Raw genomic sequence first — 72,089 nt, forward strand, 5'->3', positions numbered from 1 at the left:
GAAAACACATTTAAGTAAAGTACGATGCCTAAATGGGGAAGTAGTCAAAAGTCTTAAAACAAAAGTTGTTTGAAGATCCGATGAAGCTTTTACACATAATATGAACTTTAACGTCATATGTTTAAGTTTTATAGTAAAGAGTTTAAACACGATTATAAAAGAAAATGTTTCTAGTTTTTCGAAGACGTGTCAAAATGGTAAGCAATGTTTAAAATGGTTTATATGCCCTTAAAAACACATCAATCCATTGAAATGAATTTGAAATGAAATTTAATAGCAAGGTTAAAACCAATATTGGTTAAATTGAGTTTTGAAGAAAAGTGTTAAGTTAAAGCAAGTTGTCAAAAGATTTTTAGCGAGAATATGGCTTACATTGTTAGGAAATGTCTAGTAAGTTGTATGAAGTGGTTATAAAGTATTTTATCGATGATAAATAAAACCGATGAAACGAAATAATTTTTCGATGGAAGATTAAGAAGTAAGGAATAAGTATATTAGTGTAGCTGATCGTACCTAAATACTAAGGCGAGTACAAGGCGAGTATAAGACGAGTACCGATGTCTTTTTCCCTAAGATAAAGGGCAAGAAAAATTGTTTGAAAAACGTTTTATGGTGTCAATGCAGTTTCGTGGCCTTTTATAGAGGTCAAAGGGATATCCTATGTTAAGTTTTAACCTGAAGGTGGAAACAACCTAAAGCTAAATCGTAGCGTTGTAATAAGGTCTCACGTATTAGTAGCAATAGGTTAAACCTTTGTGTCTCCTTGTGAGTCGAATCCGGAATGCCCGCCAATGGTATCCAAGTGGCTACTTAGAAACGACTCATCTACCTCCTTACGCGATGCTCCAATTTTCATCTGTGTCGGTATCGGAACGCTTTCCTAGTTGTAACTACAGTACGAAGACGATGAAGAGGTATTGAGGAATAATTGGTATAGGTTTCGACTTAAGATTATTACTTGTGTATATCTAGCTACTAATCTTACATGTAAAGTCAATAGCTACCGAGGAATACCCGTTCTTAGTACTATGTGCATTGCTCCTAGAGTGGCTAGTGATATAACCTAAGTGGTTAACCTAGCACTTGATAAGGGATAAGAATATTTCTAAATAAGGGCATTGATATAACAGTGAACTTAGTTTCTAAGTGTATCTAGATGAATGCCTATAATATGCAATGCCCGTACGCACACCAAAAATTTTGTTTTTCAAAAGTTTAAGTTGAAAATTGTTTTGAACATAATTCTACTATAACCGTTTCAAGCCTCGCATTAAGTTTCCTTAATTAAACATAGTTGGCCAGGCTATACTTAATTAAAGTCCAATAATGTGTACTCGAATTAGTTATACCAGTAGTATGTTCAGTATTTTAAAAACGTTTAGAAAATTTTTGGCTATAGTTGTGGTTTTCCAAAGGAAAACCGGTATTCTCTATAACCTTCGGCTCTGATACCATTTTCTGTCACACCCCGCTAAAGCGGAAACACAGGGCGTGGCAGTACAAAGGGTTTCATCGCAAAAGTTAAAAGACAACACCAACCATAGTATTAAAAATCATTACAAATTCACAATGGGTTTGAACAACTTTTAAAAAAAATTACAATGTAAATTGAAATACAACACATGCAAATGCTCCTAAAAGTGAAGTGTCCCTAGGTGCCACTTACTCGATGATTCCTGAAAAAGCATGTAAAACGAGCGTCAACTATAAAAATAGTTGGTGAGTACTCACAGATAAACAAATAATACTGGTTCCATGAATTGAAATCAAAGTTTTGATAAAAGTTTCCAATAATAAAAATATATTGTTAGGATGAGTAAATAAGTTTGTAAAAACAAAGTTCTTTGTCATCACGAGAGATAAGGTATGTTGCCCAAATAAGATGCAACATTCATATTCTCATGGAAGATAAAGTTCGTTACTCAAATGAGTAAACAAGTTTCATTGCTAAAATGAGCAATCAATTTCGTTGCTACAAGGAGCAAACAATTTCATTGCTAAAACATGTATATAAGTTTTCAGTAATAACAGTTCGTTGTTGTAATGAGAAACAAAGTTCATTGCTATAATTATTAAACAAGTTTATTGCTATAACAAGTAACGAGTTTGTATGTGTATGAGCAAACAATGAGTCTCAACCAAACCTATGACTGAAGCCCTATCAAGATCTATGCTTATCGTTCCATAGATGAATATGGTATCATGCACTCCAGCAATAGGGCGAGTGAGGAGTTGTCAATTCCTAATAGCGCTATCCATAATGACCATTGGCTCAAAGAGTTAATGGTTAGAGATAAGGGAAGGGCCTTAGTACGATAAGTTCTCATGTTCCGTGTTGCATAGACATACATAGAGAGACATAGCAATAAAATAGCAATCATGTTTGATACAAATCAATTTAAATACAACATTCAAATAATAGTTTTTCGGGACATGCTTTTCCACCCCAAAACATAAAAACTGAAAATAGGGGAGTGCGTGAATACTCACAATACATTTAGATGATGCAAATGGTGCCTTGAACTACGTTCCACGTGTACCACTACCGATTCCTACAATAATGGTATTCGCTAGTGAGTCTCTAATCGAAATCTAACACTAGTATACTTACTACTACAATAGAATTATGCCAATAATGTGTCAAAATTTAATATTGATAAGTTACAAACATTTTTCTGTGGAAATTAAGTTTCAAAGAATCAATTGTTATATAACAATTTAAGTGGAAATTTTCCATTATTGAAATGTTAATATTTAACATTTTAGAGGTGTTCCAATGATTAAATATTCAAAACTAAATCAATTTAGTTCTAAACTTTCCCAAACTTTGCATTTAAGTTTTAATTGAAGTCAAAGACCTTAAGATAAATTCGGGTAAAGAAATGAGTGAGATATGACAGTTTAAAGTCGGGTAAAGAAATCTGGCAGATTGCATGCATGATGATTGGTTAGAAAAGTGGGTTTTCATCATTTCCTTGAGTAAATCTTTTCAAGTATTTTAAATATATCATGATAAACTCATATTTTAGTCATGTCTCCAGAGATCAAAAGATTAAAACTTATCAAAATGTATACATGCATTTATGAACAAAATTTTGTTTCTCAAAAACTCTTAACTTGAGTTTGATGTTTTAATCCTTAAAATCGATTTTTGCACTAAGATCATGAACATGCAACCTTGTTTATCATACATGCATGGTGTTAAAACACATCCATCATGTTGTAAAAACCATTTTAACAAAAAGAAAACAAGTTTTAAGAAGACGAAGAAGGAGAAAGTGTAAGAAAAAGAGCAAAACTTGAAGGAAAAGTGAAGTAGAAATCGATTTTACCTTCAAGAATACCACAAGATGATGAAGATTTCGAGTTTGAGGAGTGTTCTTGGGTTTGTTTTCTGGAAAATTTCTTGGTTCTTAGAGGGAGTAAGAGAGAATGGAGTGGTGTTTGGAGAGAAAAAGTAGAGAGAAGGTAGAGAGAGTTTTCTAGAGAGAGAAAGAAGAGAGATGTGTGTGTGTTGGAGAATGAGAGTGTGAGAGAGATATGGGGAGAGAGGGATCCGATTTTAGGGGAGGAGAGGCTCTCTCTCTCTTGTTTCTTTTATAAAAATTCAAATCTTTTATAAAAATATCCAACTTTTTATAAAATGTGCACCTTAACCTAGTTTTTATGCATAAAACTCTTGATTTTTGACTTATAAATCAAGGGTAAATGTTAATAACTAAATCTTTATTTTTCATTGAATTGTATTTCATAATATTTATTATGATAAGATAATATTATAAGGTTCATAATTGTTTTTATAGGATTTTTAAGGTTAAAGTTTATAAATATGAGTTTTTAGGGCTTTTAGGGCTTTGGAGTTTAATAAACTTTGAATATCAAAATAAATAGAATATTTGAGACTTTAAATTATCTTATGGTATTATAACTCTTTTATAGTTATAAATAATGTTTGTAATTTATTTTTATCGGTTTATTGGCATTCTATGTAGTGATTCCGAGATTCAAGCAAAATTGAGGAATCGAGTATACTAGTCCTAGTCTTCAACTTTGACTTAAGTTCCTACGAGACTCGGACCTAATTTATACCACTAGGTCAAGTGCATGATGTGTGTATATGATTCATAAAAAGGTGTTCGATTCAAAGAGCGACCCGAATATGGATAGTCACTACAGTTAAGTAGTTGTAGAATTCACATATCAATGTGAAATCTAAGTACACCATCCATTGTTTCTATCTGTTTCCAAGTTTCTACTAGGTTATAACTTAGCTTCTAATTACTAAGTCTAATATGTGTTGTGCCTATATGTGCAACTAATTCTAGTCAAATCTAGAACCGACTCGAATTTTGACGGTTGTCACAGTCTCCCCCGGTTGAAAGAATTTCGTCCCGAAATTCAATTTGTGACACATTCTATTAGAACTCGGCCGAATACAATTGTATAATTGGAGAGATGATGACTTGAAGAGCTCTTTGATTATTTTGGGTTAATTCTTCAAGGGAACAGCCCAACTCTTTAGTTATAATCAAATTAATGTTTCCCTAATTCGAGTTCTATAGTCTAGATTGCGAGAAATTAGGATCATGGAAATCATGACCAACCATGGCGACCTAGTTGAAAAAGATTATATAGTTAGATATTATCTAACTTAAAAGAAAGTTATAAGTTTTGCTGAAGCACCAACTGCACTGAGCGTTAAATCCGCATTGATGCTTAAGTCGCATTCTAAATTAACACTAAGTGTAACTTCGCCGCTTAAAAAAAAAGAAGAGATTAGGAACAATTTGTTCACTTTCGGGTTGGCTACTAAATCTGGAAAAGATATATTCCAAAATAAGAAGGGGTACCACGAATGAAAGAGAAGCGGTCGAGGGTATGTTTCTAAAAATAGTAAGGTAGGAAACGAAGTTTTGGTACATCTCAAATGTAAAGGCTAATTAAGTGTCGTCGACAAAATAAATTACGAAATGATTGAGCATCTCCGAGGCTATAATTACTACTACGGTTACTCTTACAATAATAAAACCTTATTCGAAGAATAAATATATTTAGAGAGTCATTGTTGCAAATGGAAGCGATGAAAGTTTATGATAAGTTAAATCACATTGTGTAGATAGCATTTTAAGTGTTTAGAAGTGATAAAAATCTCACTGTTATCGAAATGTGTGTTTAAAAATGATAATTAATCTCGCTATTATCAAAATGTGTAATAATTCCAAGATAATGAAGATACATGTGTGGCGATCCAACAAAGTAGTAAAATAATATAAAGATTAATTAAGGTTAAAGGTTTAAGTCGTCATTAAGGGAATTTTTTTTTTATTGAAATTATTGATATTACGCTATTTGAAAAATTGACTAATTGTCTAAGTCAGGACAAATCTATGTTTACGAGGAGTCAAAATACTTATGAAAACAAGCTTGAGAGTTTAGGAACTCACTGAAAATTGCAAAGTAAATTACTATTTTAAGAAAGGTGTAAAAATGTCAATCTTCAAAATAGGGCATTCATAGTTTAGTGTATCTACAAAAACAATCATTTAGAGAATAGATAATCGTAAAATTCAAAATTCTTGATGTATTTAAAGAAAAGAAGAAACATAAGGATACATATCCTTCACATATATTTTCCGGATATAGAAAAATTATAAGCATAAGAGTATTCATCTTGTGTATTAATTATAAGGAAAAATACAATGAAAATTGCATTTTATATCAAGTTTCTGAATTTAGAACGAAAGAGCAAATGTAAATAAGGATCACTTGTTTATAGAGATTTCAAAATAAAAACAAGATGTATATGATAAAAAGGCGTAATTGAATATATCAAAGTTGACTAAATAAAAATTATTCCTCACGGCTATACATGTATTAATCGCTCAAAACGAAAGGATAGACTTCTAGTATGTATGTGTACAAACATGATACCAGGAGAAGCAAAATAGACAGAAACAAAGTTAGACAATGTATTATGTTACTATTATGGGTGTGCGAGATCTAAAGTCATAAGGAGAGCAAGAAATCAAGTGCGGGGGAAAGAAAAAGGAAGGTAGCGGCGGCAATGATTGTTATTGTTAAAATTATAAGAACAATACCTATAGGTAGATTAAAAACCAGGTTGAGATATATGTCAAACTTCAATATGTGATGTATATTGATGATTAAATAGAAATGAAGAAGTTTTAAAGTGTTTTCTAAGGTTTGCTAAAAATTCACGAGTTATCTATTAAGTTAAACTCCATTTGTGAAAAAGAAGAAACACTAAAACTTGTAATTGAAAATCTAACAATTTGACTTTTTAGAATGGAGTTCAATAATAGTTAAAACATATAAGGTAAAGACTCAATAGATTTAGAAGAGTAATTATACATTGTTGAAGGTGTCACTGGAAATTTAAAAGTGAACACTAAGTTTTGCAATGTTGTAAGTTTTATAAACACAGATTATAAAACTAATTTGAAATAAAATAAACAAATAAGGTGTGCTTTGAAATGTAGGCATCAGTGATGTCTTGTAAACACATTTGGATTAGAAAGTTGTAAAAATACCATGTTGGGTTTCAAGAAAACACATTTAAGTAAAGTACGATGCCTAAATGGGGAAGTAGTCAAAAGTCTTAAAACAAAAGTTGTTTGAAGATCCGATGAAGCTTTTACACATAATATGAACTTTAACGTCATATGTTTAAGTTTTATAGTAAAGAGTTTAAACACGATTATAAAAGAAAATGTTTCTAGTTTTTCGAAGACGTGTCAAAATGGTAAGCAATGTTTAAAATGGTTTATATGCCCTTAAAAACACATCAATCCATTGAAATGAATTTGAAATGAAATTTAATAGCAAGGTTAAAACCAATATTGGTTAAATTGAGTTTTGAAGAAAAGTGTTAAGTTAAAGCAAGTTGTCAAAAGATTTTTAGCGAGAATATGGCTTACATTGTTAGGAAATGTCTAGTAAGTTGTATGAAGTGGTTATAAAGTATTTTATCGATGATAAATAAAACCGATGAAACGAAATAATTTTTCGATGGAAGATTAAGAAGTAAGGAATAAGTATATTAGTGTAGCTGATCGTACCTAAATACTAAGGCGAGTACAAGGCGAGTATAAGACGAGTACCGATGTCTTTTTCCCTAAGATAAAGGGCAAGAAAAATTGTTTGAAAAACGTTTTATGGTGTCAATGCAGTTTCGTGGCCTTTTATAGAGGTCAAAGGGATATCCTATGTTAAGTTTTAACCTGAAGGTGGAAACAACCTAAAGCTAAATCGTAGCGTTGTAATAAGGTCTCACGTATTAGTAGCAATAGGTTAAACCTTTGTGTCTCCTTGTGAGTCGAATCCGGAATGCCCGCCAATGGTATCCAAGTGGCTACTTAGAAACGACTCATCTACCTCCTTACGCGATGCTCCAATTTTCATCTGTGTCGGTATCGGAACGCTTTCCTAGTTGTAACTACAGTACGAAGACGATGAAGAGGTATTGAGGAATAATTGGTATAGGTTTCGACTTAAGATTATTACTTGTGTATATCTAGCTACTAATCTTACATGTAAAGTCAATAGCTACCGAGGAATACCCGTTCTTAGTACTATGTGCATTGCTCCTAGAGTGGCTAGTGATATAACCTAAGTGGTTAACCTAGCACTTGATAAGGGATAAGAATATTTCTAAATAAGGGCATTGATATAACAGTGAACTTAGTTTCTAAGTGTATCTAGATGAATGCCTATAATATGCAATGCCCGTACGCACACCAAAAATTTTGTTTTTCAAAAGTTTAAGTTGAAAATTGTTTTGAACATAATTCTACTATAACCGTTTCAAGCCTCGCATTAAGTTTCCTTAATTAAACATAGTTGGCCAGGCTATACTTAATTAAAGTCCAATAATGTGTACTCGAATTAGTTATACCAGTAGTATGTTCAGTATTTTAAAAACGTTTAGAAAATTTTTGGCTATAGTTGTGGTTTTCCAAAGGAAAACCGGTATTCTCTATAACCTTCGGCTCTGATACCATTTTCTGTCACACCCCGCTAAAGCGGAAACACAGGGCGTGGCAGTACAAAGGGTTTCATCGCAAAAGTTAAAAGACAACACCAACCATAGTATTAAAAATCATTACAAATTCACAATGGGTTTGAACAACTTTTAAAAAAAATTACAATGTAAATTGAAATACAACACATGCAAATGCTCCTAAAAGTGAAGTGTCCCTAGGTGCCACTTACTCGATGATTCCTGAAAAAGCATGTAAAACGAGCGTCAACTATAAAAATAGTTGGTGAGTACTCACAGATAAACAAATAATACTGGTTCCATGAATTGAAATCAAAGTTTTGATAAAAGTTTCCAATAATAAAAATATATTGTTAGGATGAGTAAATAAGTTTGTAAAAACAAAGTTCTTTGTCATCACGAGAGATAAGGTATGTTGCCCAAATAAGATGCAACATTCATATTCTCATGGAAGATAAAGTTCGTTACTCAAATGAGTAAACAAGTTTCATTGCTAAAATGAGCAATCAATTTCGTTGCTACAAGGAGCAAACAATTTCATTGCTAAAACATGTATATAAGTTTTCAGTAATAACAGTTCGTTGTTGTAATGAGAAACAAAGTTCATTGCTATAATTATTAAACAAGTTTATTGCTATAACAAGTAACGAGTTTGTATGTGTATGAGCAAACAATGAGTCTCAACCAAACCTATGACTAAAGCCCTATCAAGATCTATGCTTATCGTTCCATAGATGAATATGGTATCATGCACTCCAGCAATAGGGCGAGTGAGGAGTTGACAATTCCTAATAGCGCTATCCATAATGACCATTGGCTCAAAGAGTTAATGGTTAGAGATAAGGGAAGGGCCTTAGTACGATAAGTTCTCATGTTCCGTGTTGCATAGACATACATAGAGAGACATAGCAATAAAATAGCAATCATGTTTGATACAAATCAATTTAAATACAACATTCAAATAATAGTTTTTCGGGACATGCTTTTCCACCCCAAAACATAAAAACTGAAAATAGGGGAGTGCGTGAATACTCACAATACATTTAGATGATGCAAATGGTGCCTTGAACTACGTTCCACGTGTACCACTACCGATTCCTACAATAATGGTATTCGCTAGTGAGTCTCTAATCGAAATCTAACACTAGTATACTTACTACTACAATAGAATTATGCCAATAATGTGTCAAAATTTAATATTGATAAGTTACAAACATTTTTCTGTGGAAATTAAGTTTCAAAGAATCAATTGTTATATAACAATTTAAGTGGAAATTTTCCATTATTGAAATGTTAATATTTAACATTTTAGAGGTGTTCCAATGATTAAATATTCAAAACTAAATCAATTTAGTTCTAAACTTTCCCAAACTTTGCATTTAAGTTTTAATTGAAGTCAAAGACCTTAAGATAAATTCGGGTAAAGAAATGAGTGAGATATGACAGTTTAAAGTCGGGTAAAGAAATCTGGCAGATTGCATGCATGATGATTGGTTAGAAAAGTGGGTTTTCATCATTTCCTTGAGTAAATCTTTTCAAGTATTTTAAATATATCATGATAAACTCATATTTTAGTCATGTCTCCAGAGATCAAAAGATTAAAACTTATCAAAATGTATACATGCATTTATGAACAAAATTTTGTTTCTCAAAAACTCTTAACTTGAGTTTGATGTTTTAATCCTTAAAATCGATTTTTGCACTAAGATCATGAACATGCAACCTTGTTTATCATACATGCATGGTGTTAAAACACATCCATCATGTTGTAAAAACCATTTTAACAAAAAGAAAACAAGTTTTAAGAAGACGAAGAAGGAGAAAGTGTAAGAAAAAGAGCAAAACTTGAAGGAAAAGTGAAGTAGAAATCGATTTTACCTTCAAGAATACCACAAGATGATGAAGATTTCGAGTTTGAGGAGTGTTCTTGGGTTTGTTTTCTGGAAAATTTCTTGGTTCTTAGAGGGAGTAAGAGAGAATGGAGTGGTGTTTGGAGAGAAAAAGTAGAGAGAAGGTAGAGAGAGTTTTCTAGAGAGAGAAAGAAGAGAGATGTGTGTGTGTTGGAGAATGAGAGTGTGAGAGAGATATGGGGAGAGAGGGATCCGATTTTAGGGGAGGAGAGGCTCTCTCTCTCTTGTTTCTTTTATAAAAATTCAAATCTTTTATAAAAATATCCAACTTTTTATAAAATGTGCACCTTAACCTAGTTTTTATGCATAAAACTCTTGATTTTTGACTTATAAATCAAGGGTAAATGTTAATAACTAAATCTTTATTTTTCATTGAATTGTATTTCATAATATTTATTATGATAAGATAATATTATAAGGTTCATAATTGTTTTTATAGGATTTTTAAGGTTAAAGTTTATAAATATGAGTTTTTAGGGCTTTTAGGGCTTTGGAGTTTAATAAACTTTGAATATCAAAATAAATAGAATATTTGAGACTTTAAATTATCTTATGGTATTATAACTCTTTTATAGTTATAAATAATGTTTGTAATTTATTTTTATCGGTTTATTGGCATTCTATGTAGTGATTCCGAGATTCAAGCGAAATTGAGGAATCGAGTATACTAGTCCTAGTCTTCAACTTTGACTTAAGTTCCTACGAGACTCGGACCTAATTTATACCACTAGGTCAAGTGCATGATGTGTGTATATGATTCATAAAAAGGTGTTCGATTCAAAGAGCGACCCGAATATGGATAGTCACTACAGTTAAGTAGTTGTAGAATTCACATATCAATGTGAAATCTAAGTACACCATCCATTGTTTCTATCTGTTTCCAAGTTTCTACTAGGTTATAACTTAGCTTCTAATTACTAAGTCTAATATTTGTTGTGCCTATATGTGCAACTAATTCTAGTCAAATCTAGAACCGACTCGAATTTTGACGGTTGTCACAGTCTCCCCCGGTTGAAAGAATTTCGTCCCGAAATTCAATTCGTGACACATTCTATTAGAACTCAGCCGAATACAATTGTATAATTGGAGAGATGATGACTTGAAGAGCTCTTTGATTATTTTGGGTTAATTCCTCAAGGGAACAGCCCAACTCTTTAGCTATAATCAAATTAATGTTTCCCTAATTCGAGTTCTACAGTCTAGATTGCGAGAAATTAGGATCATGGAAATCATGACCAACCATGGCGACCTAGTTGAAAAAGATTATATAGTTAGATATTATCTAACTTAAAAGAACGTTATAAGTTTTGCTGAAGCACCAACTGCACTGAGCGTTAAATCCGCATTGATGCTTAAGTCGCATTCTAAATTAACACTAAGTGTAACTTCGCCGCTTAAAAAAAAGAAGAGATTAGGAACAATTTGTTCACTTTCGGGTTGGCTACTAAATCTGGAAAAGATATATTCCAAAATAAGAAGGGGTACCACGAATGAAAGAGAAGTGGTCGAGGGTATGTTTCTAAAAATACGTAGTAAGGGTAGGAAACGAAGTTTTGGTACATCTCAAATGTAAAGGCTAATTAAGTGTCGTCGACAAAATAAATTACGAAATGATTGAGCATCTCCGAGGCTATATATACTACCACGGTTACTCTTACAATAATAAAACCTTATTCGAAGAATAAATATATTTAGAGAGTCATTGTTGCAAATGGAAGCGATGAAAGTTTATGATAAGTTAAATCACATTGTGTAGATAGCATTTTAAGTGTTTAGAAGTGATAAAAATCTCACTGTTATCGAAATGTGTGTTTAAAAATGATAATTAATCTCGCTATTATCAAAATGTGTAATAATTCCAAGATAATGAAGATACATGTGTGGCGATCCAACAAAGTAGTAAAATAATATAAAGATTAATTAAGGTTAAAGGTTTAAGTCGTCATTAAGGGAACCCCACAAAGCAAAGGACGACACTGATGTATTATCTAGAAACATACTCAATATTGGATTCTCGATAAATGACCCAAGGCCACCAAATTGGGATCCTAGGGATCCACTCCTGATCACTACCTACATACGCCAAATGCAAGTTTATCGTGTCTACATAGACAATGGTAGCAATACTGACATACTATATAAACATTGCTTTAGGTAGTTTCCCACCTCTTGGAAGGAGAGACTAAAGCCTCCTACAGGTGGACCGTTAATAAGCTTTACATGGCATAGCCTATGGCCACTGGGCACCATACATCTACCACTCACCTTGGTTAGGAACGATGGGAGGGATAAGATCACGCGAACGATCGAATTTTCAGCGATGCGCCTCCCATCAGAGCATAACATCTTGCTCGGGCGACCGACGCTCTTCCAGCTGTAGGCCATACCATCAACAATCCATGGTATTGTCAAGTTTAGCACACGCGTCAGGTTAGCTGCAATAGTTGCCATTAACCCACTAGCACACTATTTCCATCAAGTCATTGCCGCACCAGAGCTGGTGAGAGCACCAAAAAAGTCAAAGGAAGATTTCCACATAGAAAATAACGTCATTCACCCAAATTACCTGGAGCAAATAGTCTGAATGTGCGCCAACCTTTTGGAAGAAGAAAAACTAAAGCTAGTTGCCCTTTTGAAGCAACACTCCAAGGTCTTCGTATTGAAACCTCCATATATGACAGGGGTCGATCGCGAGGTCATTGAGCATAGCTTGAATATTATCCCGGGGAGCACCCTATCAAGCAACAAAAGAAGTGGCAAGCGGGTGTTAGAAGCAAGACAATCAATACAGAGGTGGCAAATCTGGTGGATACAGGTATCCTCTGGGAGGAAATTTTCCCTACCTGGATAGCGAACCTCGTAATGGTGAAAAGGCATGATGGATCATGACGGATGTGCATTGACTACTCCGATTTGAACAGTGCTTTCCTAAAGGATCATTACCCCCTCCTGGAGATAAATCAAAAGGTCGAGTCCTTGGAAGGATTTCAGTTAAGGTGCTTCCTTGATGCCTACAAGGGCTATCATCAAGTCCAGATGAGAAGAGAAGATGAGGAGAAAACGACCTTTCACACCAATCGTGGCACCTTATGCTACTGGAAGATGCCATTTAGTCTCAAGAATGTCGGAGCAACATACCAACGCTTGATAGACAAAGTGTTCGCAAACCAAATTGGTAGGAATGTCGAGATATATGTCAATGATATGGTCATCAAAAGCCATGACGAGGTAGCATTGCTCCGCGACATCGAAGAAACCTTTCAAACTTTTACGAGGGAACATATGAAGCTTAACTCGGGTAAGTGTACTTTTGGGGTGGAGGAAGGTCAGTTCCAGGGTTATCAAATAAAAAATGATGGAATATCGCCAAACCAGGCCAAAATACAAGAGTTCCTTAACTCCCAAACCCCTCATAACCTCAAGGGAGTGCAAGAGATCAATAGAATGTTAACAGCACTCGACATATTTATTGCCAAGTCGACAGAGAAAGCTCTCCCACTCTTCCAAACTTTGAAAGGATGTATCGATGAGAACCAATTCAAATGGACACCAGAGGCTGACAAAACCCTAAAACATCTTAAAGAAGCTTTGCACCAGCTCCCGGCCATGTCGAGTCCCCTGCCACGAGAAACTTTGCAAAGATACTTAGTAGCATCCGACGAAGCGATATCATCAATGCTAGCCGTTGAGAGAGACAAGAAGAAACTGCCAATACATTTTGTAAGCAGAGCGTTGCAGGGTCCCTAGCTCAATTACCCAATCTTAGAGAAGTTGGTCCACACATTAACTTATGCAGCTAGCCGACTTAGAAGGTACTTTCAAGCCTACAAGGTTGAGGTTCTGACCAGTTACCCAATAAATCAAATCCTATTGAGGCCAGAGAAATCGGGACGCCTAGAAAAATGGGTGATCGAGCTAGGCGAGCATGAAATAGATTATCGACCGCATGCCAGCATCAAAGCTCTAGCCTTGGCAGACTTCATAGTCGAGATCCCCGACACACTCAAAGGCATACCAGTGTTCCTGCCAATAGATCCCTCAGAACCGGAAGCGATTCGGGATGTTTGGGAATTACACATTGACGGAGCTGCAAGAATGGAGGGGTCGGAAGCGAGTCTAATCCTCTAAAACCCCAACGGCGATGAAATCACGTACACCGTGCGATTGGACTTCTAGGTCTCCAATAATGAGGCCAAGTACGAAGCACTTCTAGCAGGCCTTCGACTAGCTCGAGAGGTCGGAGCGAAATGCCTTGCAGCCCTCAGTGACTCTCTCCTCATCACCAACCAGATCAATGGCACGTACGAGGCCAAGGAACAAAGAATGAAAAGGTACTTGAACGCAGTTCAAGAATTGGCACGATCATTTAAGAGCTTCCCGATCAAACAGATCCCCCAGGGAGAAATGCAAGGGCCAACGCCTTAATCAAGCTAGCCTCGACATCGTTCGATCACCTAAGCAAAAAAAAATTTGGTGGAAATTCTCCCAGAAAGAAGCATTAATAACAAACAGGTCGACGTTATCACAATAGCTCTGGATTGGACCCGATATTTCATAGATTATTTACTGTATGGGATCCTCCCAGATAATCCCATAGAGGATGGAAGGATCAAGATTAAGGCACCACAGTTCGCTGTAAAGGACACACAATTATACAAGAGGGGATACTTGGCACCATGGCTAAAGTGTGTAACAAACTCCGAAGGACATTCACTTTTGGAAGAAGTCCACGCAGGGGAAGTCGGAGCATACGAGGGTGCACAGGAACTCACCGGAAAAATACTCCGACTTGGGGTGTATTGGTCGGATGTCTACAAAGATGCGGCCAAGCTCACCAAAAAGTGTCCAGAGTTCCAGGATTTTGCTCCATTCCAAAAGCAACCCGCTGTACCACTTACAAGCCTCGGTAGCCCCCGACCCTTTCATTAATAGGGCATATACATTGTTGGACCATTTCCCACCGCCCCAGGTGGAGCTAAATTCTTGTTGGTTGCTATTGATTACTTCACCAAGTGGATCGAGGCCGAGCCCCTGACCACTGTCATAGGGTGACAGATGATAAAATTCATGTGGAAAAGCATCCTCACGCGGTTCGGCACTCCAAGGGTTCTAATCAGCGACAATGACACTCAATTTGAAAGAATTCCATTCAAAGAATGGTGTGATGAAAAACGGATCCATATCCGATTTACCTTAATAGCGCATCCCCAAGCCAATGGCCAGAGCGAGATATCAAACAAGATCGTCGTCACTGGCCTTAAAAAGCGCCTGATGAGGTCTAGGGGGTCTGTGTAGAAGAACTGCCCACGGTGCTCTTGTTGTATCACACGGCCTCAAGGTCCAGCACTAGGGAAACACCATTCAGTTTGACATATGGCACAGAAGCAGTCCTCCCACTTGATATTTTGGCAGGATCGTTGAAAGTAACAGACTTTGAAGCAAATGCCAACGAAACTGGGCGATGTCAAGTCCTAGACATGCTTGACGACAAACGTGAAGCCACCCAGCTCCGCTAAGCTACCTTACAAAGCTCACATTGAAAATTACTAGACTAGGCGTGTGCGAGTGAAGAACTTCAAGGTAGGAGAAAGGGTGTTGAGGAAGAACGATTCCAACCATGCACAACCTCAGGAAAAATTAAGTGTCACCTGGGAAGGCCCGTACAAGATTGTAGAAGCACATCGAAACGGAGCTTATATTATAGAAGCATAAGACGGGAGGCCCATCCTCCAAACCTAGAACACGCACAATTTACGCCACTAATACTCCAAGAGCAAGGAGAAAAGGCAGAATAAGGCACACCAAAGGGCGAGGTCAATGTGATTTAACTCCAAGTGGATAATCATACCCCCATCAAGTAGCTCTAGTTTCGGGCCCATTTTCATGTCAACGTTTATTCATTGTTATCCTTATCAGACAATGTTGATATCTCCAAAGTATTATCAATAGAATGGTGAAAAATTACTATTTCCAAAAACAATTAAGATGTTTACTTATATTCAAGCTTCCTATCATTTCAATAAGAGGTTGTGTACATTTATCAAGTGATAACAAGGACTGATCATCCACGTCACTTGAGCAAAATCGATGCAAGGATGCAACCATAGGCTTTAAAGGCTCATAACCTTTCCCTAAACGTGTCAATCTAACTCAAATGACTATTACCACTGCCTATGACATGAACAAATACTTCAAAGGCTCAAACCTTTCCCTTGATATAAAAAATACCTAAGTCCTAAACGCCTCGTGGTGACGATCTCGGTTTAACTTATACGACTAGGGCAAGAGTCCAAATCTCTTTATCCCAAGACTTAGAACAAAGTCTCGAAGGGTAATTTCAAAACCTTACACAAAAAGGAATATTCAAACAAAAAATGAACCAATCAAGGTTCACATGAAAAGGCTATCCAAAGCCACGACCTAAAAATATACGTCCATGACTCAAAAGAAGAATGTGACTTGATTTTACTAGAGCGAACTCCTAGGCTAAAGTCAAAAAATTACGACCAAGAATAAACAAATCTTATCAACCAAAAGAGAATATTCTTTGAGCCCTAAAAACTTGCCAAACAAATGGGAATTACACTCAACAAATTCCTAAGGCAAACATGAGCTTTCTTCTTTTAATTTTTTTTCCTAATAGGAAGAAAACATAACGCATACTATCTCAAAGGCCAACACTAACCTCCGAGAAGAATTCAAACCCTGAGTGACCAACATAAACCACTTGGGATCAGAATCAAAGAAGCTTTAAAACAAAAGCAACCATAATATAAGCACGATCAGTAAAAGTTTATTGTTTTTCGGACATTTCCTGGACATAAACGAGGCCACGCACGGCCATAAACAAAACAAGACATTGTTCAAATTTGTTTCTTAAACTTAAAACACCGAAGAGGAGGGAAAGGATCACTTACCAAGAGAACTGGAGGAGGGCCCAAATTTGGAGGAGCTACCTTCAGGTTGGTTCTCTTCAGCGTCAGGATCGCTGCATAATTGGCGAAGGCCTTCCATATTAAGCTCACCAGGATGAAGATAGGAAGAAAATTCTGTCTCCATGAAGGTTTTCACATAGGCGTGCATTGCCTGGGTCTGCTCCATGATAACATTCGGCTCTCCGGGGGTAAACTTCCCGGTGGCAACTTGCTCCCGTACCACCTGTTTTCCACCATCCACATCGGCGTTCATGCACGTCGCCTTCATTCGCTGGACCCCCAACGAGAAATCAGCGCTCTCAATCACCCGGTCCACCACGCGAACGACGCCTTTCTGGAGAATCCAAGCCACATCCTCCTCCAAGACCTTCCTCCTCGAATCTGCTGCAATATAATGCCTACCCTGTTGCTTCAGTTTCCCCTCCAATGCTTCTTTTTCTAACTCCAAGCTTTCCACCTGCTGATATAGGTGCTCCACCTCTGCATCTAAACCCATTACATGCTCATCCACAGACACCTTTTCCCCGGCCAGCAAGTCGTAACTCTCCTCAAACTTACATGTCTCGACTTCAAGGCCTAACACTCTCTCCCTCAACTCGTCACGTTCAACCTTAACAGTAGTAAATTCTGCCAAATCCAAGCTAACGTGATGCAGGCGACTGGCTGCAGCCACCGGGTAAGGGGCAATATGGGCCGCTACATATTGCAAGCTGTTATCCATATGGGAGTTAAAGATGAGCTCCAATGTTTCTATAGTGGCCGAAGGGAACGTATGACGGCTCCACTCATACACAATTGAATGTTGTGTAAGTAGAGACCACGAGTAAGAGTCCACTCCGGGAGAAAGACACCGAGAACCACCAAAGTTGAAGGGGAAGCACCTGCAACAGGACTGACTCTCATTAGAGACGAAGCAAATCAAGGGGTAGTTTGGAAGACAACTTTCAGCTTCCTCCCATACTCACCACCACCAAGGTCGGTGGCATCCTTTGATTATTCCTTTGGTTCATGAGGCAGTTTTGTTGCCTCGGTGTCCATCCCCTCCAACAAGTACGAAGCGTCATCATAGGGGATGGTGATCAAAACATCAGATTCCCCAAGCAAGAAGTCCACATTAAGTCTCTTGCGAAGACGTTTGTCGATGCTAATTATACCAACGTCTCCAATAAGTGGGGAGTCCACCCAAGCTATTCATCGCTTGGTGGTTTCCCGGCCATCACTGACTTCCACCTCCTTCCCTGGTTCGTCTTCAGAGTTTTGAGGCGGAGGGTCATCGCGAGAAACACCCTCAACGAGTGCATCCACCAAATTCGGATCATCTTGGGGTGCAGACCCCTTGTCTTTCCAGAAAATACGGAAAATACGGAAACTCGGGGGTAGCCATAACCACCAGGTTGCAAATTCACCCAAATCCACTTGTCTTGCCAGTTTTTCTTGGGCACTTTCTGGTTGACGATGAACGCATGAATGCCTCGCCTCTGAGAAAAGGTATGGACGCTAGACTAGTTAAAAGATTTGAAATAGACTTTGAAGGCCCAAAACTAAGGAAGCACTCCAAGGGATCGACAGGCCAGTTCAAAACCCACAATCTTGTTGACGGTATTGGGAGTCAGGTCATCCATGGAGAAACCATATTTACGCATGATTTCATAAAAAAATCAGTCATCGACATCTTGATACCTGCCTCGAAGATCGGAATGGGGACTGCGATCTTGCCCTCCGGTGTTCGAGAAATGACCGCCCATTTTCGGGGAAATTGCACCCTATATTTAGGTATGAAACCGAACAGGGTCTGAAGAGCCTCGAAGTCATCTGGGGTTGGCTCGATTCTCGATAGTTGTATGGTCATTTTCTCTTAGAGCAAGAACAGGAAAGAAGAGAGGGTAAGCAACGAGAAGACATAAGCAGTTGAAGAATGGGAAGTGTAAAAATGAATACCTTCCTTAATAAGGGAAGTGTAAATGAAAAGCAGAAATATCGAACAGTTACCATGATGAAACCGCTTGCGCTGACGGCTCCGTCACATTAGAGGACGTCAGGTCCATCTTCACTAAACATGTGTATTGATCAAGGCTAGAACAACTCAGCTACGTTATGCCAACGCTGACGTCTACTATCCTATGGGACTTGTTAACGTATCCCTCTAGGAATGCGTCAAAGATAACATAACCAATATCTTTAGGACGACCTAGTTAACGGTCACAGCTCGTCCTAGCGCCAGACCCGGGGCCTCACCCTTGCCTTAGGACCCTAATTCTTGGCGCCCTCGCGCCCAGGTCCAACTCCTGACGATAATCTCCAGACCATAATAAGCCAAAACACAGTCGGTCGCTTCCCAGAGTAACAAGTGTAGCGCTCAGGGAGTTGTCCTCTGTTCATTCTGCACCAATAGCAGATGACCACTAGTGGTGCATGATCCACCAATAGGACTCCTCCACGTCCTGCGGCCCAAACGGGACAAAGGATACCATTAGGATCTTACGCAGAGAACAACATGTATAAAAGGAACCATTCTTCTCCAGAATAAGGAATCTCCTCCTTACTCCCTAAAACCCTAGTCACCTTATTCTCATATAGATACTAACTAGGTGGTCGAAGCTTCATCCCAAGACAACCTCCCGGACATCGAATGACATTATCTCTTCATTGTTGTGATTACAGGACTACCTAGCCAGAATCATCAAGTGACGTTGTTAAGTCCCAAGCACATATATATATATATATATATATATATATACACACACACTAACTTATACATATATAACTAAGTTGGAGTATTTCGTGTAGTCGGGTATTTGGGCAGAGTAATCACTAGGTACAAAGCTTATCCAAAGTTTTGTTATAGTAATGACAAGGTAAGAGCGTTTACTAGTAAAAATGGCCAACATAACAACTAGGTATGGCTTTTTCTATTAGTGTGAGTCAGTGTAACAACTAGGCATGATATTATCCCTAAAATTTGGGTAGGGATCTATCAGACATAATATCATCCTAATGTTCTAGGCATAATCTTATTACTAAGTGTTGCGACATGAGTTCAGGCCGCCAGGTCTTCAGTGTTGGTATCCGGATCGGAGATCTGCAAATGGTGCCGTTAGCGAGTTCCCGACGAGATACCTAAGCTGCCATCACAACAAATTCGTTAGAGTTTCCCCAGGGATTGTTCCACGGGATCAAGCTCTGACGATCAAGTTAGATCGGTTGATAGATATGAGATGGTTATTCCTGCCTAGAGAGAACCATCTTTGTGTGTTGGGTGTGAGTTTGGCCATGGAGGCTGGTCTAGAGATCAGAAGGAGATGAGTAGAAGTTGCCTCCACATGGAGGAGGAATCATTCTATTTATGTGGGACAATTAGGTATAGGGAGAGTTAGATATGGCCTTAGGCCAACCCAACTTAGGCTCAGCTAGCAAGGAGTTGGGGAAGAACGCGCAGGCACCAAACAAGGATGGCAGGCGAGCGCTTGGAGAGCGTCAGGCCTTCACATCTGGGACATGCTAATAGACCATACGTTAACAAGCCCCCCAGTCTGATGTTATTGGTGTGCAGCCAATGACATTGGACCTGACACAGTAATAGCAAAAATGCATTAAAGAAATATAAAGAGTGACCGAAACTTGACCACGAGAGACGTGGTGTTGCACGATAATGTAGATATGGACTTATGCAACACATGATGGCTTGATACTCATTTTTTCTCGAGAGTATGATCCGATCAATGAGATGCAACGTAGTTGTTGCTGGCAATGTGATGTAGGGCAGGGCTGCTAATGATGTTATGAAGAGCAAGGCTGCTACAAATGTTATGTAGAGCAAGGTTGTTAATATTTGTGCAAAGCAAGGCTGATAACGTGATAAATGGTGTCGATAAGATGCTAGGCCAAGGTAGCTAAGAAGTGTGACCTCTCCATACAACCTCTGAGACTGTTATTTGGCTCGGTTGTTGTGCCAAGCTCCAAAGTTCATAAAGCAAACGCAACGTACTTGATCCATGATTCCTGTCTCCCAATCACAGCCTAAAGTTTTCCATAGAAACACCATTGAGTAAAACGCGCATGCCCCGGTGAGGGGGATGAGATTTATGGCCAGCACTGGGTAGCAAGTTATATTCCTATGCCCAGGGGAAACTTTAGGTGATTGTTCAGCGGTGCACACTTCGCGATTCCCCTGTAAATGCTTTACAGAACGAGCTTTGCTCCGTGAGCCTGTTGTCGGAACGCTTTGAGTGTCGCGACGGTGGAGTAGTTATCCTAGAAAGAGAACAAAATTAAATTTGATACTTAGTATGTTTTCTTGGAATCGTAAATTGATTCTTATCGTGATCTCTTTGAGGCGCTTCGCAGAGAAGCAGCGACAGCGTACTACTCTTCTCCTTTCTTTTTTTTAATAAAAATCTAGTGGACCGAGCCGCAATGCTTATTCTGGAAGCGTATTTTATTGAGCGAGGTCGCAGCACGCGGTTGCTGAGCGAGACTGATTTTTTTCTTGCAAAGTTAATGGGTTATTTGTTGCCTTAATCTTGCTTGCTATGGTCCTGGATGGTATATGTTGTCCCATGAGATTTATTTGCTCATGTTTTTCCCAGCGGAGGGATTTCTTTCCAAAGGTTTGTGTTAGCCTTAGGAATTGACTGGGAGTGATTCCTACTTGCTCTGTAGGGTGTTAAGACTCGAAGGATGCTTCCCTTTGATATGAGAAAGTTATCTGGTTTGTCAACTTAGGATTTATACTTAACCAAAGTTTTTTGGTTTTGGCCCGGAAGTTCGCACTCGCGAGCTCGGGGTTCGTCCTCTCTTCGAGTCGTTAGCCTATGTTTTTAGGCTAAGGCCTTGGATCCCTTTTTATGGACCTTTTTTGGTTCACTTTTATTAGGATATTATCCTTTAGGAAAAGTTTTCTAGTTACCCTTTAAGACTTTGCTCTAAGTCTTGGGCCGATGAGAGTTGCACTCTGACCCTAGTCATCTAAGTTAATTCGAGATCGTCACCTCGAGGCGTTTAGGACTTAGGTATGTTTTATATCAAGGTAATGGTTATGAGCCTTTAAATCCTTTGTTCATGTCACAGGAAAAGGTAATAGTCATTTGAGTTTGAGTGACATGTTTAGGAAAAGGTTATGAGCCTTTAAAACTTATTGTTGCATCCTTGCATCGATTTCGCTCAAGTGACATGGATGATCAGTCCTTGTTATCACTTGGTAAATGTGGTGGTTGTCGAGGCCAACAAAATTAATACCCTAAATATTACACACTAAAATAGTGTATAGTGGCAAAGGGATCGTATACACGGAGATTAGTTCAATTTAAATCTATATGTAAATCACTTGTTCAAGTACTTGTAAAACAAAAGTAAAAGTAAAATGGGGGGTTTAATTCTTTTTGATTGTTTGACAAAATTAAAACTAGCTAGAATGTAAATAAGACAAGTAAACAAGTAAAAGATTTGATTAAATTCAATGAAGTGAAATTGGTTGATTTTGGGATACACCACATGGATGATATAGTTGACTTATCATTAGACTAAAAGGAACAACACTTGTGAATTGGTTTAACTTGGCTATAGAAATTCATAAGCACAAATTACCCCAACTCTTCTTAGATATTAAAATGGTTAGAGGAGCTCTAACACATTCCCTTAATTAAAGTCACAAAATCAATGAAGCATAAAATCTTGTGAAAATCAATTAGCTTTGAGTTCTAAGAGTTACCAAGTCCATAAGATAATCAAATGCTTACATTATCATTATGGAGGAAACATTCCCATGGTTTAAATGAAATGAAAGCAAACATAGAAACCATTTGTTGCTTACCAATCTAAAAGTTCATTACTTAACCAAGAAATTGATCAACAAAAATATATATTTATCAGTGTTGCAAAAATCGGCCTAGGCGGCCGATTAATCGGCGCCTAGGCGCTAGGCGGACCTCGACTGAAGAGGTTTATAGGTAATCGACTTGTGTAATCGGAGGGGTCAAAGTCGGTCAAAACCGGGGATAATCGGACCTAGGCGGAGCTAGGCGCTCAAATCGGTCAACTCAGGTCAACGTAATCTAAAATCATTTCAAGGGCAAAATTGTCAAAATATAACAAATTGCTGCTAGGGTTAGTTCCAATTTCTCATTCAATCTTATGTGCAGTCAAAGAAAATCCAGATCCCCTCTCTAGACTCAACGAATGAAGAGAAACGGCGACAGCTTCTCGTCGACCTTAGCTTCTCTTCCAATCATCGTATTGACGACTTCTCTTCCGACGGCGATAGCTTCTGCTCCTCTTCCGACGGCGACAACTTCTGGTTCGTCATCACGTCTTTGATCCTCGGGATCCCATCGACACCTAAAAGGTGATCTATAAAGGTTAGTCGATTATTATGTTCGGTGTTGTTGTCAATTGATGCTAGGGTTCCTTCCGATTTTGCCATCCCATCGCATTCAGTCTAATTTCGTTTTTGAAATTCGCTCAGTCATCTCAAAGAATGAATGGAAGAATGAAGTGAACGTCGACGCCATCTGCTCCTCCTCCGTCGCCATCTTCTTCTTCCAAGCACATCGTCGCCTTCTGAAGCTTCCAAGCACATGGGGGACGGTAGAAAGGCATTGTCTTTAAGGTTGGGAATCCTTCGTTGAGCCCTAATTTCTTCAAGTTTGTTCACTGGTTCAGGTAAGATCCGACTCTGGCACACGATTTGACCTACAAATGAGATATGAGTTGATTCTAAGTTATGAATTTGACCTAATTCGTTTTCTGTTTAACTGGAAATCCCAGACGTGATTTAGAAAATTGATGATAGCGATTACATAAAAGATCGTAATCGCTTATGAAAATGTGGTGCAGATTCGCAATCTGAAAAAGGTATCAAGCGTATTTCCAAAAAAGCGAATCAAGGGTTCAGCTTGATACCTTTTCGGTTAGTTGATAACACTAAGCTTGAGCATTAAGAAGATAATGTCAATGGAATTACCTTGAAATTGTTTGCTTTCACAGCTTCATTGATTTTAGGTTGTTTGCATGTAGTTGGGCTTGGGTATAACCCGAGTGACAAGGAGATTGAAAAAGCAGCTGTGATTCATTACAATGGGAATCTGAAGTCGTGGCTGGAAATAGGGATTCCAAAGTTTCAAAGGTATTGGAATAGGTTTCTGGACTATGATCGGGCTTACATGAGGGATTGCAATATCATGTTTTGCTAATGAAGAAGCAAATTTATTCTTTTATTATGTTAATCAATGTTGATTAGGTTCTTGGAGTCATGCATATTATGTTGTTTGGTATGGGGTGGAGAGCAAATGTATGTGTAAATGAGAAATTTGGTGTTTAATGTGTTAATTATTGTTAGTTATATGTGATTTTACTTAGATGAGTGGTGATTATGGGATTTCTGCTTTTTTTTTGAAGAAAACATATTTATTAACTTGTTTTAGATGAGTGGTCAGTGGTGATACTGTGATTTTAGATGAGTGGTGATACTGTTTTTTGAAGTATTAATGTTATATTTATTAACTTGCTTATATTCTTAGGATTAATGTTATATTTATTAAATTTTTAATAATTTCTTTAATAATTAATGGTCCCCGATTAATCCCCGCCTAACCGATTAATCCCTTGACCCCAGTCCACCGATTAGCCTATGTCGAGCGATTTCTACAACCTTGATATTTATTCATCCAAGCTCATGATCAAAGATAAACAAACACAACAAGATGTGTAACTAGAAAACATTTCCATAAACTTCAAACACGAGGTAATAATAGTCTTCAAAACAACCAATCATCCATGGGATTAAACCCTAATCAATCAAATGAAAATCTAGCCAAGCATGGCCAAAATAAAAGAAATACAAGGTAGTTTCGAAATACCAAACATTGTTCTAAGTGCAAGATGAAATGAAATAACACCAATCTTCCAAATCTTCAAGTTCTTCCCAAGTGTTCTTGAGAGCCAAAAGTAGAGTTGTTCTTCATGAGTTCCCCTTCCTCCTTGCTTCAAAACTCCAGTAAAAGTGGTCAAAAATCGGATCCAAAATTTGCCCAAAAGTATTCCACCAACTTTCCCCAAATAGAGGCAAAAGGCTAAAATCTGGATTCTTCACAGTGCGATCCACGCGGACCATTTGTAAATCCACGTGGACCGCGTGGATTCTGCTGAATGGGTTTTTTGGCCCATTTGATTAGCACACCAACCCAATCTTCTCATTAATGTTTCATCCCATATGCACAAACTCTTGAGAGCCCAATTATGCCTTCCAAAGTCTTTAAAGATGCTCCAATGCTCCTTTAATCTTCCATAGCTCGAGTCCTCGTCATCTCATCATCATTCTCGCCCAAAAATTAAGTCTAACTCGATTTCTTGTTTATGTTGACACCATGCTCAATCGCACCACTTTAAGTCCACAAGCAAACCGCAAGCCTCCAAAAGTCCCGCACTCCTTCCATATCTCCAATGACAAATAGTCTTCGGTAAATCCTGCAATTAAGCTCAAAAGACTGGAAAGCACCCGATAAAGGAAAAAAATAACAAAAAGAGAAAATATGCATGAAGATTAACTAAAATGAGATGGTTTTAACTAAAAATAAACTATGAAAAGAAGTAAATAAAATGAAACTATCAAAATGTGCACAACCTATTATTGAAATGATATTAATCTTGAATAATAATAAACTTTGACACAAAAATGGGCCCACGACCAAGAGCTAACTGTTGGGGTGTTATTATCCACTTGGAGTTAGATCACATTGCCCTCGCCCTTGGTGTGTCTTATTCTATCTTTTCTCCTTGATCTAGGAGTAAAAGTGGCACAAATTATGCGCGTTACAAATCCGGGGGATGGGCCTCCCGTCTTGCGCTTCCAAGACGTAAGCTCCGCTCTGGTGTGTCTCAACTATCCATTCGGTACGCCAGAGCTGTCCAGGCCGTGCTAATAAACCTGACATCAACAAGTCCTCCAAATGATAACATATAGAGTGAGGTTGCTATATGAATATGCAGCATGGATGTCCTGGCGTTTCTATCGTGTCTTGGTGGGATGTCACCAATTAATCACCTACATGGTCTGTTTTACATGAGCATTGATATCCATCTTCAAGGTGTTTCTTGCACGGGCTATACCTAGCTGATTTCCCTCCAATTCTGATTTGGGTAGCGTAGGCAGTCATATCAAACTATTATGCATATGGTGAGGTTGCTATAAGACTATACAACGAGATTGTTTTCATGATAATAGACAGCCAGACTGTTGCCAAGAGCCAGGAAATAGAGATGCTGAGGAATTGTAAGTAGTAGGGTTATTGCCATGATAGCGTTCTTTGTGGAAGATTAAACTTGCCATTGTAAGATGTAATGTAGGAAACACCTTATTGATCGTTTAAGAACAGGAAGACCATGTTAAGAAGAAACACCACATGTGTGGTGTTAAGCATGGCATAGGCTTGTGATGCGTGACTTATATTGTGCGGCTTTGCGGAACGGATCAGACTTAACAGCCAGTAATGGTGGAGATGTCACGCGGGAGAGCATCTCGTGGAAAAGATTGGACTTAGCAGCCAACGATCGTAAATGTTAGATTAGGTGTCTAAGTCATTAAATAAATTATTATACACTTAAATTATTAGCAAACTCCTTTTGGGTTGCCCTCAAACCTAGTAAGAGACCGGAATGCTATTTGGAGAGAGAGACTAGATTATTAATTTATTATATGATTAATAAATTAATTAGAAATCAAAATAAATAATTTATTAATATGTTTTAAGAAAAATATATTAATTCAAAATTATATTGTTTAATTATAAATTAATCAGAAATTAACTGGATTAATTTTGAGATTAATTGGAATAATTAAAAGTGGAAGGACTAAAGGTGACAATGTTCAAACGTTGATCATTGGACAAATTCTAGAACCTCCTAGGGTTGGAAGAAATCTAGGAGGAGGTCTAGATAGTTTCTAGAGCCTTTCTTGGGATCTTAGGAAACTTGGGGGGAAAGCAAAGGGATAATGCTTATCCAAGGAAATCTACCTTATCCAAGCCTCCTTGTACACCTATATAAACCCTTCCATACCCTCTAATTTTTGGCACTCATTCTAAGGAACCCTAGAGCCGAAAATCCTCTCTCATCTCCTCTCTCTTTAATAGCCTCCAACTTCTAGTGTTTGGGTGTGAGCCATCAGAGCCACGAGATTTATGGTGTTGCCATTCTGAAGTTCTACAAAGAAGGAATTCAATTTTATTTACAACAATAAACTAAAAGGTATGTTTTTTCTAATAACCCTTCTTAATTTCGAAAATAGCAATGTACTTTAGGGTTTCTTGAATTCAAATTGTTGTTTGCAAATCATAATGAGAACATAGATCCTTTAGGGTGTATGCAAACTTAGGGTTTTATTTTTTTCGCCTAATATATGTTTTTGTTAGTATAAAACTCATCAGTGGTATCAGAGCCAATGTTCTCTATGATCTTGCACAAAGTTGAATAAGATCAAAAACCTTTTTGTAGTGATTTTCGATTTGGGCAAGGGTTTTAGAAATCCTAGCCTCCTTCTTGTTTTTTTCGAAACTGATAGGGTTCTTTAGGGTTTCCTTGTTTTGATAATTATTAGTTTTAAATTCCTTAAAATTGGATAATTATAAACAATGTAAATCCCAAACCCTAATTTCGAAATTAGAGGGTATTGAATTAGGATTAAAATTTATTTGATTAATTGATTAATAGTAAATAAATTGTTTAATCCTTATTGGTTTAATTTAAATTGAATTTATTTTATTAATTTTGAAATTTATAAATTAAACCTAGTATTTTGAAAAAGTTTTAAAATACACCTTATACTATATGTAAATTAAAAGTTTAATAACTACTATATGTATAAGAATAAGTCAGTTAAATCGCTAGTATGTCTCATTCACGAAGCCATACTACAAGGGGAGTTTAAGGAAGCGACCTATATAATGACCGTCATTGGGTATCCATTCTTACCCACCGCTCTCCTTTATGGTGGAGGGTCGTTAGCCGAATAGATTTAATAGGACATAACGTCATTAATAAGTATAATGCTATTAAAGTAACTAAAACATCTTTTATAAAATCTCACTCTTAGTTACTTTAGGAAAATGTGAAAAGTATGCTAATCCATAAAATTGCACATTATACTTTATAGTAGTTAATGGAGCGCGTGTCGTTAACTGGCATATTAAAAGGAGATGATAAATGACATCGAGAGTGCCAAGCACATTTGTGTGGTTATTCACATCTAGTTTGTGATCCTCGATATCCCAGTCACAAATAGTAGAGCATAATATGATATTAAACATGCCAATGATAGACTCAATGAATCTCAGAAGATCTAGGAGTTTCATAGTTCGAAATTGGTGAATTGCTTTTACCTACCTTCATAAATTCCCAATAAGATTACAACAACCCTCTTCTTAGTTGTAAATTGTTATTTTGGATCCTAGCATTAATCATTTATTATGGGTTAAAATATTAAGGATAATTTCATCTAACTAAAACTATTTTTTTTCTCTATAGATGTCTAGTCCTGTTGATGCTTCTGCTCCATCATCTTCTACCCACCACTCAGGTTTCTCCCTTCTCTCCATCGTATCCAAAGTAACTTTCGATGGCTCCAACTACAATGATTGGATGCGCAACATCAGAATGGATCTTCAATTTGAGGGAAAAGAATATGTCCTTGAAGAGAAACTCGTTCAAGTCGATGAAAACACTGCTACTCCTGAACAACTAGCCTCTTACATAAAACACTACGATGATGCAACAAAAGTTGCTTGCATCATGGTCCCCACAATGACTCCTAAATTTCATAGGTTCTATGAGGACTACTGGCCTTTTGAGATGAACAATTACCTTGTGGAAAAGTACCACAAGAGAGCTTGTCAAGAGAAATATATAGTGGTCAAGTCCCTCATGGCTTGCAAGATGAAAGAGGGAGAGTCTGTATGCAATCACATGCAGAGAATGCAAAGATACGTAGAGAGCCTGGTCCAGATCAATGTTCACTTTGACTAGGATTTGGCCATTGACATGGTCTTAAACTCCTTGCCAAGTTGTTATGATCAGTTTATATTAGCTTATCATTTCCCGTTCTCGCCATTGATAAGGGAAAAAGGAAGAAAATAAAGGTTGATCCCAAAGCTATCTGGAAGAACAAGGCCCATGCAGGGTCATCAAGCAATGGGAAAAAGGCAAAGCCCAACTCATACATTCCAGCTGTTAGTGACCCCAAATAGGTCACATGTTACTATCTCAATGACAAGGGCCATTGGAAGAGGAGTTGCCCCAAATACATGCAAGACATCAACGATGGAAAGGCAAAGCCATCGTCAGCAGGTATATACACTATTCAAACTAATAACTCACCATCTACTCATTCTTGGGTCCTTGATACAGGATGTGGATTTCAAATTTGTTCTGATTTGCAAGGGCTAAAAGAAAGTGAGGAAGTGGAGCATGGGAAGATGAATCTGATCATGGGTAATAGGCGATCTTCTCCTGTTACCAAGATTGGGACTTATCAACTTGTTCTTAGTAGTGGTGTTAGGGTTAGTTTAATTGATTGTTGTTACTCGTTAGAAATGATACGAAACATTATTTCTATTCATGCATTGTTTGGACGAGGTTTTTGCTACTCTTTTGATGATTTGAATAGTTCAATTCTAGTTTATAAAAATGGTGTTTTTATATTTGAAGCTTTACCTTGTAATGATGTATATGAAACTGTGACTTGTGTTGATAGCTTAGGAAATAGTGTATTTCACATTGATTCTTCTAATGGTTTAGACAAGGCATACTTGTGGCATTGTCGTCTTGGACACAACTTCGTCACTTTCGTGTACCCATCGGACGGCAGCCCTTTCGGGGGTTCCTTAGGGACCGATTCACACATCGCCCGACTCCAAAACGATGGAGTCTTGGAATCATTTGACCTAAGGCCAAATGATGAATGCAAATATTGTCTTTTGGGCAAGATGACAAAATCACCTTTCATTGGATATTGTGAAAGAGGTGAGGGTTTGTTGGACCTCATACACATAGATGTGTGTGGACCCTTCAAATCTAGCACAAGAGATGCTAATCGATTTTATGTAACGTTTATAGATGATTATAGTAGATATGGCTATATTTACTTAATCAAACATAAATCAGAAACCTTTGAAATGATCAAAGAGTTTAAGCATGAAGTAGAGAATCAATTAGGCAGGAAGATAAAGATGCTCCAATCTGATAGAGTAGGAGAGTATCTTAGTATCGAGTTCCATGACTACCTCAAGGAATGTGGCCAATAGTTTCACAACTGACTCCTCCTAGGACACCACAAATTAATGGTGTGGCTGAGAGGCGAAATCAGACCTTGTTGGACAAGGTTCGTTCCATGATGATTCAATCCACTCTTCCTAATTCCTTCTAGGGGTATGCCTTAGATACAGCCGCCCATATCCTTAATCTTGTCCCTACTAAAAAGGTTGCCAAAACACCTCACGAGATGTGGACAGGGAAAGTTCCCTCGTTAGAACATATCAAATTTGGGTTGTGAAGCTTTCGTTGGACAAGACACTCATGACAAGCTAGAAGACAGAAGTGAGAGATGTATTTTCATTGACTACCAACAAAAAGTCTTTTGTATATTTGTTCTACAAGCCTAGTGAAAATGTGGTCTTGTAGCACGAAGAGGTGTCTTTCACGAGAGAGAGCTCAAATGCAAAAAGGACAGTGGGAGCACAATTGACCTTGAAGAAATTCAAGAGCCAACCAATGAAGGAACCTTAGAAGACGCTAACACTCAACCAGAGGAAGAAATTCCAGTTGATCCAGTTGACAATTCACTACCTCTTCGGCGTTCCAGTAGAGTTAGAATGCCACCTGAATTCTATGGTTTCAATATAACTTCAGATGGTGATATGTTTATCAATGATCAAACACTGATAAATTTGGATGAGCCAACTAACTACAAGGAAGCAATGGCAGGCCCTGAGGCTGCTAAATGGAAAAAGGCAATGGAAAGCGAGATCAAGTCCATATATGACAACTAAGTTTGGAATTTGGTTGATCAACAACCTGGTCGAAAGACGGTTGGTTGCAAATGGATCTTCAAGAAGAAGACCTACATGAATGGAAATGTGCACACTTTCAAGGCACAACTGGTTACGAAGGGCATGTATGACAACCAAGTTTGGAATTTGGTTGATCAACAACCTGTTCGAAGGACGGTTGGTTGCAAATGGATCTTAAGGAAGAAGACCGATATGGATGAAAATGTACACAATTTCAAGGCACGACTGGTTGCGAAGGGCTTTACTCAAACCCAAGGGGTTGACTATGATGAGACCTTATCACCATTGGCTAAGATAAAAAAATATTAGGATAATGCTAGCCAAAGATGCCTTTCATGATTATGAAATTTGGCAGATGGATGTCAAAACCGCTTTCCTTAATGGGAAGTTGGCTGAAGATGTTTACATGAGTCAGCCAGAGGGTTTTGTTGATTCAAAGTTTCCCAATAGAGTGTGCAAGCTTGAAAAATCCATCTTTGGATTGAAACAAGAATCTCGTAGCTGGAATCTTTGATTCTATGAGAAAGTCAAAGAAATTGGTTTCTCTAGAAGTGAAGATGAGTCTTGTGTGTATGTCAAAACCAGTGGGAGTATAGTAACCTTTCTAGTATTGTATGTTGATGACATAATACTCATGGGAAACTACATTCCAACCTTACAAGAAGTGAAATCTTGGCTTGGAAAGTGTTTCGCTATGAAGGATCTAGGAGTGGCAACATATATTCTCGGGATAAGAATTTTAAGAGATAGAAAGAACAGACTAATTGGACTTAGTCAAAGTACATACTTGGACAATGTACTAAAACGATTTACTATGGAAAAGTCCAACATGTGACGCCTTAAAATTCCAGACAAATTTTTCATTTTTAATTCTCAAAATATTCACTACTAGAAAAACAGCCTTTTACGACGCGCAATGCGTGTCGTAAAACGCTCAGACGACGTGCAAAAGCATGTCAAGGAAGGCCCTGTCATAACGAGAGACGACACGCTTTTGTGCGTCGTCTATTTACGACGCGCATTTACAACGTGCATTTATGACACACGTTTACGACGCATAGTTATGACACGCAATGCGTATCAAGGAAGGCCCTGTCATAAAGGAAGACGACACACATTTGCGTGTCATAACCTTACGATGCGCGTGTTTATGACACGCAATGTGTATCAAGGAAGCCCCTGTCAAGAAAGGCCATGTCGTAAATGAAGATGACACACATTTTTGCGTATCGTAATTTTAAATGTTTAAAAAAAATATTATTTATAGATTTACTAATTTTCAAATTAAATTTGCATTTAATGTCTCATAACAGAAAATAAAATGCCATATACAAAAAATACAATCCATTGCATAAAATTTAATGTCATACAAATAATCGATCCATGGAAAGATAAAACAAATCAATAGAAGTTGTTTTCTCCCTATACATAATTATCACATACTAAATAACAAACTTTATTTCATATTCATACATATGATTACACTATTCATTAAAAAAACATATACCTACATCTTCGCCTAAAATGTTATTACATGATGCAAGTTGGCCACTTCATTGATGGATCACCAAGAGGAAGACCAACAACTGCCCTAAAATTTTCCATGATGTGCCCATACTCATGTCCTGTAACTTTAAACATTTAATAAAGTAAAATACCTCCTAAAAATAAAATTGCACAAGAAACAACATATCATAATGAGAATTACTAACATGAATGTAAGAAGTACACTATAAATTTGTTTTACCAAGAGTGGCATGGACAATCGGGTGCTACAAGTTTGTCCAAGTTGCCAAACAAAGACTGCATGTGTAATATTAGTTATACACTTGTCTTCTTAGTTTCATTCACTTGTCTCTTTAAGTGAATGAAACAATATATCTGCAAGAAATGCCAGGCTTCAAACATGTTAAATAGGACTAAGTTTTTTAATAGTTCAATGATTTTTATGTGGATCTTGAAAGTTCATAGACTGAAATTGGAATTACACAAAAGTACACCTATATTTTGATTCGATAAATAGGATTATTTACTTTTTCAGAATATGTGAAATGAGAGTATAGTATGTGCTTCTTATTCCTTTTTGACAGTTACTACTATTTCAATAGTTATAAACTCCATAGGAAGGGTCATAGCAGTAGAAGTAGATGGAGAAAATGCAGACACCTGCAAAATTATTTTTTAGGATCAGAATTTTGTATAAAAGAAAATTGGTACTCAATAACATTATGCAAACATATACCAGTGACTCAAGGAAATTGAGTCCAATGAACTGCACATCTAGTCCATGGTTCCCAGCAATAGCCATATTTATCTGAAGCCAACAAATTACAATTAGTTTCAGCCATTAAAAAAATGAAGTTTCCATCTATGAATTACAAATTATAATAATTAGTTTTAATAAGGATGAACTTAATTCAGGGACTTACCACAGAGAAAAATCCATCCTTTTCTGCAGCAGTAAGGATATTCTTTCAACACCCTCCACTCCTTCCTGTATTCCCTGTTACATTGTATCATATTCATATCACCACAAGAATAAACTAATCAAACCACTTAAATCGCAAGATCTATGGGGCTCTCAACGGTTATCCTTCATAAAAAATTTTATGAATTTTTATGAAGTTTCAGTTTCAATTAATGAAATCTTACTTAGCAGTTATCTTATATTACAAGCAGGAAAAGGAGTACCACCTTTTCCTGACTTCACCAAGCTCATATCTCTCTTTATCACCACCTCCATAATAACAACCAGAAAATGCAAGCATATCAGGCTCAAACCTTAAATGAACAGCAATGTAACGATTTGTCATCTTCCTCATTTTCATCACCAGATGATCTCCAACATCTTGCAATGGTTTTGTAAAGCGAAAAGCATGGTAATTGACTCAACATCTTAATCTTTGTAGCTCTTTATTAAGGTCAATAGCAAGCCTATAGTCAAACTTTGTCAGCTGAACAACCTACACACAATTCGTTCATCAAAATTCACAAATCAAAAGATTTCAGTAGTTGTAAACTAAATGAAGAATAATTACATGTCGCCTCATGAGAACAGGAAGAACTTCATGAAGGTAACAGTGAGGTTCAGATTTACGCGGGACCCGCATGGTGTATGGGGGGTTTTCAAGTGATCGCATGTATTTGTCAGTAACACTTTTCACAACAACCACATCCTTTGCAAGGAAAGAGATAAACCAATCAACATCAAAAATGTTTGAAAAGTCACTGCAAAGTTTATTAAAAAAAATAATAATAAGATAACAATCATAATTTAATGAAATCTTAGTTTCAGTTTCAATTAATGAAATCTTACTTAGCAGTTAGCTCACCTATCATCCTTCCAAAATGAATGATGATCAAACTCAGGAACCACAGTTGAAATCTTACTTAGCAGTTATCTAATATTACAAGCAGTTGTCAAACAAGAAATTTATTTTTTTCCATTAACTATCTGTTAGATATATAATATATTAACTAATTAGACTAATACAATAATCAGAAATCCATTTGTGGAAAAACTCAAACCTGAGTTGCAATGCCAGCATGATCGGTTCCAGGGAGCCAGAGTGTAGGTCTGCCCTTCATCCTGTTGTATCTGATCATAATATCCTGGAACACAATTGCAAATATGAATGGTTTGTTTATTTACACATTGAATAAAGAAAAAATGATGAATTTTACAAAGTTTTTATGTGAATCTATGTTGTTAGTAAACATTTACCAAACCTCAAGAGTTACAAATATAGCATGTCCCATGTGCAATGAACCAGTCACTCAGGGGCGGAGCTTCAACAGTTAATTTTTTTTTGGGGGGGGGGGGGGGGGGCACAAAACACCATTGGAGCTTGACATGGTATTGTGGATTAAAGAGATATAATATAATATATATATATATATATATATATATATATATATACATATACATATACTGGTCTGCATCGATTGGAAACAAGCCACAAAACACCATTGGAGTGGCTTCTTTGTATCCAGGTAAAGATTGATCTGCTTTTCTTGTGTAGTGAGTTATGGTGTCACCTACTCTTGCTTCTGCTACTGATCTTATTGAAGCTGATATGTATCCCACCTTCAAATGTGAAAAAGACCAAAATACCCCCCATGAGTAGAGTAGATATTTGAATTGTAAGAAACATGGGAGTGGGTTATTTATTATTTGAATAGCAGTAAAAATGTATCCCACCTCTTAAAAAAAACGTTTTTGTTAAATAAACAAAATACCCCTATACGTAGATATTGGAATTGTAAGAAACATGGGAGTGGTATTATTACCTCACCATCATATAGTTCATCAACTTGCAACTGATTAAGGGATAAAACTCCAATTTCATCAGCAAAATAATCCTGCATCATGTCATTTGTTTTTAAATATATGTATATGTATATATATATATATATATATATATATATATATATATATATATTAAACCAAGTATAATTAATCTCGGTATTATTACAACAAGCTTAAAAAACAAGAGAAGAGTGGTTTTTGTTTTAACCTTTCCACTAGCCATAAAATAAATCATGTCACCTTTCTTTACAGTTCCATCAATAACACAGAAATAGACAATAACGCCCTTATACGCATCATAGTAACTGCAAGATAAAATTCATTATCAAAACTTACTCAGTATTATTATTCCTGTAAATACGACACCTATCATAAAAAGGGTAAAATGGTAAATTGCAAAAAAGTCATTAAAAAAAACGATTGACACTGCGTTATTTTCTTGTTAAAATTTAATCACAAAGTTTTCTAATTTTTGCAATGTTGACCACTTGACTGGTCAACCCAGTTACCCGCTGATGTGGCATGATGATGTGTCAAGATTAAAAAAAAAAAGTGGTTGATGCTTAATGTAATAAGTTCTTGTTTTCAAATTATTCAGAAATCAGTTTTTGATCTTGTCCGGTTCGAAACCAAACCGATTATATATTAATTTATTAGCTTTTTTTGTTATAGTTTGAAAGAAAGATTGTTTTAAATATAAAACTTGTGAATCTAAAGAGTGTAATCAATAAAGATAGAGGCTTGCAGATTGCCATTAGAACATCTTCTACATCCTGTCAACACTTGTGTTAACCAAACAGAATAAATTCAAATTAAGGACATAATCTAGATGAAAAACAATAAACATACTAGAAAAACTTAATAGATGCAAAATTACTGATAATCAATAAAGATATAGGCGTGCACATTGCAAAGTTCTAAGATTTACATTCTGTTAAATAGATTCTCTAGGAGATACCCCAAAATTAGACATGGTAACAGTAAATCAAATGTTTGACATTCATGAATTGCTGAATGTTGATTGCACTTTCAAGCGGACAAGAGAGACGAGAGTAACAAAGAGAAGAAATAAACGGAGGAACTGAGAGACATACCTAATTGCAGGGGCCAACAGTGGTGACTGGTGAGAGGTGGAGCAGGGTGATTGATTGCAGCGATAGTGAAACCAGGTCCAAACTCGATTGAACGAATATGAGGCGGCGATTAATCTAATTTTGACTTTCAATCTTCGGTGTTAGGGCTTATCGATTGTAAAAGGAAGAAGACAGACATACCCTCGCACATACAACAATCAGGGGAATGGTATGGAGAATACCCAGGAAAAGACGCAAGGCTTCCGTCAATTTACCAGTGGTGGTGGCTTTCTAGCCAGCTTTGAGTTTTTCTTCTAACTGAGAGAAATTGAACACAAGTGCAGGTGGGGCCCGGACGTTAGGGCTTGCTGACTCACTCCAGCCACACTCAATAGCCAATGAGATCAATGGATCCGAAGAGAAAGCACGCAGGAAAGCATGAATCCCCATGTGAAGACCAAGAAACAGTGATTTCAACAGTGTGAAGTTCTTTATGCCAAGTTGGCGGCTGAGCAACCGCATAGCAGTGTCGAAGTTTCCAGCCGCCGCATGTTCGGCCGCTAGAGATGATTTCTGGACCCTAGCACGTCCTAGAGAGAAGGGAGGTGGCGATGCCTTAGGGTTTTTACAGAGAAAGGAGATCTAGAGGAAAAAGTGAAGAAGCGGGCACTTCAAAATTTTAGAATCGCAAAGGATTTCAGTTTCCGCCTTTAAAAACGCGCGTTTGATAAAAAAAATATAAAGCGACATTTCTAGAGGACACGCATTTAAAACAAGTGCCCTCCGTGTTTGTATTTTTTTGTTGGACACTAATTTGAATGTGCGCAAAAATGTGTGTCCTCTATCCTTCAAATTTTGGAAGGCTGGCATTATTTTTAAGGTCACACAAAAATACGTATCGTAAATCAGCGAGTGTCATTGTTTGCGTTTCATTAAAGGGTATTTTTCTTGTAGTGATTACTCATAAATTCAAGTCATCACATAAATTGTAAAACAATATCAGAGTATCCCAAAATCCTCAAATCTCCATAAGCCGACGTATGTGTACAATCATGCCTCCACCTTCCCGGAATCTACAGAAGTACCTGAAACACATTTTACACAAACACTGTATGCACGAAGCTTAGTGAGTTACCCAAAATACCACATACACAAATAATTAGCCTCGCATGGCTAAATCTCGATAAGGACCCTTCGGTCATGTGTCTCAGTGAAGACCCTCCGGTATCACGTCTCAGTATGGACCCTCCGGTCATAGCTCAACATATACACAGAACAATATAACAGCATAAGTCACAAAGACAGAATGCATAATAACACATATCTCAATATAAGCAGAAAGCAAATAAGACCCTCCGATCAATAACACGAATACGACCCTCCAGTCGGTGAAACGAATATGACCCTCCGGTCAATAACTCGAATAAGACCCTCCAGTCACACATAAATTACCAATCAGGTAAGTATAGTGAGAAGACTCACCTCAGCGATGGACCATTCTTACAACCGTTGTTGCCGCGCACCGACTGGAGCTTAAATAGGAGCTTAAATAGGGTCGATTTCTAGGGTTTAGAGGGATGGAGGCTAAAGATATTAGGGTTAGGTTATGAGATAAGGAGCTTAAATAGGGTCTAAGGCCTTAAAATAGGGTTCTAATCTGACTAGTGTACGCCCAGCGTACATATGGTACGCCCAACGAACTCCGAAGAACATTCGCGACCATCTTGGTTAGTACGCCCAGCGTACTCCAAGGTACGCCCCGCGTACTGTCTTTTTCACTTGTACACCCCGCGTACGCTTTATGTACGCCCTGCGTACTCGGCTAAGCCTGAAAACCACGAAACTTTCGAAGGTCGTAACTTCTTTGTTATACATCCGTTTTTGACGATCCTTCTATCCATGAAAAGGTAACGAGAAGCCCTACACTTCTATCAACTTTATTTCTCTTGAAGCCCACTCGAACTCAGATCCAAAATTCATGAAAAGCCCGAACCAACGCCTTTAACAATACCTTTGGGCTCTAAAGCACAAACCGAACTCTTTTATCACACAACCTACCTTACCAACATCCCAAAAGGGCGTAAACCTTTCTCCTTCCAAGCCTCAAAACCTTATCATACTTGGATTGCGGCCCACGAGCCTTGAATCGTAAAACTATACGGAACAGGATGTTACACAACAATGGAGAGCTACTTATTCAGAGCAATGTTGAATTGAGTAAGACTCAAAGCCCAAGTGCGGATGAAGAGATAACTGACATGAGTCGAGTCCCTTATGCTTTGGCTGTAGGATCGATCATGTACGCTATGACATGTACTCGCCTTGATGTGTCCTTTTCTTTGAACATGGTCAGTCGCTATCAGGGAAATCCTGTAGAGATCATTGGACAACATTTAAGAACATTCTCAATTATTTGCTAAGGACAAATGACATGGTTCTAGTCCTTGGTGGCAGTGATACATTGAGAGTGACTGGAATGTTATTTGGAAGAAGAGACTAATTTATTAATTTATTATATGATTAATAAATTAATTAGAAATCAAAATAAATAATTTATTAATATTTTTTGAGAAAAATATATTAATTCGAAATTATATTGTTTAATTATAAATTAATCAGAAATTAATTGACATTAATTAGAATAACTAAAAGTGGAAGGACTAAAGGTGACAATGTTCAAAATTTAAGCATTGGACAAATTCTAGAACCTCCTAGGGTTGGACGAAATCTAGGAGGAGTTCTAGATAGTATCTAGAGCCTTTCTTGGGCTCTAAGGAAACTTTGGGGGGAAAGCAAATGGATAAGGCTTATCCAATGAAACCCGCCTTATCCAAGCCTCTTTGTTCACCTATATAAACCCTTCCATAGCCTCTAATTTCAACACTCATTCTAAGGAACCCTAGAGCCGAAAATCCTCTCCCCTCTCCTCTCTCTTCAATAACCTCAAACTTCTAATGTTTGGGTGTGAGCCATTAGAAGCACGAGATTTCTGGTGTTGGCTTTCTGAAGTTCTACAAAGAAGGAATTCAAGTTTATTTACAACAATAAACTACAAGGTATGTTTTTTTCTAATAACCCTTCTCAATTTTTAAAAATAGCAATGTACTTTAGGGTTTCTTGAATTCAAATTGTTGTTTGCAAATCATAGTGAGAACATAGATCATTTAGGGTGTATCCAAGCTTACGGTTTTATTTTTTCCACCTAAAATATGAATTTGTTATGTATAAAACCCATCAGTAAATACTTCACGCGGAATAGCATCGCGTAGAAATGGATCGGGCTTAGCAGCCAGTGATCATGAATACATCACGCGGAATGACATCGCGTGGAAATAGATCGGGTTTAGGTTGTACGCCTTTAAGCCTTGTTCGCGGAGCATGACATGATAGTGGAGTTAGGCTAAGAAGCCTAACGTGTCAAGGTGAAGGTTAAGGCGAAGCAGACCGCAATAATGGATTCGGGCTAGGAAGCCAAGCGACTCAAGGCAAGGATTCTGAACCTTTCATGCAGAGCTCGCCGCTATAATGGAGTCGAGATGAGTAGCCAGACGACTCAAGGAAAAGGTTACGTCTGAACCTTTAGCAAGATTAGGCTTAACATCCTTCGATCTATGTGCTCGGCCCGGATGATCGGTCTGATCCTGAATGTAAAGTCACTTGATACTTTACTGCCTGATTAGCTGTAGTGACAATCGGTGCCTCGTTGTCTTGGCTGTTTGTCGAGAGCTGAGGCTACTGAGAGTTGAACAGCAGGATCGCTAAGAGCTGGGCAACGAGCTGTTAGTGAGAGTTTGGAAGCAAGACTACTGAGAGTTGGTTAGAACGGCTCCTGAGAGTAGAACAGCAAGACAACTGAGAGTTGGCCAGCGCGGCTGCTGGGAGCCGGGCAACGTGGTTTATGAGGTGGGTAAAGAGACTTCCCAGAGCTGGTCAGCACGGTTGTTGGGATCCAGGCAACACAATCAAATTTGATAGCTAGTATGTTTGTTGAAATCATATACTTATTAATATCACGATCGCTTCGAAATGCTTCGCGTAATAGTAGTAGTAGTAGTATCGTATTACTCTTTTCCCTCCTTTTTTTGGAAAACTATAGTCGTCTGGACCGCAACGCTTATTCTGAAAGTGTATTTTGTTGAGCGGAGCTTGTGATACGTCAATGTTAAATTGATTATTATTATTTTGCAGAAGTGGTCTGTTTTAATATTGTTGGGGTAGCCCACTAGTATGAAAAAATTGATCTAAGTGAAGCCCAAAATAAGTTGTTGGATCCCATTTGAAATACTTGGCTCAATTCTTTTTTTTTCAGTTGTGGGTTGATCCGATTATTAGGGCACACATGTATCCCACCCTTTTTGTGTGAAATGTATTGTACAAGGGTGCTGGGGACCATCATCATGAATCAAAGGTCTCCTTGTATCATATGCAAACCACAAATGGTCTTAGTGGTTCGTCGCCGGAGCACGAAGGTGGAGAGAAAAATCAGATCAGCGGTGCTGGTCTGATGGAGTATCTGGCGACAACAAATCGAGAAGACAAATGGATGGACGTTGTCTTCATCGGGGCAGGAGGATTGCTGAGAATGACCGACAATGACGTTGGAGGATTGTTTTCGGTGGCGTTGCAACTCCGTTGTGATTCTGGTGGCATCGCTACTCCGTTGGGTCGCGCCTGAAGGAGATCGTCGACAGGTGGTCAACGGGAGATGGTTGGCTGATTGCGCTGTGAATCTGGTTGGAGCAACGATGTACTAGCAAAGGTGATTTGTCGGAACTGGTAGAGACCGTCGGCTATGATGGTGGTGCCTAGCTGGCTCGCCGGTAAGTGTTGTTGGAGGTTTATCCGACGATTGTTGTAGGTGATAGGGGAAGTGAAAATGGGCATGGCCGTTTTCGAGGATGGTGATGAAGCAGGTGGAGCCCAACATTTTTTCTTTTCATTAAGCCTATCAAGGCTTTCCAAACATGTGGGTCCCATATAGTTTGTCTTTTAGCTTATATGTGTGTATGCGATGATGCTTACCATCTTTTCTTCCTTTTTTTTTCTTTTGATCAGAGAGACATATGTATACTATTCTTGTACATTTTATTACCTTTGGTACAACCATATGAGTTGTGATGGTAATTTTTGAAGTTTGATAAACAAAATGGGTTATGTTTTGGTGAAATGGGTAAATATTTATGTTTTCTGAGTTTTATGAAATGTATAAGCTTTGCAGTCGCATCTACAAATAAAACTTCAAATAATGATGTTGTGCACAAAAAATCATCAACTAAAAGGGATTTTCTTGGTAATATGAACTGATAAAGGCATAAGAACTCATAAAACTTTCTTTCTTCCCCAACTTTTTGAATAAGTTACAAAAATATGAACGAAAACTTATCTGAAAATGTTTTTGCAAGCTTCAGAAATGTTTAAATGAACAAGAACATAACAGGTCTAGAGATCTCAGCGAAAAATAGTGAAGCATATCTTATAGATTTGGGCAAAAACGGAGCAGATCAAGAGATTTGAGAGAAAACACAAAGCAGATCTAGAGATCCGAATGTTTGGGAAGTAGATATGAACAAATTTTTGCAAGAGCCGAACGGACTTGGACAGATAATGATAGAAATGAACATATCTGAGCAAACTTGAGGCAATGAACAACAGATCTAAACAGATCGGGGGAGAAACTGAGGTTGATAACAAGAGTCAATAGTTATTCGCTTTTGGTCCCACGGATTGCGCCAAATGTTGCGACATGAGTTCAGGTCGCCGGGGTTTCAGTGTTGGATCCAGATCGGAGATCTGGAAATGGTGCCGTTAGTGAGTTCCCGTCGAGATACCTAAGCTGCCATCACATCAAAGTCGTTAGAGTTGCCCCAAAGACTGTGCCCCGTGAACAAGCTCCGACGATCAAGTTAAATCGGTTGATAGATATGAGACGGTTCTTCCTAGCTGGAGAGAACCATCTTGGTGTGTTGTGTGTGAGTTTGGCCATGGAGGTTGGTCTAGAGATCAGAAGGATATGACGAGAAGTTGCCTCCTAATGGAGGAGGAATCATTCTATTTATATGGGACAATTAGGTCAATGGAGAGTTAGATCAGGCCTTGGGCAAGCCCAACTAGCAAGGAGTTGGGCAAGAACGTGCGGGTGCCAGACAAGCCTGGCAGGCGAGCGTCAGGCCTTGACGTCTGGGTCACGCTAATGGACCATATGTTAACACTAAGGCTATACAGTTAGTAATATTTATGAAAACGGTAGTTTATAACATGTACCCTCTGTAAATGATTTAAAAACGGTAAAATGAGGCTGTAAACTCACCATTGATGCGTGAAACCATTGGTGTAGAGTAGAATTGGGAGTCCAGAAATCGGGGGGGGGGGGGGGGGGGGGGGCGCTCGGGAAGTAGTGGCATGGAAATCGATATATATATATATATATATATATATATATATATATATATATATATATCATGGTTGTAAAAATCGGTCTAGGCGGCCGATTAATCGGCGCCTAGGCGCTTGGCGGCCTCCAACCGCCTACGAATACGGGTTAGAGGGTAAAATAATCGGCCTTGGTCAATATCAGTCAAAATCGGTCCAATTCGGTCCTAATCGGACTAAATCGGACCAACTCGGACTCCAAATCAGACCAAATTGGCTCGGCTAACTATAAAAAGACCCACCAGCTCAAAGGAGCCGGCTAGCCTAAAGCATAGCTGAGTTTGATTCTCAAAGGAGCTAGCTCCTTTTTTATAGAATAAGTTTTGTGTTCATCTGTTATCCCACCAACGATGTGGGATGAACTTTTAATCGTTTCATATATCTTCTATTCATTTCTTTCTTCCCCACTTTGCATCTCCTTCCTCACCTTTCTCTCTCGATCGAATCTCCTTTCTCTCTTGATCGAACAACCCCACCGCTATCCGGGAACATTCTGATTGAAATCGGCTCCGATTCACCTTCAATTCAAACTCATCCCTATCTCTCTTGCAGGGTCGCAGCCTCGCTAGTCATCGGTTGTCGATCAATTGGAGAATCATTTCACCGACTGGAGAATCGCAGCTACTCGTCAACACCAAACTCGCTTTCCCGTCGACACCAAGTGTTGGACACCAGGTGTTCATTTTCTTGATTATGTAAGATTAGTTGCTTTTCAATTTCTTCATCCCGTGCTATAGAATCAGTTGAGAATCGCAGCTACTCGTCAACACCAAACAATGTTAGAATCTTGTTGTTGCAATAACTCGTGATTATCTATGTATGTATGTTACTTCCAAGATCCTTGTTGTTTCAGGTTGTAAGTAACATGTAGGGCAGAAGTGGTGGTGATGTTGGTTTGTGTATAAAACCATCTGCCTACCAAGTGTTCGATCAATTGCCTAAGTAAAGACTACATTATCAAATAGTCTTGATTATTAAAGCAAGGTGTTGGTATTCATGGGTCAATCATCTCTTGTTGTCCGATCAGCAGAACATGAAATGGGAAGGAGTGAATGGAAGCAAAACAACATCATTCGAATTTATTCAATTCTCATGTTCCAGGGGGTGTTCTTGCTGCTTCATGTTTTACACAGTGATTTCTTCAATTGTATTTGTAACTTCTCATGTTACAGGGGGTATAATACTATCAAGTAGTTCTTTTTTGGTGTTGTAATAGATTTATTGTGATTACTTCAGCTTGTATTTGTAACTTCTTATTCCAATCACTGGATGATTTTTAATCTAATAAACAATCATTGATGTTAATGTTATATTTATTAATTTTTTAATAATTTTTTTAATAACTAATGGTCCCCGATTAATCACCGCCTAGCCGATTAATCCCTTGACCCCAGTTCACCGTCGAGCGATTTCTACAACATATATATATATATATATATATATATATATATATATATATATATATATATATATATATATATATATATATATATATATATACATATATATATATATATAGAGAGAGAGAGAGAGAGAAAAGAGAGAGAAAATCATAAAAGGTATCCGATTTTGCACCATTGATGCAAATCCAAACGTTTTTGGACTGAAATCATAATTTTTTGACAATCACAAACACCATTCTTGTAATTTTCTCGAAAACATAAATTATATATAGACACACACATTAGGTAAAGTTTATTACCGATGTATGGTTTTGTTTGTTTTTCCTCTTATTACCTTTCAATAAGAGGCAATTTTGAATCTCCCCTATTAAAATCATTTGTTTACCTCTTATTTTCGCATATGAATATGAAAATATGCCCTTATGAATATGAAATATGCATTTGTTTACATTAGATAAAGTTTGTTACCGTTGTTTTACCACTTATTGCTTCTTAATAAGAGGCAGCTCCGAATCTACACAACTCAAAACATTTGTTTACCTCTTATTTTCGTATATAAATTTGAAAATATGCTCTTATTCGGCCGGACATAAATATACATATCTAAATGGGAAAAAAAAGATTTATTTTATTTTCCCTAAAATTAAAAACGAGTTTCTTTCTTTTCTGTTTTTGCAGCCATCGACTACCTTTTTTTTTGCAAGCACCGATTATAGACTCTCCAAAGACGTCACCGTCGACACTTCCTCCCTCACACACTACATTGCCTCCTTTACCAGTGGCGGATCCAGAACAAAACTTAACCAGTGTCCATTATACATAAAAAATGTATAAAAGTGGAAAATTCTGAAAATGTAAAGTATTTTTGAGGTTTTTTCAGCAAAAAAAATATCAATGAGGGTATTTTCTATATAAGTGGATGCCAAAGAAAAAGTTTTAGTAAAAAATGAAATTTTTGAAGGTTTGTTTAATACAAAATAAGGTGGGACCCACTATCAAGTGGGGCCATACACCCCGCTTGAAAGGCCTGTCCGTCATTGTCCCTTACACACCGCCGCCTTTACCGCACAGTACACCACACCACTGGCGCCGCCTACTTTACACACAATCGTTGATGTCGGAAACCATCATTAAAATATGGTTTTTTCTTTGTAACCTAATGTTCTCGTTTGATGTTCTTGCTGAAATCGGTTTCATTTGTTGATTTTTGATTTTTTTAACAATTTGAATTTTTTTTATGTTCTTGTTGATTTGGTTAAATTATCGCTGAAATTAGGTAATTCTTGCTGCAATTGATATATAATCTTATTGAAATGCTTAAAATCTTGTTTATATATATATATATATATATATATATATATATATATATATATATATATATATATATATATATATATATATATAATCTTGCTAAAATGCTTAAAATCCTTGTTAAAATTGGTTAAATTCAATTAAAAATGCTTAAAATCTTACTAGAAATACTTACAACTATGTTGAAGAAGCATACATTCACCATAAGTATTCAGATATTTAAACAAACTACATGTTTTTATGGTTTGATTGTTTTATTCAGATATTTTAATCAGAGAATCCTACCAAACAATCCAAAGTTATTAATTTTAATAAAAAAAAAAAAAAAAAAAAACCTAATTTTTTATTTTTATTTTTTTGAAAAAGCAACCATATTTTCCACGAGAAAGATCTGATAATGACGATCGACGATCCAGCCTACTATACTTAACCAACACATCACTAAATCCTTCACGCCGCCTACATCCGCAGCTGCACCGGCGACCGGAAAATGTTAGAACAGCAACATGGTCGATCGGGGTGATATGTATCAGGGCAAATGTCGATTACCATTTGGGTTTAATTTAGCCCAATAGTCATTTCAAAATCAAACCCTCATGGAGGGCGTTGATGCTAATGATAAGTATGCTAAAGAATTAGAAGTAGGTGTTAGAGTTGTACAGCTTGCTTGTCGTCTATGCCAGAAGGTGCAAAAGGGTTCGATTGGTCCGACCCCTGATCAGGTCTTTTCCAAAGACGACGATTCACCTGTTACTGTCGCCGGTATGTCAATCTCTTTTCTGTTCTAATAAAAAATTAGGGTTTATTGTTCCTTTTCATGACCTTACAGTTGCCCCATTTTTGCTTTTATATACGTTAACATAGATACATTCCCAGAACAACCAGCTTTACAAATTCAGTTGTGAATCTTCTTGATACCATTACTTTAAGATCCAATTTCAGATTGAACTTGAGGAAATCGATTGTGCTATAACCCTACAACTGATTTTACCAATTCTAAAATTGCTTAAACGTTTAAATTCTTTCTAAATTGTAAACGAGACCCTTTTCAGTAACAATGCATCTGTTTACAAACAGATTGGAGTGTACAAGCAATGATAAGTTGGATTCTATCAGAATCATTCGGCAAACAAAATGTCTCAATTGTAGCTGAAGAAGACACACAAGCTCTATCTGATTCAAACAGCACCCGCTTACTAGCCTCTGTGGTTGCAACCGTGAACGAAAGTTTAGCCATGGCACCCAGGTTCGGTCTCAAGGGTCCAACCACATCCCTGGGACCCACACAAGTTCTTGAAGCCATTAACCATTGCAATTCAACAGGTGGACCAATAGGAAAACATTGGGTCCTTGACCCTGTTGATGGAACATTAGGGTTTGTTCGTGGTGACCAGTATGCAGTGGCTCTTGCTTTGATTGAAAACGGGCAGGTTGTGGTCGGTGTTCTTGGCTGCCCGAATTATTCTAGTAAAAAAAAACTCGTGAACAATTCAAGTGTTTCAAAAGAAGGGTGTGTAATGTATGCAAGAAAAGGTAGTGGTGAAGCTTGGATGCAGCCATTGGCGTGTGAAGGTGGGACCCACGTGGTGTGGCCCAATTCGGCTACCCGTATTAGGGTTTCTTCCATTGATGATCCTTCACTAGCTACGTTTTGTGAACCTGTTGAAAAAGCTAATTCTAATCATTCTTATAGTGCTGGAATTGCTTACACTTTAGGGCTTCGGTGAGTTCAAATTCTTATTTTTATTTTTATTTACTTTTTTTTAATAAAATTTTTGTTTTTGGTGTTTATAATTGCAGAAAGCAACCACTACGTGTTTATAGCATGGTGAAATATGCAGCAATAGCGCGTGGGGATGCGGAGATATATATGAAGTTTGCAAAAGCTGGATATAAAGAGAAGATATGGGATCATGCTGCGGGGGTGGTGATAGTGGAAGAAGCTGGCGGTGTTGTGACGGATGCTGGTGGTCGGCCGCTGGATTTTTCAAGAGGGGTGTATCTTGAAGGGCTTGACCGGGGTATTGTTACTTGTTCAGGGGCGATTTTGCATGACAAAATTATAGGGGCTGTTTATGCAAGTTGGGAGTCTTCTCATTTATAAATTTCTAAAATATTACAAGATGTATGTATCATCCATCTTTTTCAAGATCTTTCACTATTTAGGCTTATATTTGTATTTTCTTTGGTTGTTTTTGGTTAATGGCAAATTGCGGGGAATAGCAACATACTTTACTCTTTTTCGTTTTTACCCATATATACAAAAGACTCGATTTTTTATCCATAACATCAACGAGCTTTCATTTCTATACCAATAATAGCAATTTGGTTTGTTTTTTTAATCCATAATAGCAACATATTTGTATTCTTTACCCTAGCAACATAGAAAATGCTGACGAAGACAATACCATCTTTCTGTTCTCAAATTTATATTAACAAAATTGTAGAAATAGAGAATAGAATGGTTAGTATAAAAATATTGGGGATTAGATAGGTATTATTCAGAAAAGGTTAAAAAAAAAAGTTGAATTTTAAATAAAAGCAAAGGTTAAAAAAAATGTGAAATGAGCAAATGGAACCGATGGGTCGCATCAGCACCTTGCCCTTACAGGGTGACTGGGCTTTAGACTTTTTTCTTTACAACTTTTTTAGAAAATATACTAATAAACAACCCAAAAACCTTAATATAATCTCATTATAGAATTAAAGTCATCTTCATGACTTATTTACTGGTCCTCTAACTTTCAATTTACATAATATAGATGGTAAAAGAAAGTTTTTTTTCCTTTTTTTTTTTTTGAATTGGAAGTTTATAACTAAGTCAGTTTTGTTTAAAAAAAAAAATTCCACTGTGGTTACTTTATCTTAATTTAGCTTTATTAAGAAAAAAAACTTCGCACGGCTCTTGAAAAAACTTTATTGTAGGTATGATTAAATTTGTCCCAGACAAGTTTTTCAAACTAAGGAAAAGGCAAACTTAATGAGTTCTTTAAAAAACTTTATGGCATCCACAAATTCACAGTGCATTGCTGTTCATATAATTTGAAATTTGAACTAAAAAAAATAAAAATTAAAAACTTTAAAAAATCAAAACCTTATATATCGGTCATAAATTATGTTTGACATATTAACTGAAAAGTTAGGTGTTAGTTGAAAGTTAGCTTTTAGTTGAAATGTTAATTGTTAGCTAATAACAAAATAATATTTGATAAAAACCAACTGATAAGTTAGATGAAAGACATAAAAAACATAAAATGTTATAAAAATACATTTAGAAGAATATGTTTTTTATAATTAGTTAAAGAAACATTTGAAAATTTTTTAAAAGTTCCTAAAAAGTTAGTTTAAATAGTTTTTTTAACTAGCTTGTAAGTTAATTCTTGGATTGCCAAACATAGCAATTTAAAAAAACTAAAAGAAAAATTAATTTATCAAGTGACACATCAAACACAACCTAAGTCTAATATATATCATTTTTATTACTTTTATATAAGTAAATATATTTGTACTTAAATTTATAAAGATTTATAATTTCCTTATTATTCAAAAGAATATATTATTAATAGATCTATAAATCTATAATTATTTATTTCTAGTTATTACCAAATATTTGATTTTATAATATTTATAAATTTCTAAACGCTATCAAATGTTTAAGTTTTTCATATTACCTTTTTATAAAGTTATAAACTATACTATTTATACATTTTACATTACTTGTTTAACTTATATCTACAGAGATACATAGTTTTATTTTGCAGCTTTAGATATTTTAATACATAAAATATATATATAAGTAGTAATTAATAAATTAAAATTTTCGAAAAAGTAATATGTTTGAAATAATTCCCAAATATTATATCCAGTAAGCTTAAAAAATAGTATTGGTTCAAGTCAAACTCAGTTTAAAAGTCATTCCGAACAGGGAAAGTCAAAATTTGAAGACTAAAAGAAGTCAAAGTGGGTTCACAAAAATGCAATAAACGACGGAATACGGACACTTATACGCTAAAAGTGGCATTTCTGAGAAAAGAGGACTTTTTATTTGAAATTTTTGAAAAATGTATAGGGGGTGTAAATGATAATTTCCAATAAGTGAAAGGGTTGAAAATGCTAATTTGATAAATCCTTTTAATTCGAATCAAGTGCCCATTGACCAGACTTTAACACCTTAATTTGCGGAGGGAACCTGCCGACGGTTATACTGATTGTACTCTCAATTTGTCGAACGACACCTAAGGCAAAAATCATTTTAAACGATTTGATAAAAATTAGAAAAATATAAACATCATATATTCATTTTTTAAAGATATTAGTAGATAAACTAGAAAAAAGCTGGATGCAAGAATTAAATGGTGTTTTTTTAACTAATTAGATCAAAAACCATTGAAGTTGCTACAACAGGATTTAGGCCATGAAAAAGATGTAATCGGAACTGAATCAAATAGAAAACTCAATTGCATCAACTTTCCTTGAAAACTCTATCGTTTCAATGTGTCCATATTAAACCAAAATGCTGATAAAATAATTGTGTTGAAACTTTAAACCCAGTGGAATCCAACCACCCAATCAGTGAACATATCACCACAAAAGGTATATCCTGTCCAGTGACGGATCTAGACCAAAAATCAACAGAGGTCCACTATATAATTAATAATAATGATCCATCTGAGTTCCGGCAAAGTGGTTGCTTACACAGGTTGTAGCCGAAGTTTACTATTAGTGTTGTTTTCTTAATTTTTACAATTACATATAGGGGTTTGTTTGTTTTAAAAAAATAAATAAATAAGAAGTCTAAAAAAATTGAAAAAAATTGAAAAAGAAAAGCATAACAAACAGCCTTAAATAAAAGAAAAAAGGGCATACCAAAATTAGAAATCTTGTAAGAGAATGTCGACAATATAACCAAGTGGGGACATCATTTTCAGTTTAATAAAAAATAAGATTGGTCCTATGGTTTGTCAATTTTTTTTTTGGATAAAGTCCAAAAAAAAGTTTATTAACAAAAAATGTCCCTATTTGATGGTTTTGTGTGGTTTTGGTCCCTATATCGTTAAGTTTAATAGCTTAATTGTTAAATTTTTGAAAATGACGGATTTACCCCTATGAACCATTTCTACAGCTTTATCTTTTTACCAAATTACAATGACAATTTCTGCATGTTTTCTTTTTCATTTTATTGAATTATTGTACATTAATTCTTTTAATTAATTCATTTTTAATTTCTTTCTTATTGGATTATAATATATTAATAAATATTAATTTTAATATATTATATTATAATGTTAGTAAATATTATTTTATTATATTATCGATTTTTTAATTTCTTTTTTATTGGATTAATTCTTTTTCATTGGATTATTTATATATTAATAAATATTAATTTTAATATATTATATTAATATCTTAATAAATATTATTTTACTATATAATTAGTTTTTTTAATTAATTCCTGATTTAATGTCTTCTTTATTCGATTAATTCTTTTTTTATTGGATTATTATATATTAATAAATATTTTTTTAACGTATAATATTTTTCTATTAATAAATAATACTTTATTGTATTATTATTTTTTATTACGTTAATTCTTTTTATTGAATTATTATTTTTAATTTATTGTTTTTATATATAATAAGTATCATTTTATTGGATTGATAATTTATAATGTATAATATTAATTCTTTTTAATTTTATTGGTTCCACCACTAAGTTGTCAGAATATGCAAAAGTGTCGCGTCCCATCGTCGAAAATCGACAGGACAACCACCAATCACCTTCATCGATTGTTCGATGGAAACCACACCAACTTTATAGACCTAATGTCGACAATAGCCACCTACGACAACCTCATCACAATCCGTCGGAATCCTCTATATCTGCCACTAAGCCGACCATATTCTGCTACAACCACCAGGTGGTCCGATCTAAACACTCATGTTCTGCTACAATCATCTCGTTGGAAATCGCCGATCATCGCCTACAGACATTCATTCTCGACGAAAACTACACTGGTCGACTGCCCACAATGCGCAACAAACCCCATAAAACATACAGCCTCCAGCTGACCATTCATTACTGATACCGCATCGATGATGACAATGTTAGATCGAGGGTTTTCAAACCACCATAGCCACTACAGGTTGTGGAAAAGTTGTAAAACTCATTATTCAGTACTCGTTCGGCCGACTGCCGAGTAGCGAGTACTCAGATTTGGCAATCCGTGTAGAAATATTTTTAGGGTAATTATATATATTAAAGTCATAAGTTAAAATCATAAATTTATTGAAATATATAACAAATTTAGATACATGTGAATACACATAAACTAAAATACACACGATGATCTTATTTCTTAAATAATTACTGAAAATTATATATATATATATATATATATATATATATATATATATATATATATATATATAGTATCATGGGTTGGAGATGGACCGATAGTGGTGGTGGTGACTGAGTGATGGTGGTGGTGTTGTCCAAAATATGTTATCTTCAAAATATTTAAAATTAATTAGGAGAGGTGGGGTGGGTGAGATTTTTTGATATTTTTGTTTAAAAAAATAAAGAAGAAATTAATATAAAATAAAAAATATATTTATTATAAATAAAAATAATAAATTTAAAGTAATAATTCAATAAAAAGAATTAACGCAATAAAAAAATAATTAAATGAAATTAATAATCCAATAAAGTAACACTTACTAATACATAAATATTATATGTTAAAAATGATATTTATTAATATATAATAATACAATAAAAGAGAATTGATCTAATAAAGAAGAAATTAAAAAAAATAATTAAAAAATTAATAATCAAATAAAGTAATATTTATTATTATATAAATATAATATTGTAAAAATAATATTTATTAATACATAATAATCCAATAGAAAAATAATACAATAAGAAAGAAGTTAAAAAAGAATTAATTTACAATAATTCAATAAAATGAAAAAGAAAAATTGCATAATTGGTCCTTGTAGTTTGGTAAAAAGATAAAACTACAGAAATGGTCTCCGGAGGTAAATCCGTCATTTGCCAAAAGTTAACAGTAAAACTGTTAATCTTAACGAGGTAGAGACTACAACCACAACAAAACCACCAAATATGGACCTTTTTTACCCAAAGAAATTGACAAACCACAATGACCATTTTTACAATTTTGTCTTTATTTTATCTAAATTATAAGGCAGGATCCACTTACAAGTGGGTCTATATACCCTACTTCTTCTATACTATATCCGCTGCGAGGTGTATCTAAAAACAAAAAAAAACACGATACATATTCAGTCACCAATTTACGGAACGAGCATAAAAGCAAAAATTGTACCTCGATCATCTAAATTATCTCTTCTGGCTAAACGATTCAACACCCATCGCCAAGCTAGAATGATGCCTTTTATCATGACCAACTTATTCCACCTAGTTAAACGAGTCGGCAAAATAACATTTCTATCCAAAAAGTACATGATTGAAGATACCAAAATTATCCTTCCATCTAAACCCTAACTCTAAGAACCAACCTCATTTATAAGAGACACTCCATCCAAGATTTCAGATATGAAAAAAGTCGTCTCTTCACCACCTTAACGAATAAATCACATCCATTTGAAATTCCATCACATATCTAAAAAAACCAATGCCGCTAATCTCTCCTTATTTTTCCAAGACATACAAGATCAGAAATCTCTCTAATAAAAAGAACATGATATAATCCACACATCCTTTCAAAATTCTATCATACACCTGACACCTCTCATCCTTCTGCCTTAATCTCAATTCTCTCTACCCCAAACTTCACCATAAGCACTCTCAAGCCTCTTTATCTTCACTAATGAGCCTTCCATTAGTCCTCTCTCTCTCTCTGTCTCTGTGTGTGTGTGTGTGGAATTGTCGGTTCATCAAGATTATCTCTAGTATTCTATAGGTAGGTGGAAAAAACAGGTTATCGAGTTTTCGATAATGTTTTATGGTGTGTTACGTTTTTTCTTTTTTAGAAGTTTCTTAGTACCATTGGTGGTCCGATTTATCTCAAACAAATAGGGTTTTGAATAAATGTCTGAAACATGCTACCATCTTCTTCAAATGAATCATGATTTATATCAACCTTCAAATATCAAGTCAATACAAGCTCGACCTTAGTAATGTAGATCGTTCAAGAAGAAGTGAATATATATATATATATATATATATATATATATATATATATATATATATATATATATATATATTATACAAACCTTACTATTTCTAAAAATAGATTTAAGACGTCCAAACTTTTAAGCTGAATATACAAACATTTATCAACAAATTACAAAATACAATGCATTAAGTACAAATGTAAAACTAATATTGAAACATTCAAACCACATCCTTATCTTACCCAATATAGAGAATTTAAATTTTTAAAAAATCATACTTTTTGACTAGAATGAGTCAACATAAAATTAAGGTAGTAAATTAGTTAGGCTTTGACCTAGCTCATTCCGGTATCTCTGCAGTTCCCCTATATCTAGACATTCAAATAGAAGCCCCGTTGGGCACATTAATCTAGCATCAGTTTTATCAAGAAACCCTACACGTCGACTTCGACTCCCCTGATTCTCTCTCATGCTTGCCGCCTCTGCCACCACCTATGGTTTTTCTTTCTACTACAATCGAATGAGCCAAAATTGTCTTTTGTTTAATCCAAGCCCATGTATACAAAGTCTTGATCCGTTCTTCATTTTGTTTAATAATTATTTTTGTCATTTTGTTGATTATTATTCTACCTATGCTTTTAAATCATTGATTCCTATCAATGCTTTTAAATCATCGATTCCTAATTAAGCTCACAGGAATAAACTTATACAAAAGTGGTTGAATATGTTGGGCAAAATCAATGAATCTGACACCGCTACTCTCCTCAAGCTTCTTTGGTGCCGCTGCTCTTCTCTATCTCCAAAACCACCAACACCTCCAGCAATAACGTTAGATTTGAGTTTTGATTTTGATTTTTTTCTTGAAATCAAAATATGTAAAACTTTTTTAGGTATGGAGCTTCTAATCCAGTGAGTTCAAACATCACAAAATATTTTTATTATCAACCAAACAACATAGATTGATTTTTATAGCAAAAGAATAATGTATTTTTATTTTTAACTAAAAACAAAAACTACTTTTTATTTTTAACTTAAAATAATGCACAATTAATCATGTGTTTATGTACATTTTTAAAAAATCTCAACTTTTCGTTTTTAATTCTTATTGATTTCGTTTTTGCTAGGATGACTCTTATTGATAAGTGTTTAGACGTTGTAAACTTTCTGTGCAAAAGAGTTGATCTTCTCTAGAAACTAATTTCTAAAAAATCTATTCGCACCCGTCGCTTGGCGCCGGTAAACGGCTAGTATATATATATTTCCAAAATCAAGACGTGCAGGAACCACTTTTAAGCTCAAAAGTTCAAAGATCAACAAGGATAATATTGTTTAAGATTTTATAAATAAGTTGAACGTTCCTCCACTTCCCGCTCAGACTAAGGGGGTTGTATTAGCGATATCATTCGATCAATATTAGGTTTATTATTGTCATAATTTCCACATTATAATTGTCCTTATTTAGTATTAGAGTTAGAATAAATTTGAATATTGTAATGTATAAGTACCCATTGTGATTAATGAGAAAGGATGTCCAAATGTTATTCTAAACCTATTTCAATAAGCATACGTAGCTCATATTTTATTAGAAGAATAAGTTTTTTTATGATATAGATAAAATACGATATCTTTACTCGGTCTTAACAACTAGTACGGGATTTGACTTATAATCCTTTTTATATCATACAACATGTAAACTCATATATTATAACTACATGGTGGATATTTTTCTAATACAAATTGAATTTGTCAACCACATATTGTACTCCATCGAGATTTTGACATTTTCTTGGTCAAAGGATGAAAATTTCGTCGGTGGCCAAGTTAAATATATATGTTATAACTTGTTCTAACAATTATTCGGATACACTCTCTTCTTATTATTTCAATCAATATTATGTTTTTATTTTTGTATTTGGATATGCTTGATAAGTTATTATATGTGATATTTGTGAAGTTAAGACAGTTCACAAAATAAATATGTATTTAATGAAAAATATTTAAAGTTTGGTAATTTTCTTCTAATAGAACACAGCCATTTTTGATCATTTTAGTGATTAACCCAAAAGAAATACAAATAAACACAAACAAAAGAACCATACACTCACTCAAATTTGGAACTGGTGCAAAATAAGTGCAAAATAGAGGGGGTATGATTTGACTCAGCTTATTTCCTTTTACTGAAAAATCATAAGAAAATTGATTCGATTGTTCAATAGGTAAATGAATAGATCAAATTCATATATACAAATCAACCATTTGGATTGATTAAACCCGAGCCAAATCATATTCATTAACACAACTAAAGCAAAAGTTTAAACATTTTTACCAAGAAAGCTTTCAAAATAAAATAAAATATATTTTTGTGAAACATCTAAAAACTTGATTTCTCATAACAAATGTCAAAAAACATATTATAATGTTTTCATGAAAAAAAAATATCAATTTTAGGTAAATCATACATTTACCATTATATACGTTTTACATGTTGATCTTCCAAACATGATATAATAACACATCATAAATGTTAAGTATAAACAAAATACATCCTTTTTTTTTAATGAAAATTGACATTTCAAAACACATGTAGGACTTACATTTTTCTCTTATGGGTTGTTTGATAGTTGTATGATTGAATTAGACACAATCCTAAATCTGACCGAATAAAATACATATCAGATGAGTCATGACCGAATCAGAGACTTCAAAGTATGATATCAAACAGATTGAATCTGATCGGGTCATATCGAACAACCTTTAACCTTTATATATTTAAGAATAATTGCATTATACTATTTCCACAAAAGATTTTATACATTTAAGAATAATTGCATTATACTATTTAAACAAATATACATTTAAGAATAATTACATTATACTATTTCAACAAAAGACTAAATCCACACTCAAATATATATATATATATATATATATATATATATATATATATATATATATATATATATATATATATATATATATATATATATATATATATATATATACCATGAGCTTCATATATGCATATAATAGCATTCTATTCTATGCTAATTATATTTTAAACAATGTTTTTTTATGTAAAGTGACAATATTTATTTTTCTTCTAAAGTTAAATATAATACTATTATCATATTACGTAAAACAACAAATACTCAAATATTTTGTCTACTAATGATGATTTAACATAAACAAATACTCGAAATTTTGTCTACTAATGATGATTTAACATAATGATGTTGCTCTCTTTTGCAAAAAAAAGAGAATAATATTTATAATAAAATTTGATTTAAAATTATGGAGTATTTATTATTGTTAATTGTGATTTTATATTTGGTTTCAAAACATTTTAGCGGTTAAATTAAACTCCGTACAAAGTCTTGGTTGGTTATCGCGTCTGTATAACCGTACCTCACTTCACTAACCCCCACCAGGCCACCAGTATAAAAAGAGGGACAGCATTACCCCTTTCTTTATCGATTTTAAACACCACCACCCACCACCGCAACAACCACCTCTACCTCCGCCTCCCTCCATCCCTCCGTCCACATTCATTTACTCTCTTCCTTTTCTTCACTCACTCGACTTTCAAAAGGCTGTGCGCGCTGCAACTGCAAAGAACGAAAGGACGAAAGCTAAAGCGAAAGTCGTCGCCGGTTGATTCTAGATCTGAATCACCGTCTTTCATGACTGCTGATTTTGATATGAATTTTGCCTTGAAAAAATCTCTCCTCCATTTCTCATAATTCTCTCTCGGATTGCTGAGTTTCAAGTAGTTAGTGAAGATCAAAAACTTCTACATCGTTCTCTGTGGATCTGATAACGAATCTCGCGTTGCGTTGTCCTGAACTGTAAGTGTTACTTCAGTGCTCTTGCTGAGTTTATTTTCGTAGGAATAGTTAATCTGATTTAGGCTTCCATGATGTTTAATTTCTCTACTTTTGGTAATCTGTTTGGTTGCCGATGAAAGAGATAGAACTGAAACATGTGAATTCATTCCGAATTGGTGAATTTTTTCGCGGCAACCTAACATATTCTCGTGATTTACAAAAGGAATGTGTGCCTCTTTTTGTTTTAGTTTCTTAAAGTAAATGGAATTTGAACTCTGACTGAGCTTTCATTGGTGAAATGACTTTACGCTTGATTTTGTGGGATATATTCGCTCACTGTTTACTGGTCGAGAATACTGTTATGGTAATTGCTTAATCCCAAATTTCAAACTGTTTTTCTAACATTTTTTGGCTTTGAAACTACAGATTCTGCGTACTAAATCTGGTCAAAATCAACTTCCAACAATGGGGAAAGCAGGAAGAGATTGGACTCAGATCTATGCAATATACGGCATGGAAGATTGGCACACACCGATTTTTCTCTTGATCCATGCGATTGTCTTCTCCGCTTCATCACTCGTATTCCTTCTATACTTCAACTGGATCTGCTACTCCTTCGAATCAATCCTCCCGTCAGTATTTTCAACCAGTATCGCTAGATTCACCGCGGGTTTCACCGGCTCCGTCACAGCTCTCTCCGCCGTCTGCCTCTTCTACGCCGCCGGCAACATGTTCTACTCCTCCGTCGCCCTTCGCTGGGACATGGCCCAACGCATGGTCAGCGCCGTCCACGACTGGTCCACCGTGAAGACCGTACTCGACGTCGGCTGCGGCCGCGGCATCCTCCTCAACGCCGTCGCAATGCAGCTCAAAAAAGAAGGCAGCTCCGGCCGAGTCGTCGGTTTAGACCGTAAAAACACAACTTTATCAACCCTAAGGACGGCAGGAATGGAAGGCGTACAGGAATACGTGACCTGCCGTGAAGGAGACGCGCGTAGGCTACCATTTCCGGACAACTACTTCGACGTGGTGGTGTCGGCGGGGTTTGTTCACAAAGTCGGGAAGGAGTTCGGGCCGAAAACAGCGGCGGCATCGGCGGAGAGGATGAGAGTGGTGGGGGAGGTGGTGAGGGTGTTGAAGGAAGGCGGAGTAGGGGTGGTTTGGGACATGGTTCACGTACCGGAGTACGTTCTCCGGCTACAAGAACTGAAAATGGAGGAGATCAGAGTATCGGAGCGGGTAACGGCGTTCATGGTGAGCAGCCACATCGTGTCGTTCCGGAAACCCAGCCATCAGCACGTGATGGGTCCCACTGAAGTGAGATTGGATTGGAGATTCCACAATATCTGTTGAATTATTAAATCCGGAAAAAAAAAGATAAAAAACAATATCCACCAAGCTTATTTTAATAGAAAATATTTATATACGTATAAATAATAAGATATATATAATTAACTAATTAATATTAGAGTTTGATGTGTTAGGAAAATACGAGGAATGTAAAAGGTCTGGTGAAACAAAGTGGAACCAGAAGTATCTTGTTTGAATTGTAATTTAGTTTATTGAAATATAAATAAGAACTAAATTACAAGTTGCTTATATTGTTGCATGTGATCATTAATACTTACTTTTTTATACATGTTAAAGTAGTAAATATAAGCTTTGGCGTAAAACATAACCTTTGGGTTAATTTTTTATACTGTGGAGTGATAGTTTGAGACGTGTGACGTGTGATTGGCAATAAATAGCATCACATGCGATATGATTGTTATTTGGTACCTACACATGGCTGCATATCAACCTAGCGGCTCTTCCCTTGGGTTGAAGGTTTTTTGGACATTTTCACGCATCAACCACATTAGTCTCTTCATCTTTAAATACTAAGAAAATGACAACTTTTAACAATATTTTAGGGGGTGTTTGGTAAGTTTTTAATAGAAATATTAAGAGGCAATTTCTTAATCATTCGGTATTAAGAGCGTTTCGTATGTAAATATTTATATATTTTTCTTTTTTATTTCTGAACGAATCAGAACCCCTCTCAACCATTTATATATGGAGCACTATATGAACCATTCATATTTTTTTTGAAACATTTCACCCAAGACAAAGACAAAATCTCATGTAGCACATATGTTTTATTGCAACTGCATACCAAAAATTTACACTGTGCTGTAAAATTTAAAGGATTGCACCGGCCATCCCGAAAACCGACTATGTTCGCCCATGTTTCCACCATGACCCTCGTATATCTAGCTACCGATGCTTGCATTTTTTTTAAATTCTTTTTAATTTTATTAAGATTCGTATGTCTCTTTTAAATTACTTGATCAAGTATCAATTTCGAATCTAACCAATAAGTCTGAGATTCCGCGTTGGCTTTTAATAGTATTTATCTATAAATCGGATGGTGATGGTTGATCGATTCGGCCTAATCCCTTTGACGAAGGAGCTAAGTTGATCCATTTTTTTGTAAGTCGTAATTTTATTTAAATCAACTTATTTGAAGTTCATGTTGTTTGTTCCAAGCTTGGATTTATTTCGTTATTTTGTTCGCTTAATTGTTTCATGAATTTTGCTTCGAGTATGAACTTAAGGTCTGATTGAAATACTTCATTTTATTTTATAGTTATGTTGATTTTAAGACCTGATTTTGTTGGTTATTTTCATAACCAAAACATAAAACGCGGAAACATAATTTTGGATCTTTAATCTCGAATCTGATTAAAAGAAAACTTAAACATTAAAGAATGATTACATACCTTGTTCCATTGAGATTTCCGGATCTAAAGACTAGGAAGAGCTTTCCAGTTGATCCCAAGAAGTCCCTTTAAAATCCCCCAACAATGAACCATGCGAATTTCTTAGTGTATTTTCGTGTATCTTGATTGCTCCTCATCACATGTATATATAGATTGAGATATACCCTAAAGTGAGAGATGGAAGGGATCTTGAGGATCTTGAGTCAAATCGGGAACTCAACCCACAAGGTAAGTTAATATTTTATAAATTTGTCCATCAACAATTTATATTCTTACCATAATAATTGGATTTAATAATATAGCGTACATATTTATGAAGTGGTCCCATAATTATCCAACAATCTCCCACTGGACCACAAATATATAAATATACGTATAATTGTATAAGCGCTTTAATGAATGTTATTATAACATTGGTACCCTTAAACAATCTCGTCCACTAATCATAATAGTATAAGATCAAAGGGGCCTTCGTTACAATTTACGTAACTAAACCTATCAATGGTCACATATACATATATAACTAACGACATAGATTAAACATGATGTGTGGTTTAAATTTCCAACGAGTTCCTCTTTAGATTGAAGTGAGATCAAACTTCAAATAAGTGCAACTAATAATGGAGTTAACCGAATTCTTAATTTTGTACAGAAAAACATAATTGTTCTTAAACAAAAACATACATCACCATAAAACTCCCACTAAAACCAAATATCACACAAACGTGTGTAGTATACTAATGAAAGACCTAGGGAGGTAATCCCTTTATGAGCGGATCCGCTTTTATGGAGTTTCTTCATATGTGCTATATATATTTCCATTTTGCACTATTGTATTAACAGAAGGAAACTTGATGTCAATATATTTTGACTTATTAGAACTTCTGTTGTTGGAATATAACATTGTTGACTTATTATCACAACTTTAGTGGTCTTTCAATACCAATAATGTGTAGCCTAGTGACAAATTTCCGCAACCATATTCCATGCTATAAATTATGTTGCCATTATGGAAGAAGCTACCGAAGTCTATTCCATGAAATGGCTTATCATGCTAAAATGTAAAAGTATCCCGATATGGATCGGTAACTATTTTGACATCTAATAAAATCAAATTCATAATAAAAATGATCTCCAAAACATCTTATTTCCTATGATTAAGCATATAGCCTTTTGTTATATATAGATATCTTAAAATCCATTTGGCTACTTTCTTATGATCCAAAATTAGGTTCGTAGATATCTGCCCAATACTAGAAAGATAAATTTACTCTACTTAATCTGTGATACACAAAATCATCTATTGTATTTATCTCAAAACCAAAAGAGATAATAAATTGATGAAAAATGTGGTACCACACATAGGATATCCAAAGTTGAGGTTGTTGAGTTTGTGTATTCTGAATAGGAGATTGAATAACATTGTCGATCACTGATTCATAATCTGCATATTATTGAAATCAATAATAGGAATCAAGATTGATTCCTCCTTAAGGACAATGTTTTAGCCTTGTTTCTCCCCCAAACTCAACATCCTCAAATAATGTTGCTATATCCAAAATCCAAGGTCAATATCCATGCAATTAAGAACTAACATAATGCATTCATTCCATTACTTAAAGTTAATCTCATTAAGTACATGAATCATAAATGTGATCAATGTTAACATATATAATACCATAATTCAAACATAAGCAAATCTATTTTATGCTCATTAATCCATAAATCGTAATCAATAAATTCAATTTATGACATCGTTACAAGGTATCAACACAACATTAATATCAAGTCTTTGGACAGTAATACTAACATGCAAAAGATATCCTTGTTTTAGAGATAAACATTGACAATAAATCATGTCAATTAACAAGTCCCTCTTTGGATTTACTTATTAATCACATGGAACCAAGAAAAATCACCACATGTTTATCACCACATATATGTTTATTCGGCCAAATATCAGTCTACCTTTGGATCGGCTAATACCCGCATTAATAAACACATAAACTATAAATTTTGATAATAAGAATTGACAATATATCATGTCAATTAATAAGCCCCTCTTTGGATTGACTTGTTAATGACATGTAACCTAAAAATTGTCACATATTTAATATCAAACATGTGTTTATCCGTCCAAATATTAACCTACCTTTGGGTCGATTAATATCCGTATTAATTAACACATAAACCATAACATCTAATAATAAACATCGCCAATAAATCATGTCATCTAACAAGTCATTCCTTGGATTGACTTACATGTAACCTAAAAATTGTCGCATGTTTATTATCATATATGTGTTTATGCGGAAAAATATCAACCTACCTTTGGGTCGATTGAAATCCGCAATAATAAACACATAAACTGCAATAATATTTAGATTCTTAGATAATTAATTTTCAAAAAAGGGGATCACATTGACCATATAGTGTGAAAATAAATTTTCCAAATAAATAAATAATGTCATAACTGAATTTATTGAAAAACCAAAAAAAAAAAATGATAATAACTCATATATCATTAACAGTGCTAAAAAAACGGCTCTTTGAATTAAATTGCATACACACTATCATAATTAAATTGTAGACACATGATAGCAGTAAATTGTAGACATATAATAGCAGTAAATGACATATAAACCATATTATATGGTAGAACTCAAAAAAAAAAGCTGCTATAATATAAACACACAGGGGTTAAAGCCAATTATATATTTATTTTAGCAAGTGCATGAGTATGTGGTCTCCGAAATAATAATAAAACTTACGACTTCAAATCAATTTACAGCCCATAAATATTAGCATGTCAATTTAATTCAATTCATCCATAAATTGATGTCACCAAAAATAAAAATAAAAAATATTAACCCAATTATTCTGTCAAATCCAAACATTGTGGTTAGATTGAGACAATTTGCCGCTTAAAATGTCATTAAAAAATGACTTAGCCATCTTTTACCCAAACATATTGTAACATAATACAACAAAATGTCATTGAAAAATGACTTTGGCCATCTTTTACCCAAATATATTGTAACATAATACAACGAAATGTTAAACTTTTAATATTCAACATCACAGAAACTAATACATGATACATGCATATATAAAGGTTTAAAAAAATAGAATAAAATAAATATACATGCCGTCACTGTCCAAAAATATATATAAGGGATGATTTCTTTCTTCTCAAAATGATTTGACAAAATCAATATATATTATATAATATTTTAATGGGTTACCACTTTAGAAGTTAAAACCTTAAAAATTGGGTTATCACTTTAGAAGCATAAACAAAAATACATAGGTTAAGATCCCAATTAAAGAATCAAAAGTTTACAAAGAGGGGTAATTCTTGATATAATATGTATTTTTTTTTTTCGAAAATAAATCAATCCGAAGCACATGCATATGCATAAGCGAAGTACATACACAAATCATAATATTATACGGCGGGGTTAAGAAAGAATACGCCTGCAACAACTTGAAGAGTAAAATAACATATATCATGCATTTATGTTTTAGTTTGAAGACCAAATGAACTAAAACCAACCCAAGTTTCTAATAACAGATTCAAGTAGTCTCTGATACCAATTGTTGGTTATTTTCATAACCAAAACATAAAACGCGGAAACATAATTTTGGATATTTAAACTCGAATCTGATTAAAAGAAAACTTAAACATTAAAGAATGATTACATACCTTGTTCCATTGAGATTTCCGGATCTAAAGACTAGGAAGAGCTTTCCAGTTGATCCCAAGAAGTCCCTTTAAAATCCCCCAGCAATGAACCATACGAATTTCTTAGTGTATTTTCGTGTATCTTGATTGCTCCTCATCACATGTATATATAGATGGAGATATACCCTAAAGTGAGAGATGGAAGGGATCTTGATGATCTTGAGTCAAACCGGGAACTCAACCCACAAAGTAAGTTAATATTTTATAAATCGGTCCATCAACAATTTATATTCTTACCATAATAATTGGATTTAATAATATAGCGTACATATTTATGAAGTAGTCCCATAATTATCCAACAAATTTAATTTCATATCACTTTATCCATCGGCTTTGGAATAATTCATCTTTTTAAATATATTATTGCCGTTGCAACCTTACACCCCTTCATTTTTCTAAACACCCATGTTTACCATATACTATATATAATATCATTTTCCTATCCACCTACTTTATCTATGTTTCGGCATAGTTATTTTTAAGCATTTTTCTTGGCAAAGTTGTGGTCCCTAAATTGTGGTCCCTAAATTTTGTGCTTTGGCAACTTAAGTCCTCTAAATTTCTATGCATAACTTTGGTCCACAAATTTTGTGGTTTGGTAACTTAATTCCTCCTATACTTATATTGCTACTAAAAAAGTTTTTCTATTTAAATCCATTATTGTCGCCGCAACGCGCATCTAGTAAAATCCTAGTTATATTATATAAACCATTAAAATGAAATGATATTTGATATTTAGTAAAAGAAAATAACTACTAAATAAAAAAAAAGATTTAAAGTTTAAATATAATTAAGCAATAGAATGAAATATCACTACTTTATGTGAGATTTATTTTATTAAAGACAAACATAAACAGAAAATTATTCATATCTAAGTGGTTCAATTAAAAATTGTATTGTCTCAAATAATAAAGCAAAACTAGTTTTAAGGTTGATTATAAATATTCGACTACTATTAAAAATGTTCTAAAATATAAATATATTATATAATTTACAGATAGGCAGATTAATAAATATAATAAATAGATTGCGTATCATATTCTATGATAAATTCGTGTTAAACATCTAAAAGGAGTTTTTTTAACGTTGTGTTAAATTAAAATTTTACATTTTTCATTTATGTCTGATTGTAATTTAAACCCTCAACTTAATAGAAAAAAAAATAGTTTACAATTTTTATTAATAAAAATAAATATCAATAATATTATTAAAAAGTCACAATTAGGGGTAGCAAATCAGGACATCGTATGATGTTTTTGTCTGACACGACACGACACGATAATGTTTTATGTAACATGAACACGACACAACACGATGTTGTGTTTTTTCCAATTAACACAAAAATGAACCAATTAAAAAACGACAAACACAACACGACATGAAAAAGATAACATAATATAAAAATTAGTTTAATTAATTAATATTTAATCATACATAGCACGAAAAACACGACAAATAAATGCTAAAGCGTATCAATTTCGTGTCGAATTTTGAACACGAACACGACACGATATCATGGTTTTTACACTTGACACCAACACAAATTTGAATTTTAGTTTCGTCCCAATTGTTTCGAGTTGTGTATTTTTATCGTTTCGTGTCAACAATTGTCATCCGTAGTCACAATATAATAAAAATGAAATATAAAAACGGTCAAAGATAAATATATTCCTCCTATTTTCTTAGTTAATAATTTCCCATTTAAGTCAATTAATTTCAAAGTCAATAATTTCTGCACCTACTTCACCTCTAAGTCCTACCCTGCTAGCGATTAATCATAACGTGTCTTTAATTTATCATAAGTAATAATAGTAACAATACTGATAATAATATAACATCAAAATACTAATAACAATTCTCATAAATAACAATAAAAGCAAGATTACTGAAGTTATTTTGAATAAAAAACGATAAGTATTATAGAAGTGTTTTATTTTATCTTAGAATCGTGAATTTTGGCACCTCCAACTCGTGTAAATCAAAGGGAATATGACTTATTAAGATAATTAACTTTTCGGTTTGTTAACATCTAGGTAACTATTTTTTTTGTACACATCTAAATAACAAACTTGTTATAAGTGTTCACATATGACCATTATGACCTGCTGTACCAGGTTACATCCGGTTACAGCATGTCATAATAGTCATATGTGAACACTTTCAACAAGTTCGTTACCTAAAAAAATAGTTACCAAATATGAACAAAATGAAAAGTAAGAGTAAATTACACGAATAGTCCATGTGGTTTGAGGAAATTTATGCGTTTGGTCCCTAACTTATTTTTTTAACTCGGATAGTCCCTACTGTTTACTTTTTTGTGTGTTTTGTCCCTGTCTTACCTAGTAAGACTATTGTGCCATTATTAATTTATTTTTTAATTAATTTTCATATTTATGTATTTATTTTTTATATATTTAAAAAAAAATAATAGACCCAACATATCTGTACATTCTCATCGTAAAACCTGAAACCACATTTGAGAAATTTAATCTCATCTCTCGGTCCTACCGGTCACCATCTCATCTCTCACCCTCTTCAACTTCTATTTCCTTTCCATCTTAGTGACATCGACGTCTTCACCATCCTTCTTTTTTTGGTCCTTTAACTCTGGCAAACAAACACCATAATCCACTATCTCTTTATCTTTAGTGGGTTGTGGTGTTGATTCGCCGGAGTTGACGGACTGAAAAAAGAAGGGATGATGAAGACGTCGATGTTAATAAAGATGGAAAAGAAATAGAAGTGGAGGAGGATGAGAATGGGGTGGTGAGGTGATATAGATATGTGGGGTTTATTAATTTTTTTTTAAATATATAAAAAATAAATACATAAATAAGAAAATTAATTAAAAAATTAAATTAATAAGGGCACAATAGTCTTTTTAGATAAGACATGGACCAAACGCGCAACAAAAATAAACAATAGGGATCATCCGAGTTAAAAAATAAATTTGGGACAAATTCCCCCAAACCACATGGACCATTCATGTAATTTACTCGGCTACATCAGATCATAATAATAATATGTGAACATTTTCAACAAATTTGTTACCTAGATGTGTAAAAAAAAGATAGTTATCCAGATATGAACAAATCGAAAAGTTAATTACCTTAATAAGTCATGTTCTCTAAATCAAACAATCATAAATCTAATACATAAAAGATAAATATTAAAAGAGAAATTAAATATCCGGTGGTTATTTTTTTTACTCATACGGAATATGGGAAGAGTGGATATCTTCACCGTTCTCCTATTAATATCTTGTATTTCATTGTTTTTGTTTTCATTTTTTGCCTTCTCCTAACCAGTGGCGGATGCCTTTAGGGGCTTGGGGGGCCATGGCCCCCCTGTTTTTTAGACTACTAATACCAAAAAATTAATGAATTAGCTTGTTTTTAAGAATAAAATTGATGCCGGCCCCTCTAATGATTTTGGAAGTAAGGTAACAAGAGTTAAAATGGAATGTAAATCATCCGCTAACAAACTATTGTTTTGAATAATATACTTTATAAAATAAAATATATACTGGCCCTCATAAAATTAAGAAAAATTAAACAAGTAAACTACATTATTATCCTATAACGATCGGTTACAATCAAAGCAATGAAATAGGAGGTATAATAGTACAAAAGTGGTTGAAGAAGATAGAAAAAGAAAGCATTAAAATATCAAATTAGTGAGATACGGGAAATTAAAGAAGCATCGTCAATTCGTCTTCCACCCTCGTCGTCGCCATGCCTCATCAACCACCACCGCCCAGGACACCGCTGCGACGTTCTCTCTTTCTATCTTGATTTGGTGGTTAGTTTCATCTGCTTTGGCTTTTGCTTTTAAGACTCACAGTCATATACATATTGTTTATATTTATTACTTTTTGTTGATGCTTTTCTGTGTTGTCTTTTCAAAAGTGTTTTTAATAAATTACTTTTTGGAGCTTGCTTCTAGGAATGTCTATCCTTTGACACGTTTGTGTTTTGTGTTGTTATTTAAAAATTGTTTATGCCATTGTTTGTCTTTTTATTTAAGGATTGTCAAATTTATGGAGTTATATCTTTTAAATATATATACTTTTTTTGCATGTTTTTTTTTGTTATTAGAATAAAAGTTTTGAAACAAACAAATAATAACGTACATATTTTTCTTATTCAACTATTAATTCTATAAGAAAAGATCATCATATGTATAGTTTATCACATTTGAATTTTTTTTCTCGGCCCCCTTCTTTATATCGTCCGTGTTCCGCCCCTGCTCCTAACTACTTGTTACGTGAGGGTTCTTTTATAATATATTCATTGTTTCTAAAAAATTATAAAATAATAGCATCTCTCTCTATATCTTGTTCCTCGGTCTAACTTAGTGAGAGAAAAAAAAATAGTTGGATTTTTTTTGGATGTTCTTCAACTTTTAATGGAAGAAAATAAAGAAGCGGTTGGATAAGTTTTCTTCATAATTTTTCTTTAAATTCAGAATGATTTTGAAAGAAATGAATAAAATGTTTATTTTTCTTTTATTTCTTTTCAATTCAAGGAAATCAAAATATAATTTTTTTCCTTTTCCTTCCTTTTATCTTCTTATTTTCTTTCCTTATCCTTTTTTTTTCGTTAAAATTTTAGAACAAAATATTTTATCTTTTGATTTTGACATTTTGATTTTGACACTGATCTTATAAATAGAAAAAAAAAAATTGGATTTCTCTTGGCATTGAAGATCATGTTGCTCCTCCAAAGGAGGGAAAAAACCTCAAGCCGTCGTTATCAAGCATTGATTTTAGTTTTTATTTTTATTTTATCTCAAACCTCAAATACGGTATCCCATAACTATCCGAGTTAAGTAGTACATTTAAGTCTCGCTACATTTCTTATAACATTTAACGTGTTTACTTTACTTACAAATTAATTTAATATATATAAATTAAATCTATTGATAGTGGTGAGCAAAAACCAAACAGTAAACCAGAAAAAAACAAAAAAATTGAAACTAAGCAAATAACGGTTGATAAATCTGTTTTTCTTGTATCCCCAGCCTTCTTTCTCATTGACAGGGGTTTGTTTTGTTTTTGCTTCTTTAATAAAATTGCCGTTTAACGGGCCGGTTCTAAGGATTCAAATGTTCAGGATGAGGTGGATAAAAAAAGCTCATAGGCCTTAACGTGTAACGAATTAAATTATATAAACATAATTAGAAAATCTATAATCAAATAACCTATTTCTGATAAACAAATTTACAATTAACATAATCTAGTAACTATAAAATGATAAAGTAGTATTTGATTCTTTAAACACTCATGATTTCTGAATTTCTAATAAATAATTATACAATAAACATAATTACATAAATACATAATCTCATTCTCATAATTTAATTTCAGTTTCTAATAGTAATAATCTATTTAAAAAATCAGAATCATTCATTATAATCTGACTGAATCATATTTTAGAATAAAATTAAGATTTTATAATTTGATTAGTGATAATAAACTACTAAACTGATTTCTATGATCTATGAATATGAGAAATTGATAAGATTTCATTCATTCATGATTCAACATTCTATTAAACTAGTTTCTATAGTGATAATAAACTATTAAACTGATAATCTATGAATCATTCAAGTATGCAATTGACAATTATAAACTGATAATCATCGATTTCTCATAAATCATAATCTATTAGACTAATAACTATTACAGTATTACCTGATTAGTGATTAACAGGACTGCAAGAGATAAGATAATCGTGTAGTCGATCCTTGCTGTTGCTGTCGGCCTGCCCTGCTGAGTGTTGATCGGTTTTTTTGAACAAGGAACGTGATGTTTTTGGCTTTTGTTCGTCGAATGTCGATACTCTATGCTGCCTTGTGCAGTTGTGCCTTCTCCCATACGCGATGCTGATGGTCATGGACCGGTTTGCATTTAGATTGGCCTAAAATTATATATACCATTTAAAAAAAATTGGGCCCCTAAAAATTACGGGCCCTGTTCCAATGCCCATCTCGCCCTTGGTCTAAACCGGGCCTGCCGTTTAAAAAAATACAAATAACGGTTAAAAACGAATATTAGTTGCACGATTTATTTTTGCATTATACACCTCACCAAAAAAATCAAATTGCACCTTCATAAAACTGCATACCAAAAGCATATGGCCAGTGACGGTTCCATTATGGTGCTCATAGTGACATCGGCAACCCCGGTATTCAGACGCAATGTAAATTTTTTTATTTTTTCTACTATAATGCCATTACGTAAAAAAAATATGCCACTGACAACACCTAATACGAAATCTTGCATCCACCAATACACACGGCAAAACCTCAACATATATTCTTTTAAATATATAAATAAAACATATTACCTATTCAATATTTGTAAAATATATTACTATTTTTATGTTTTTAATTTTTTTTTAAATTACGTTCGACTAAAAGGAAGCCAAGAAGTGGTATTTCAGTTTCAAACCTAAGTCCTAACTCGCCCCAAATTTTTTTTTACATTTGTTATGACCATAAAAACATTATTTTAATTTGTCTTAATATGTTTTAGCAATAATTTCGACATTTTCTAGCATTTTAGTTGGTAGCTCACCATAAATCTTTTATGCATTTGTGCTCCACTTTTTATCATGAACCCAAAGAAATATGACTATGGTCCATCCGTTTGTTGTTTTAAAATTGCCACAAAGTAAAATTTCATTTCTTTCATACGAATTCAAAAATACTATGATGGCTCTGTTGCTTTATATATATATATATATATATATATATATATATATATATATATATATATATATATATATATATATATATATATATATATATGGGAAGGTTCATGCGAAAATGCAAATAATTTGCGAAAACGCGAAAACAAGAAAAACCTATGATATTGTGTCACCTCAACATTATATTTTGGAAAATAATTCATCCAAACTTTGAAATACATGATGATAATCGATGATAGATGAGAAATTGTTTCATATTAGCAAAGTATGACTTTTAATATTTTTATTATAAAAACATGAATTTAAAAATGATTAAGCACGTGAAAAAATAAAATTATTAAATCCGTATTTAAATCTATATTATCATAACACTATCAAATGTAAACTTACTATCTTTAATTTATTGCTAATAAATTTATTATTTTATAGTACATATGTTTGATTTTTATAAGATAAAATCTGTTTTCGCGTTTTCGCAAGATATTTATGTTTTCGCATGAACCTACTTCTATATATATATATATATATATATATATATATATATATATATATATATATATATATATATATATATATATATATATATATACTAGCCGTTTATCCACGCCAAGCGACGGGTGCATATATTTTTTTCAGAAATTAGTTTCTAGAGACGATTAGTTCTTTTACGCAAATAGTTTACTACATCTAAACAATTATTTATAAAAATAATGCTAGCATAAATGAAATCAACAATAATTAAAAATGAAAAGCTGTGATTCTTTACAAATACATATGAACACATGATTGATTGTGCATTATTAATCGTACAACACTTCATTATATATATCACATTTGATGTATAGACTTCACCGCAGTTGAATTGTTCGTCTGGGGTCATTGATATTTTTGTATTGGCAAGTGATATCCCTCTAAATAATGTCACATAAAGTTAACCATAGAGAACCAATTATGGAAGATAATTACCTATATTTGGATTTTTTTTGTCACTGCGCTTTATTGATAATCATCGGGGAATATAATCGATGTGGAAATTATTTTCTCTTCAACTTGAATGGGAACATCTCATCTTCAGACGGACATAGAAGAATCCTTGGAAAATATACCCTCTCTCCAACATATTGACCAACAATTATTTTGGCATCCATGACATTGTGCTGAACACATTTACAAATCCATCGGGTGCCGTTACATAATCCATTTGATGGGTCGAGATTTCGTAACAATATTATCAGGCATCCAACTTTCAGTCGTAGGTAATTAGGGGGTAAACCACCAACACTGAGCGTTTTCAAGAATTCCATACGATATAAGTTATTTATATCGTGTACGACTTCATCAAAACTATACTAAATTCTCTCTTCTCCATGTAATAGTCCGACCAAATAATCATTAATCTCATAGAAACTACATATGTATTGTGGTGTATAAAATGAACTGAA

At 34.8% G+C, this 72,089-nt stretch overlaps 2 protein-coding genes across 2 annotated transcripts; both read left to right on the plus strand.

The window, feature by feature from the left end:
- Window positions 1-45,832: 45,832 nt before the first annotated feature.
- Window positions 45,833-47,731, plus strand: HL (HAL2-like protein). The gene is made up of 3 exons (XM_079063007.1): window positions 45,833-46,206; window positions 46,522-47,167; window positions 47,245-47,731. The coding sequence occupies exons 1-3, from the start codon at window positions 46,041-46,043 to the stop codon at window positions 47,546-47,548; spliced, it is 1,116 nt and encodes a 371-aa protein (XP_078919133.1). The 5' UTR covers window positions 45,833-46,040; the 3' UTR covers window positions 47,549-47,731.
- Window positions 47,732-57,038: 9,307 nt separating this feature from the next.
- LOC145125521 (uncharacterized) lies at window positions 57,039-59,026 on the plus strand. The gene is made up of 2 exons (XM_079060971.1): window positions 57,039-57,448; window positions 57,854-59,026. The coding sequence occupies exon 2, from the start codon at window positions 57,893-57,895 to the stop codon at window positions 58,778-58,780; it is 888 nt and encodes a 295-aa protein (XP_078917097.1). The 5' UTR covers window positions 57,039-57,448; window positions 57,854-57,892; the 3' UTR covers window positions 58,781-59,026.
- Window positions 59,027-72,089: the final 13,063 nt, after the last annotated feature.

Source organism: Lactuca virosa, chromosome 7 (assembly GCF_052849685.1).
Source record: "Lactuca virosa cultivar CGN04683 chromosome 7, Lactuca_virosa_CGN04683_v6, whole genome shotgun sequence".
Taxonomy (NCBI): domain Eukaryota; kingdom Viridiplantae; phylum Streptophyta; class Magnoliopsida; order Asterales; family Asteraceae; genus Lactuca; species Lactuca virosa.

Excerpts from the sequence above, each read along its gene's own strand:
- HL (XM_079063007.1), top strand. The coding sequence starts at position 46,041 with ATGGAGGGCGTTGATGCTAATGATAAGTATGCTAAAGAATTAGAAGTA. Across the intron at positions 46,207-46,521 it reads TTCACCTGTTACTGTCGCCG|ATTGGAGTGTACAAGCAATG; the intron begins GTATGTCAATCT and ends GTTTACAAACAG. Across the intron at positions 47,168-47,244 it reads GCTTACACTTTAGGGCTTCG|AAAGCAACCACTACGTGTTT; the intron begins GTGAGTTCAAAT and ends TTATAATTGCAG.
- LOC145125521 (XM_079060971.1), top strand. The coding sequence starts at position 57,893 with ATGGGGAAAGCAGGAAGAGATTGGACTCAGATCTATGCAATATACGGC.